Source organism: Pelmatolapia mariae, linkage group LG15 (assembly GCF_036321145.2).
Source record: "Pelmatolapia mariae isolate MD_Pm_ZW linkage group LG15, Pm_UMD_F_2, whole genome shotgun sequence".
NCBI lineage: Eukaryota > Metazoa > Chordata > Actinopteri > Cichliformes > Cichlidae > Pelmatolapia > Pelmatolapia mariae.
The window spans coordinates 7499136-7566208 of NC_086240.1; the positions used below are offsets into that span (position 1 = coordinate 7499136).

The window sequence follows — 67073 nt, forward strand, 5'->3', positions numbered from 1 at the left end:
AATTTTTACACTTGTTTCCTAAATTTGGCCTCCTTTCAGTCAGCTTCCTTTTTCCTCTCTTGCAGAGTGAGCAGGAGAGGAGGGTGTCAAGCCAGCCTCACAATTTCATTGCTAAAAGCACAGCAAACAGTGAAAGGAGAGAGACTGCTGCTGACTTTCTGTTTGTTTTACCAAGTCATCGCCTCCAGTAGATGACTTTGTCAATGCTTTATTTTTTGTGTCATATTTAAAACTCACATAAACATGCACCAGGATTCTTTTTGGTCAGTGTAAACAAACAGTGCTAAATATGAAGGGTTGGTGGTGTCTGCTTCTCTGGAGTAGGAACATGACTTTATCTTTGCCCACTAAGCAAGTGCTGACAGTTAGGAGTAATTAACCTATGCCCCCAGGAGGAAACAAGAGAAAAATAGGCCTGGTTCAGGGTTTTTTTTTTATAAAGCTCTCTGGAAACATTAAGCTGACGGCGTGGGAGGCCTCACTGGCAGCGTAGCCAACCACATCTGTAATCTGTCACTGATAATGATTCCTTAACTGCTCTAAGTGTCTACACAGAATGTTCAAATTTTCCTGAGTCAATTGCATCCCATATTATTCCCAGTACTGTATTTCCCTCCATTAAAAGCTCTTGCAGACTTTTTTTTTCTGAAATGCAGAGCAGGAGGGGGGGCATGCCAGGTATAAACACGTGAATAAAGGAGACAGACACACACACACACGAAGAGAGAGAGAGAGCGCTTCATCCACTTTACTCAGCTTTGATCTCCTTAATGGGGTGCTGGCCTCGCTCCAGGTGGGATGTGTCGCCAGGGGCAACAGGACAAGAGGAGGCTGATAAGGCAGCCAGTTCAGACAAAACACACTCTGCATTGGCTTCCTTAAAGAGTAGTGCTCGGTATACTTAAGAAATGTCAATGTGAAATTGCAATAAAGGGTTAACAAGGCATAACAAAATATTTCCAGTTGCAAATTTGGCAATGCACATGATTGGAACTGCTGCTGGATACTCATTTTTCCCAGCAGCATGCATTATTTGGAAAATGGTTGAGTCACTGACAACTTTTAATATTACAAAGACCCTGTAGAAGTCTTAAAAAAAAGCTCCTGTGGTGGTACCTAATTTCAGAGATCCGGCAAGCACTGCACTAACCAGTGGTTTGTCACTATAGCGTGTTACAAAAGGGTCTTATTCTCACAATTTTTCACTTGAACTCTCCTGGACCCTGCTTTTTTCCTTTCTTTTTCGCGATCTTTGAACTCCCTGCCTGTTTCCTAACATCTCTCCCTCTATCTTTTCTTTCCATGGTCCCTCCCTTTATCTATCTCATGAGGCTTTGAAATTCTGCAGGATTAACTCAAAGCTGTCTGTCTTCTTCATTGGCTGTGTGTGTGATATAGGGGCTTTTCTATTCAATCTAATCACTGCCTATGCCTGAACACACACATTCACACATAAACACACTTAAACAAACACATGGGGAAGCCCTGAGGTTGATTAACTATGTGACATTTTTAAACATTTCAAGAATTTTTAATAAGAAGTTTGGACCATGGTGACATGTCGTTTAAGGATATGAAATGTCAGACTTGCGACTATCCACCTGCTAAAACTCGCTGTCCTATTAAAATGTGAATCCCAATTGGGTCTTGATTGAAAAAAAAAACCCAGAAGATCAAAGAGAGTATGTAGATTAATAAATTTTGACGATAACAGAATAAATACCAGGATTACAGATTGTCACCTTTAACCTCTCGTTTCTTTTCTATTGTTCTCACTTTCTCAGTTCATTCCTGATGGCCGCTGACAGGTGGCAAGTGTCCATAGCCAACCTAACCTATATTTCCTCATGAAACACTTTTGAGCAAATTAAAATTTTGAACCTGATAGTACTGGATGATGGACAATGCACCAAATCTAAGAGTTAAAAGTGACAATAGCATGCCACTGAAAGAGCGATGAGACTGAGTGGCGACTTCCAGGGCTGAAAAGATTAAGCTGGTTCCTTAAATGCCTTTCCAAGGCTGGCTCCTGTAACTAACTTTTTTCTAATTTAAAAACGTCATAGTTTACAGTTAGCAGTGTAGCCAGGTGGATGCCAACACAAGAAGCTGGTCTGCTGGGCTGACTGAACTGAACCTTGTGACCATGTCTGTGACTGTGTTTTTTGGAGTATTTTTATCTGGCAAATAATATGGCTTGCTGTGTGGTTAACTGCACTGAAAGCAAGTCCAAAAAGCCTGTGCTCAAGTTTTGGTGAGTGAAACTCTAGTATTTTATTTCAGCACTGCTTAGTCCTAATTATGTGAGTAAGTTCATGTATTTAGCAGTTTTCACGACATAAAAGTCCCAAAGAGAGGTACAACAATTAAAACATTATACATCAAAAGAGATCCATCCATGCAGACAGAATAAAAAAAAAATTAAAAAGAGTATCAGCAGAAGGCCTGATTAAATTGAAGGCCCCAGTCTTCAGTCTCGTATGAGGGACAGCTGATAGATTTTGAGCTTGTGAGCGAAGACGGCGAGCAGCAATGTGTTTAACAAGAAGTTCAGATAAATAGTCTGGAGTTTGTTTATTCAATGGTCTTTATGTAAGTTTTGAAATTGCAAAAGAAATTTTAAAATCAATTGGAGCCAGTGTAAAGAGAATAAAAAGGATAATGTCAGATTGCTTGCTAGCATGAGTGAGGCATCTGGCTGGAGCATTTTGTGTTGCTTGGAGGCGTGACAAACATGATTTGTCTAAGCCAGTAAACAGGGTGTTACAATCATCTGTGCACGATGACACAAATGCCTGAACAATTTTCTCTAGTTCAGAGGGGAGACTAAGGCTTGCAATTTAGAAATGTTCCTTAAAAGAAAGAAACATGAGATAGATTTTACATGTGAGTCAAAGTCCAGAGAAGACTCAAAAATTACATCAAGATTGCTAACACTGGTCTTTGCAGATGAGCAAAAGAAAGCAATCGCTTGACTGATTCTTGAACGTATAGAGATGCTGTAAGGCCTCAGTCTTGTTGGAGTTTAAAACAAGGTAATTATTGGAGAACAGTAAACTGGGGTGAGGTGAGGCTTAAAAGACACATACAGCTGTAGCATAGGAATAACAAGAAATGCTAGAAAAACACTGAATGATGTTGGATGAAAGGAAAATAACAAAGGACCCAAGACTGAATCTTGTGGAACCCCACAAGTTAGACAAGCGTGTTAGACAAGCGTGTTAGACAAGCGAAGAAGAAGAATTTGCTCGTCTTAACAGAGAATCTCCTTCCAGAAAAACAGGAGGATCCGAATTAATTATCAACAACATTTTCTAATTAGCAGTATCTATTGACTCGTTTTGAAGCTACAGATGTGTTGGTCCAATGAGGATTACCTATAAACTTAAAGTATAAACTTAAAGTATTAACATGGTGGAGGCCAAAATGCTGATCCGTAACTTCACAGAGCAGTAAGTGACATAATGGTGTCTATGACCATCTATTACAATGCAATTTGTGAAAGAGACTGCTGACATTGGAGTTCCTCGTGATCATATCCACAGTCACCATTATCGTCATTAAACTGCCTCATCATCCCCCTGTCCCCCCACCCCTTGCCGGTTAATCTCCATCTTGGCGGTCACTGAGATGTCATCGTGTGCTCAGCAAAATATTATTTTATTTTCCATAAAGCTTCCACCAAACACGTAAGAATAACAGCATGAGATGTTCCAGAGAAGGGTTAATGGGCCACATGTTAAAGCTCATGGGAAACATATTGCCAGCACGACAGGAGGCTTTCCTCACATTGATGGAGAGGGGCCTGAGAAGAGAAGGGGTGGGAGGGTAGAGCAAGGTTCACTGGTTCCCAAACTCCTGCAGAGCTTCAGTAGCCTTCACTGCCACCCTGAGCCTCTTCTCACCCCTCCTGTCTGGCCTCTTTCTTCCCCTTCACTGCCCTCCAGCACCACTTTCAAGCTTTTTGCCTTTCTTTTGTCCATCCCCACCACTAAATCCCCTTACCTACCAGCCTTAAACACATCCTTCAGGCCCCTCTACGTTGTTTCATCATCCTTGTCTATTGCCTTCCCTTTTCCCTCCCCGCACATCTTTTCCATGTTGTAAGTCTTTTTTCTTCTGAAACATAGTACAACCAAGAGCAATCTTTCTACATAACCCCCTTGTGTGTCTGCTTGCTCTCGGGGGCTCTCTCCCTCACATCTCTGGATTTTACTGTACGCGGTAAATTACATTAGATCTGAGACCCTGCTTTATGACTGAAGGTCAATATTGACTTTCTGGAAAAGCAGCAAGGTGGGAGAGCAAGAGAAAGAGCCAGAGAGAGCGAGAGTGCAATGTTAGTTTGTTCTCAGAGCTTTTCTGCTGGCCTTTTTGTTTGAGCGCACCTCGCCTTTATGATAGTGAAACTGGCATGTTGTCAAAGTCAACATAATTAGACATTTCCTCCCTTCAGAAGACCCTTCTGCTGCTATTTGTCTGTGTACAGAAACAAGGCTGCAGGTACGCTGCACATTGATCAGTAAAATTTACTCTAACTGCAGTATATTTCTTTCAGATCACCTTTCTTTCTGCAGTGCTGTGTGCATTTAAAAAGGCTCAGACTGCCAAGAGGACATTTAAACTGGGGGGGGGGGGGGATTTGACTGTACAATTCAAAATATAAATGTTGTTGTCTTACTGCTGGGAAAAAATAGCAGGAGTTAGAGCCTGAGAAAGAAAACTAATCAAGAAATCTGTCTCTTGAGGCCCACTTCACCGCAGCAAAGAGCACAAATTCTCAGGCCATGTGCTGGCAATGTTGTCAAGGCTGTCATCTGTCTGCATCGCATACAAGTTTTAGCATGCAGCCTTTCTCCAGGTGACAAAAAGCACAGACTTGTGTGTCAACAACTGTGCTTCACTTCCCTACCTGGCCCCAGCAAGTCTGTTTAGAGGTGCAGGCAAGCAAAACCACACATTCACACACACACTCTCTAACAACCTTGTAAGTTTTTCCCTTCCCTTTCCTTTTGTTTTTTGCCTCTTCTGACCAAAAAAAACATTTTAAAACTTCTCATATTAATGTGATTTATCCTTCATGCTACCTAAATCTTTACAGTTAACAAGAATTTGACTACAAAACTTAATCGTTGAGCATGTTTGATTATTATCCCCATACCCGAGTTCAGAGGGGATTTCTTGTCCTGAGTTATGCTTTCAGACTGCATATAAAATCCACCTCCCTTCAGAACATTTAAAAACAGCACATGGCTACCTTTCCTGAACCTGGTTCTGCCAGAGGTCTCTTTCCATTAAGAACAATTTTTTCCCCCCACTTTTGCCACACGCTTGCTTACAAGGGTTTATTATTGGGTCTTTACATTACAATATAAGTGCTGCAGAATGTTCTTTTGCCTGCTCCCTTGTTCCCAAGGAGTCACCACAGTGGATGGATCCACATGTTGATTTGGCAAAGATTTTACACCGGATGCCCTTCGTGACGCAACCCTCCCACTTATCCAGGTTTTGGACCAGGATTACTCTAGTTTGTCTCACAGACTGGGTTTGCCTCCCGTCTTGGTCTCAAACCTGAGAACTTCACCATGCAATGGAAATCAGTTACATACAGTTATAAGGAAAATCCTGTGTCATTCCCTGTTTCCACTGTGAATTTCTGAGTAACCGATGCAATATACCACTGAAGCGCTCAGTTACTACAAGCTCTGACTCATCTTTCTCACTAAAAGACATTTATGACTTTCACTATCGTATAGGCACGCCTGTCTATTAGTCTGGAAATCTGTGAATGCATATAGCATATTAGCACAGGTATCCTGACAGAGTAGCTTATCAGGTATATTTAGAAATTACCAGATCATCTGTACTGGTTTTGGTTTTCTTGTAGATAACCAGTAAACCAGTGGTTTTCTCACTGCGGTTGGCTGTTTATTGAGTGAAAAGATCGCCTGGCATTTCGCACACACTTGCGTAGTTATGTTTGAGGTCAAGAAGAGAGAAACTTTTGTTGCTTATCTTAGATGTTTACCACAGTGGTGCAAAACATGTGTTTTTCTAAGTGTGGATGTGTAGTAGGTGGTAGAGTTAACATCCTCGTGTGGTGAACTTCCTCAGGAGAGGGACGAGCATCCACCAAGTTAATCAGGCTGTGCATGAGTACTTCCTAAACCATGGATGGTTTGATTGAATATTTGAGGTCTGAGGCCAAGATTACCTCTATTTCTGTCTGCATTGTTTACCTGGGCAAAATGTGTTTTCTTTTTCCGGGGCAGGAAGATCTAATCACAGAAGGAAGTGTTTTTAATCCAGTGGAGGTGGAAATTGCTAAGCCACAGGGTGTTTTGTTTTAATAAAACTGAGCCACAAAGTGTCTGAATGAGGACCAGATCATCCTGTTGGCCCTAATTAGTAAACATTTAAAAAGCTGAACAATATGTGCCCTACCTGTCTTTATTAGAGCATTTGAGGATGGACCGCCGTTACGGCTGACGAATGCTGACTGACATATTAGTGGTCAGTGTTTTATTTGACAGAGATCAGTGAAGGGGATCTCTTCCTTACTTCAGTGGAGGTCATCGTGAGGTCAAAGTAGCGCAGGGTCAGAAAGCAGTCCTTTCTCCTGCTGTGTCCTCCGCCATGTGTTGAATACTTGTCCCTTCAAAGAAGCTAAAGTATTAGCTTTCAACGAAAAGCCTCGGCAGCATCCACGGTAGGGTGAGCTCCAGCTTCAGTCGGAAATAACTTGGGAAGTTGAGACTGAAAAGGATCATTGGTGTACGACTGCAACATTTTATCAGTGATTTGTATCTCACAAAAACGAGGCCAGTTAGACTCATGTAGTAGTGTAATTTGGGTTATTTTAGCTGTTGAACTTAATTTCCAGACTCTCACCTTTAGTTAGAGGGTATTTAAATGAATGAAATGTAATTAGACAACTCTTTGTCCAATTAAAAAAGTAAAAAGGTTGAATCCTACTCTGCCCTTTGCATTTAGCTGTGGCTGTGAACCCACAACATGCTCTTTATACAAGTGAAACCTTAAAATGTACAACAACAAATCGCAATCGGAGATAAAGAGAAGATTAGGAAGCACCCAGTCAAGAGTTTGTTTCATCCTGAGAAACAAAAAGAACCTTTGTGAACTCAGACATCCACTGAAGACAGGAGCGGTGAATGATCATAGGATAATTTGTCATGCTAAAGACAAGGCCCTTTGCAATATCCAGCCAAGTGCAGAACACTTTCCAGGAGGTAGGGATATAATTGTCCAAGTTTACTTTAAAGAGACGACTTCAAAGGAGCAAGCACAGAGGATTCACCACAAGGTGCAAACAATTTGTCAGTCTTGAGCACAAAAAGGCCACATTAGACATCCAAGAACATCCAAGAAAGTCAGACCAGCTCAGGAAAAGCACACTTTGGACGGGTCAAACTAATAATCAACATGTAACAGAATGAAAGGACAGCAGAGGCGGCGTGATGCATGGGCGTGCACGCTTTCCATTGGCATCTAATCACTCATGTTAAAAAGTGACGTGGCAGGAGACAGAGGTAGCTCTTTTTGAAGATCCCCATGTCCTACTGTCTGCTCATTTAAGTGCAGCAAAGTTCATGTGAAATTACGCAACCGAAGTGAAATGTTGTGCAGCGATCGAGTCAACAAAGCTAAAAGCACAAAGAACCACAAACAAGCAACAACTGAAGCTGCAGCACAGACCTGACAAAGCATCACAAAGGAGGAATTGTTGTGTGCTGTTTGTTTGAAAGGAATTGTTTGGTCTGTGGGCTCGAGACATCACACAGCTATTCTCTTGAAGGGATTGTCAACAAATTAATAAAAATTAACTTTTTTTAGTTGTGTTTCCATCAATTTGCCTAACTACATCAAAACCTCTGAATAACTGTATATGCATATATACAAATATACCTCTAAATAATTGTACTACATTAGCTATTGAGGTGTATAACGTCTCAACAGTTAATGCAGTAAAAAAAAAAATACTTGTTCATTTCTAATCTGTAATGGAGACAAAATTATGTGTATGGTTTTTTGCCTATTTTGTTTTACGTAACACTGATCTTATGTTTTGACTATGAATTCATGCCTGCATGTTTTCATTCAAGGTTACCACTATTTAGTGTTCACAGCCTTTAAGTAAAAGACACTTATTCCAACCTGTGGGTTCTTCGGCATACAGCTTCTCGTCATCCGAATGTATGAATAAATTTAACAGGCTAGTAAATAAGAATTTTAATTGCCTCTTAGCACATGATGACCACATGTGTGAGAAGCTTAAGGTGCTTGTGTTTACCTCCCAGCCAAGATTGAATATGCATTCTTACGTCAATGGAGGATAGTGCTGCAAACACATATATGTTATGGTTTCAAACACCTTCCAGATGTAGGTGTGCCCTGCAAATACGTAAGCTGGAACACAAAACATGCAAACAAAACAGGTAATTACTCAACACTGGAGCAGAAGGAAAGTGTATTCCCCATATTTTTGCCAGTGTTGGTCATCTACCTTCAGTTTCTTCATCTGTGCCGAAAAACTGTTTCAAATCACTCCACTGACAGGAAATTTCTATTAACTCTAACTACTAACTCCTGATTGGAAAGACAGCCTATAAGCACTGAAAGTTTTAAAGTATTGAGCAGTACAGACATGAGCAAGTGGCAGGACTTAAATTCATAGTGGACGCGTTGAATGCCCACACACACACACAAAATCAATGGCGCCAGCAGAACTAGACACAGGGAGAGTCTTAGTTATTCTTATTTTTTTCCACATACCTTATTGATACAACACTGCGAACACGAAATTCCATTTGTACTAGATACAGCCGAGATAAATGGGCAATTAAGCAGGATTTCCGCATATGACAAAGGTACCCTCATAAAAACAGAAGACAGTATTGACCATAATGTCAAAACAAGCTCCTACAATTCATAGCATTCCTGCCAGTTTGAAGTTTACTTTGCATCTACTCATCATCAAACTCATGCATCACTACAATTACCAGGGCAGCTGTGGGTTAGTGCAAATCCAATCAGTCATGCTTCAATCGTCCTCTTTCTGAGACGTGTCTTCAAGCATCACAAACACCTGAAGCAGTGCTCGGAGCTGGCAAAAGATACTATGAGCAGATATCACTACTGACAGCATCTGTGTTTCCAGTTCCTCGCTGTAAAGTAAGCAGCACAAGAAATGGAATGGTTGCTTCTACAACAGGGACCAGGCCTGCGACTACTTGCACTTTTCATGGCAAAGTTGGTGCATCAAGAAGGCGATAAAACTGTAATAAGATGGAATCAGTCTGCCATCAGTATGTATGAGGTTTGGATGAGGTCAAAGTTGGTGATTAACTGTGATAAATCAACAAAACTCACAAATGCTTTGCCTCTACATGCACAGAAATTCACATGAAATTACACTCACACTTAAAAATTCAGAAACACCTCCAGAAATTGTGAAATAATTAGTGCAGGATGGACATTTAACAGGAATGCACCCAAAGTGCAACCAGTTGAATCAAGTCCCCCTACTGCAAAGAGACACATCGTAGACAAACTGCAGTCATTGGTGCAGACTTACTGAGATGGATTGCAACATGTTGGCAATCTGTCTACTTTTATAAATTAGTTGCCAGTTATTTTTTTTACACTTTTGCAGGTCTGTCTGAAAGCGATTTCTGTGAGTACGAGTTGGCCCACGATTGTTTGGAGACAGGTTGCCTCCTACCAGGTGATCTGTGCAATCACCTTGATGTTGAAAATGATCATTGGAACTACTTGTAACTAAAAAATTCAATGCAACTGCTGTCCTCTTTTCTCCTCTGCTGCGATTGAGCCTTTAAACTCCAGAAATGTGAACCATGTAGGATGTATTTGCATATAACTTGATAAAAGGATGCAATCAAAAATGCTTCTAAAACATCTTAGTCAATTGGCAGATCCATGACCAAGGTAAGAACTACTGTTGGAAAAACTGTTTTTTGAATAGAGTGTGAAAACGAAAAATATAACAAAGTTTATAACAGATCAAGGCTGCTGGCATCAGTGGTTTCAAGGAATGTAATGACTGTGCTACAAATTGCATTTAATTTGCTGTAAAACGCTGTACCCTCTTGCATTACTGCACCACACTGCATACCCGAGGACGTGTTTTTCCTCGACGTGAATGAATTCAACCACTTCCGCTAACACACAGGGACTAAACTTGAACAAACACATTTCACATTGGTTTGTTTCTAAAGCTGATGATGTAATTCAAAATCATATGCTTTTACAAAACCACAGTTTGAGTCATAAATTCTCACCCTCTCTGCATGAACGCGTTTGGAGCCCATGCTTCTTCTACATCTGAAAGCCGTCTCTTCTGTGTATTGGTGTTGGCCCTCTGTCAGCTGTGGCAGGGGGAAAAAAAGGTATTTACATCAGCTGATGGACCTAAACCACTGAATTCACCTCTCTTTAAACCACGCTCCAGACAGTTTGCATCACAGGCTCAGTGACTTCATATACAGGAAATTACTTTTTCCTTTTTCCAACTTTGTAATGAGAGCGGGTTCGCTTGTTTCTGTGCAATTATCAGACTCTGATCACAAGCCAGTTAGCATCTTCTCTGCTTCCTCTGCAACCATGGTGATCACACTGGCCTCCCTTGGTTTATAGAATGCAGCGTCATATTGTTAAGACTCCAAGCAGACCACACAAAGGCAACAAGGGTGTCGGTGTCCTCATTAAAACTCTGCCTGGGCAAACCAGAGACAGCCAGTACGCACAGCAGATAAGACACTTAGTGGCCCGTTGAGATTTACAGCCGCTGCCTCGGGGAGCACAAGGACAAAGCAGAGGAGGGCTGAGAGAGAAAATGAGTTCATATATTGTTTCATGTCTGGCAGCCAGATGAACAAACTGAGGACATTTAGGTATTTTAAAGGATATAAAAAGAAAACACGGGCGTGTAGACGGAGTGTGGACAGCGCTGATGTCGGTTGTAAAGACTGTAATTGAAACTGAAAGGCTAGGCGGGGCAGGAAAATGATGGAGAGAAAGAAATGAGTAATGAGAAAATGAACTACAGATATGCGAAAAAGGGATTTAAAATTTGAGGAAAATATGTCACTAACAAGCTGTCATGTTCACATAGTGCTGTGTTAAGGTGGTTCTCCTGTTGCAATAGTGAAGTTCCATATCCTGCGTCATTACTCAGGTTCAGCACGTCAACAGAGCGGCTAATAATACACTTGGGGAGGAACAGCCTTCTGAAATACTCTGTCTCTGAGTCATTAGCAAAATCTAGTTTTACGCAAAATGTCAAAGTTTCTTGTCAACACCAGAAATCAGCCTTGCTATAACCCTGGCCTGGTCTTTCACCTTGCTCACATAAATAACCTTCGCTCATGAGCAGAGGTCAGCTTTTCTGATCCACTCCACTTTTGCCCCCTCTGCTCTTTTCTCTCTCTCTTTGATTTATATCCTCCCTGTATTAAAACCAGGGCATCCTGCTCTGAGAAAACATAGCATCTTAATTTCTTTGAGTAAATTTAAGTGGCGCGGGTTCGTTTTGGCGTGTTCAGTGTCAGGTTTTTGCAGACTCCCCAGTGTGTTGGCCCACCTAGTGTGACACTGCACCTCGTAAAGAAATCAAGCCAGACTTTTGGGAAAGGCTTTTCTCCCCCGTGTGAGTGTTGGGTTTCACTACCAGTCTGTGGATCCAGTCAAAATGAGGCACGCAGCACTAACAGAGACAAGGCAATTTAGTCAACTAAAGGGGATACACACACACACACACACACACACACACACACACAAACACATTCGTGCCTGCACACAGTGCAAAGTTCCTCTGCTTTCAATCACGTTCTCTGTCCAAACTGTATGGATATATATATTCTCTCCAGGAATGATTTCTGTAGATTAAAGTCGGCACTGTTCTTAGTCTGATTCAACGATGTTTGAGAGGAAGTTTTGTGTAGAACTTGCATGGATTTGATCATAATTATGGAAGCATGGTCACAGAAATGATGGTTACGTATGTACACAGTTTCCTCACAAGTTTCCCAGGAAGAGGCCTGTTTAGGCTTACTGGCACTCGGAGACTAATGGCCAATTTTAAATAAGTTCTTTAGAATTTATGCGGATTATTTGGAAACGTCTAGACAGAAACGCCAAAGGCAGTGATCATCCTAAATTAATTGAGGCCGAAGAATAGACTGTGGAAAACGAAATAATTACTTTGGCCCTTTTTTTAGTCTTCTCAGGAAAAACTGAAAACTTGGCAATATTTCATCCTCAGGGTCTGGCCATCAGAGCAGGTGTGAGTGCTGATCATGTTTCTTCAGTCTCCTCTCTCAGCAGGCATCTGCTCTGCTGAAGCAGCCATGAGCAGCACACGACATGCACACCTACCACCTCCTCCTAACCCAAAATATGCTGGCACTGTTTGCTTCCCCTTAACTCCAAGTAATTCAATAGATATCTGAAAAGTAGTGGTAATTTTAACCTAAAGTACGCATTGGAGTAGCTCTTCAGTGACAGAGTTGGTAGGGAGCAGTGTTGGACAGATGTAAAAACAGTTGCAGCTGTTTTTGGTTTATCCAGTTGCCCAAAAAGATTGAACTAAGTGTTTGTTCACTAGTGGGAAGACAGAGAGGGATCACATTGTTCTGTTGACAGCCTTTGAGGCTGTTGCTGAGAACTTTGCTTCTAAAAAATTGTGTTTATTTATGCTGGCTTAACAAGTACTAAATTACGCATGGGCCGCTTCTGCTATGGTCATGGCGTTGCAGCCAATTTGAAGTTAAGTCACAGCATTAGCAAATTCAGTCTGGAGATCGTGTTATGATGGGCTCACAGTCGCACCAGCTGAGACAACACCCATCTTTTAAAGTCAGAATACACACGTGTGAAGTTTCATGGCGGCATTTTGAGTTGACAAAAATCTTCTTTTAGACCTGCTAATGTGGCTGCTACCAACATTTTCAATGATCTCTCTCTCTCACATACACACACACACACACACCAGCAGTACAGAAAGCTTAGTATATATACTGCAGTATAATATGGGAAGTTACAAATAATTTACATAAGTTACAAAAAATTTAAATGGGAAACAAATGTGGGACTGGGGCATTATCCAAACATTAATCAAATCAAATTAATGTTCGTTCGTTCGTTCGTTCGTTCGTTCGTTCGTTCGTTCGTTCGTTCGTTCGTTCTACATATGTATTCGTCCCGTTTTTAAAAGGGATGAACATGTGTGTATTCATAAATGTACAACATGTTTGGGTTTTGTTGGTGCAGCAGGAATGCATGGTTTTAGAATTTGCTAGTCTTGTGTTATTATACTTGTATTTTGGAAATGTATTTGTATTTTATACTTTCTTTAACATAGTGTGTACGTGCCCAGCTCTAACCTTGTACCTAAATGTGATACAAGGTATATTTTTTCTAAGGAAATCAGTGTAAATGTCATTGAATCCATCTTAATGTTTTTACTTGGATAGGTTAATGACTGTATGCATAGAAAAAAGTTTAACCACAGATTTATAAGTACTTAAAACTGCCTTTATGGTAGTTCTGGCTACCTGGGGTATCACCAGTACCACATTTTACCATGATGAGACAAGCAGGCAGTCACAAGTAAAGTATCAGTTTTACTATCAGTTAGCAGAGCCCTCTACAAATTTTACAGGAATCCTTAACCAACTGTATCTTTTCTACTCCCGCAATTCCATTTTACCCACTTCTCTCCCTCCTTTTTATCTAAAAGTTTCTTTTTCTGCAACTGTGTGTTAAAGAAAGACTAAATACATCCTGTAATTTTGCACAGTATAACTGAGTGTATTCAAGCAGAGCTTTGTTATGTCAACTGTCTTTGATAATAATTGAGCTGGAGCTTAGAAATGTGCAGTTATTGTAGGGTAATTTCATCAGTGAGATCACTGATTATTATAAATACTTCCAGGTTGCAAGAAACTTCTGTAGTGTGTATGATATCTATGCACTGCAAATTCCTTGTAGCTTGACAAGATTTATTGTCTCAAATTTAGCCAGATTATCGTGTCCATCTTGTTTTGAACATTACAAGCTAGTTTCCAGTCTCATGTGTTAGATGATTAAACTTGTTTCAAGTATATATTACTTTTTTTTCTTATTTAGTCTGTATATCTAAAAATGAACCATTTTACATTTATTTCAAGCAAAAATAGCTTTTAGATAGTGTGTAAAACAAAAATTATCTCAAAATAAGAAACATTCACCTTTTTCCTTGAAATAAGAAAGTCACTCATTGGAAGGTATTTATTTCAGGTTTATAAAGAAAGGAAGGTTATATTTTGTCATAACATAGACACTGTTTCTGAAATTGACTGGGTAATATGACGTAAAATCAAGTAGGTTTTCAACATCAGTCAGTTCAGTTGCTTGGGCAAGGTTGGGAATTGCAATTTCATAGGCAAGAAAGTCTTTGTTGAACCCCAAGGTTTCATACACCTGGTATTCAAAACAATAAAGTACACTATTAACAATAAAAATGTTTTTTACAAGTCCAAAGATAGGGTTTAAACCATTTGCTGAAATGAGTATAAGAGACCTGTCACAGATGTATTTGTTTCCATGTAAAATAAGCCACTTTTCTCTAACGGCATGATGTATAGCATCTTCAATCCCCCAAAAATCTACAACCTTTGATTGCAAATGGTCCATATTAGCAACCTCTGATATAGGACCTAGTTCTTTCTCATTTACAAATATCGGATGCTCAGTTCCTGCTTCACTTTGGCAACACTCCAGCAGCTGATTGTGGTTTACAAGAGACTTGCACACATTCTTAAAGTTTAATTTGGATGACCATTGTTTAAAAAAACTGTGTTTAGACTCGAATCTCATGCACATATGACGGCATGCCATCAGACATAAAACAGCCCTGTAAACAAGAACCAACACCCTCTTTCCCGCTAAGATTTATCTATCACTTAAAAAACCACCCACTCCTTAGAAGTTGCAAAAGTTATTTAAGTACACCCTCAGATGAACAACAACACATGAAGTATTGCATAATATCAGTATTTATTCTTCAAAAACTAAGCCAAAAATGGAGAAACAGTGTGTAAAAACTGAGCACACCCTTACTGCTTCTACATGAATAAAGAGGGCAGCCAGCTGCTTCTAAGCAAATGCAACTGACTAACTGTTGATCAGCAAGTGTGAGCACCTCCATAAAAAGCAGACGTTTGGAAGGTTTGCTGTTCTGGAGCATTCTGGTGTGTTTGAACACAAGGAGGAAAGACAGCAGCAATGATCTTAGAAAAGCAAATGTTGCTGTTTGTCAGTCTGGGAAGGGTTATAACGCCATTTGCAAGCAATCTAAAGTCCATTATTCTGCAGTGAGAAAGATTATTCACAAACTTAAAGCATTCAAGGCAGTTGCCAATCTTCCAGGGAGTGGACATTACAGCAAATCAACCACAAGGTAAGACTGTGCAATGCTCAGAGAAATTGCAAAATAGCCAAGAACTACATCGCAGTCCTACATCTACAGGCCTCAGTTAGCATGTTAAATGTTAAGGTTTATGACAACAGCGCAATTAGATTAAGACAGAACAATTATGGTTCATTTGGAAGGGCTGTGAGGATCTTCTCTCTCTAAAAAAATGTAAAAAATGGCAGCATGGTTTAGGTTTGCAGAGCTGCACAAACAGAAGCCTGAAACAATGTCCTTTGGACAGATGAGACTAAAGTGGATATGTTTGGCCATAATGCAAAGAGTCACATCAGTGTTTGTTTTCTGGGGAAAACCAAACACAGCACATCAGCACAAACACCTCAGACCAACTGTCCTTCACGACAGTTGGTCTGAGGTGTCTGAGGTCTTCCACCACCGTGCAGGGTGGTAGAAGTGTGATGATTTGGGCTTGTGTTGCAGCACAGGACCTGAGCAACTCGCAGTCATTGAGACGACTACGAACTCTACGAACGTTTGTATACCAAAGTATTCTGAAATCAAATATGAGACCATCTGTCTGACAGCTGAAGCTTGGCCAAAATTGAATCGAAATTGAATCTACAACAGAAAACAGAAAAGAATCAAGCTCCTCCAGTGGCTCAGTCAAAGTCGAGGCCTCAACCTGATTGAAATGCTGTGGCAGGAACCAAAGAGAGCTGTGCATGAATAAATCATCGCAAATCTCAATGAAATGAGGTAATTTTGTTAAGAAGAGTGAGTCAAAATTGATGTGACAAACTGATAATGTTATACAGAAAACCATTACTTCAATATGCTGCTGATAAAGGTGGTTCTACAAGATACTGATCATGGGTGCAGTTAGCGTTTCACACACTGATTCCTCATTTTGACTTCATTTTTTGTTTAATAATAATGCCACAGTCTAACATGTCCTGCGTCAGGGTTTATATTTAAATTATTCTTGAACCTGACAATTTAAGAAATTCTTTATTTTTATTTCTGTAATTTATTTTTATTTAGTCTGACAACTCCTGACCTCTCAAGTATATGCCTGTAAACTTATCTCACGCACAGATACTATTGCATTCACATCATCTGTCAGCACACAGACAGACACGGAAACAACTGCCAAACAGGGTGGAAGATTTCGGTGTTGATGCACCTGTTTTATCTTCTCTAAATCAGAAGACAACCAGTAGGAAAAAAATACCTGAACATGACTCAAGAATGAGTCTGGAAGTGAGTTTGACAGAAGTTTTTTGAAGCTGTCAGAAAATCATGCAAGTGCTGATAAAAGGCACTGATAAGCTTTCAAGCGTACCAATCGGAAATTTACTATTTGGAATCGCTTTTTGATTCCCGTTCTGCCAGCGTAGGCCAACAGAAGCCGGCAACAGTCGGCGTCCTCCTGCAGGAGCACATCCAACCACAATGACATACAGAGACTCATATTCACAGTAATTTATTTTACATTCTGCCCATCATAACCAGCTTATATATTAAAAATGTAAACAATCTGATTGGTTGTGTCTTAAAAACGAAACTTTTTTTTGTTGTTGTTTCATACTATGTGTTGCAATACTGTATCATAATGATGTGACGTTTCCAACTGTTAAACTGTTAAATCGGATCCTTTTCTTGGCTCCATTGTCTGTTCTGACTTTAAATCTTAAGCTTGTTTGCCTTTAAGTAACTGACCATGTGGCTTATGTCGTTTTCACCAATTACTTAGTAGATTATCTTTATTAGTCCCTCAGCTCTGGGGAAATGGCGAGCTTTTAGTCAATGAAATAAGTTTTTAATTAGATTACAGAACACAATATTACTAAAATGTCTTAAGGGGATTTTTTTTTGTATGAATTTAATAATGTCAAGGTGAAAGGCAATAATTTCCAGGAAATAGAAAGCTTTTACCATCAACAGTGATGTTGCAGTAAAATGATGCTGAAGAAGGAAGGCCTCCAGCTTGAGCATCATCATCAGCGTCATTCCTTTCATTGACCCACGCCTGGACTGGTACATTATTCCCACCAGGGTCAAAGGCTAAAACATGTCATCTGTGGAAAGAACAAGCTTCTATAATGCAAAGGTTTGTGGGTGTTCATGGAAAACTCTGATTAGAGAAGAGATAAATTGAAATTAAATTATCTCCACAGAGCCTCCAGTTTCACTGTGAATGTTCAGCCTTGAAGCCTCCATTGTGTAAGAGGAAAAAACATTTAATTATGTCATATTTCCAGTCGACATGCTGTTCGAAGGAAGTTCGGTAAAAATGCTAATTTCTTTTTTCTTTTGGTAAATGACAGATATGAACATGTAGAAACAAGGACCTACTTGGCAGTGTTTTTGGAGGACTTCCACACCCACAGAAAGACAGATGAGACAATAAGTTTTTGTCCTGCACAACTTTAATCATATTTTCATTTTACTGTAAACGTAAAAGGAAATAAGGAAGTTACATGCGATATGAGTTAAATAAATTCCAAATTCACATTTGCATATTTTACTATTAATTCTCATCCGAACGACTTATACGCTCTATCAGTGTCAGGAAGGAAGCATGCATCTACCCATGTCGAGAGGCTTATGCTTCTGATAGACATTTTCAAACAATAACGGCCTCCCACACAGCTCAGCAGAAATGCTGACTAGCTTAACCGGACTTTTCCTGTGCTTGGCACGTGTAGTTCTATAGAGAGAATGATCATTTGCTAAATGCTTGTAGTGTGATGTTTGGATGTTTTATATGTGGACCCCAGGAAGAATAGTTCCAAAAAAGAAAAACAGAGTTTCGTAGTCTTTAAACATCAAAAAGCAATGATCATGTGGTTCTATTATATTCATCTGTAAAGCATATTTGAGCATTATGATGCTTACTCGTTTAAGGTATTTGTTACAGTGATGTGAAAAAGAAATTTTCCACAGGACTCAGTGAGGTCCATGATTGAATAGCTTGCACAACCACCTTTAACGGCATGTTGTATCGTCCACTTTGGGCCAAGCTTAAGGCTGGTTGAAACTGAGTCATGCAGCATGGCTCACATTTCATTCACATGTGAGTCATTGACATGTGAGTCAAATGTGAGATGGACTCACATTTGAATACTAGAATACTTTGATAGACAGACGAGGCAGGACCTGATGCCCAGGTCCTGTGGCTGCAAAATAAGCCCAAATCATCACCCTTCCACCACCGTGCTTTTGTGATATGTTGAGCTTTGCAAACCTGCGCTGTGCTGCCATGTTCTTTTTACAAAGAAGAGATTTTCTCCTGATATCCCTTCCCAAAAACCCATATTTGTTCAGTCTTTTTTCTAATCGTACTGTCATGAACCTTAATATTTAACATGCAAACTGAGGCCTGTAGAGACTGAACTGTAGTTCTTGGGTTTTTTGCAGTTTCTCTGCACTTTCCAGAGGCTGAATTTGCTTGAAAATCCACTCCTGCAAAGACTGTATCAATGTGTTGACACACTTTACATTCTCCAGAAGTGTAGATATGAGTGCTCACTCTTTCTGATGATCAGTTAAACAAGTGCATTTGATTAGCAGCCGCTCGCTGCTAATTCACTTCCGAATTCCAATGGAAGCAGTAAAGGGTGACTTTAAATTAATCATTACCTTTTATAACAAATGAATTCTTATCTTACCTTGATGGAAGCGATCAAGACTATCAAGTATAAATGAGCCACACTAATACACGGAATTCAAATCTTTCCCTACATGTGACTATTCTGCAGTGAGCTATTTATGATTATTTAGTACTTTATAACTTTCCACTTAGATTATAATTAACCATGTTTTGGATTTTATGGCATTGTAAAATTATAATACCTAAGATTCTTTACTTCTTATTCACTAAAAATTGTGACGTGAAGGGAAAACTATCTATTAGCAAGTTTGGGCTTGCTTTCAAACAAGGGGAACTATAAAGTTTTGTCCGTGTTGTTGTAAATGCACAAATCCAGTCATAGCTAGGAGGATTCAGGACTAGCCATTTGTGTGAACATCCACATTAGCCATCACAATTGAGGTTCAGCAAAGAGATCATTTTCATATTCATCTAGGTCTTTTTTTTTCTTCTTTTCTTTGGGGGGGGGGGGACAAAACCACAGGGAGCTACTGGAGATGGACAAAAGAGCCACATGTGTCTCCAGACCCCCGTGACCCCTGATCTAAATGGATAAATAGCGCTACAGGCCGCGGGGAAGCTATGTAAATTTGCCTCTTGCTTTGTCTCTCTTTTATATTTTGGGTCTGAGTGCTCGCACACTGTTGTCTGTTCATGTAAACCCTCTCATAAAAGTGAGTCCTAGCACATTCAGTGTAAGGCCCTTTAAAAAATGGATCATTTTTAAAAATTCATACGCTTGTTTGTGCGCACACATGTGTGTGAATTCTCCCATGACTGGAGAGTCACCACAGCAGTCACCGAATATTAGTATCTTCCCACATCAATCAGACTGAATGTTACTTCACAACACCAACAAACTCACGCAGCATGACTCATCACATGCGACAGGGAAAAAAAGTGTTTTCTGATGACATATTCTTAGTTTATTGCAGGGTACTCCCTTACAAACCGTCCAAACGGCAGGATGTGTTCCTGCTGTGATTACAGCTGAAGGCTCAGCCTCTTGTTTGAGAGGGAGAGGTGGTATATCATTACAGCCTAATGCAACACAATGTGCAGAAAAAGCTGGTGTGTCAGTTACACTATGGAGCTCACATAAATGTTTATACGTAAAAAGAAGTTTAAGAATGGACGTCTATTATCTTATTGTTTGTCCTTTGTTTAGTTTTTTTTATTTTTGTTTCCCCATTTAGATATCTACATATGGGTGTGCATGTGAATGTGTGTGACCATTGAATTTGTGTGTATTTTAGTTTCGCACTCTTATGCTCAGGAATGTGGTGAATAGCTTTCTCCAGGGGGAGGAGTTGGGTGATTGTGTATTTTACCTGCCTCGTTTCCCTCGCGGGTTTGTTTCCATTCCTTTGATTCGCTGGAGTTCCGCCTCACCTTTTAAGTTGAGTGTAAACATGTTTCAGCAAATTCAACTGCTACTCAGAGTATCCTACATTAACAATAAATTAATCCCGCTTTCGGCAGACAGTCATCAAAACGTTTGAAAAGTGCTTGGGGTGTGGCACCAAAACACCGAAGTTTACAGAGCCACTTTATGAATCAAAATGTTTATGATGCAATTGTCGACTTGTGTTGCATTTTATGGGTATGGCTCTTTTGATGTCACGGGAGTAAATACTTATGGAATGAGTTCACTCAGAGCGTGCGTTACATGAGCCATCATGTGGTTTCAGTAATGGCATATTTAATAACCGTGAGTATCACAATGTGAGAGGAATCTGCACCTGAAGTAAGATCCTAACAGCTGGCTGGCTTGCCACGAAACACTCAGAAAAAAGGCGAATTCATGTAAACATGTTAACTTTTTTCTTTATCTATTTTTTCTTTATATTAGTTCAAACCAGAGGGTAACAGTGTAAACGTTTAGATTTGACTTTGTGTTTTTTGTGTATTAGTTTCACTCTAATGTCTGATAAATAGTTTGACTTTTATTTGCACTGGTTTTAAGCTGTTTGCATGTGAGATTTCAGCCTCCCAGTAAACCGGGTGATAAGAGTTTCAACAGCGTATGCCTTTGAATTTGCCACTAACTGGTCACCAATCTAGGAACTTATCGGCTAATCGGCTGACGCAACTTGTTGGACCAACCAACAATATTTCTGAGCTTTCTGTGTATCCAGCAGATACAATTATTCTTGCTTTGTGGACTAGTAATTATTAACAGTGATTTTTTTTTAAATAAATAAATCATTATTAGAGAATAGGGGATATTTTTAAGATTGCATTTCTGCAAAATACAGTCTTTTGTAGACAATGCATGCCTAAACATGACTGGCCAACAGAACTCACAGTACAAGCAAACTGCATGCCTTTGGCAGAGATCTTGTCACCAGAAATCAGTTTCTGGTGACAAAATCTTCTCGGTTTGCTTACAGACTGTGCATAGTCATGTGCAGATATCGTTTTAGAATCACAATCTTAAATATGGGACAATTTTATTCCATTCTTTCCCATAAAAGCTGTGGAATAAAGGTTTTTATGGGTTATCTTCAGAGGACCTCTTTAATGTCAACTTGCTGGTGGTGCTCACTAACATGTTCAAGATTCATGGGACTATGAACATCTAATAAATTTAAAGACAATATAGTTTTTTGTTTGTTTCAAATCAGTGGGCATCTAGCTCTGCTTCACAATGCAGTAATTAACCTGGGGTCACGGCCTGAGGTCACAGGTCAGTATTTGTGTGAAAAGGAGCATTCGGATGAGTAAATGGGTGTGTGTTTGTATTTGTGCTTATGAGGATGCCTGTGTGGCCATCAGCGAGGCAGGATGAGGAGAGTTGTGGCAGGCCCACAGTGAAAGGTACACACAGATAAGCCAGTGTGTGCGTAAGGAAAGTGACTTAAACTGAGAGTTTCCAAACACACCTGGGAGATGTTCTTGTAAGAGATAAAAGCTCGGGGGGGGAAATCTACAGCAAATACCATTCATTTAAAAACCTGACATTCAGGAATGGATAAGATTTGACTTTGTTTTCTCAATGAGGAATTGCACTCTTCAGGATACTATTTAGACAGAGTGAGACAAAGTCATGGATGTAGTTTAAAGACATGTTAAACAGTGAGATTATTCTTGTTTAGCTCAACAAACGGAGATGAAGGTTCGCTTCCTGCTTCTTACCAACAGTAAACATTGGTTTTCTTTGGCCATGAGAGCAGTCTCTGGTCAGCACTTACAATGGAAAAAAAAACTATTGCACATTAAGTGAGTGAATATGCATGTAGTGACGAATGCAAAGATAGCCAGCATCTGTGGAACATTTTAGTGTCTTTCACGTCACGTTAGTAAAGTCATCAAGTAACCTTTGAACACAGAGGAACATTTGCTATCCAAAGCGCAATACCGGCAGTGATGGCAGACGCAGATGCTCTGTGGCTATGTCATGATGACACTGACAAAAACAAAAGGGAAGAAAGAAGAATCAGGATATGCACACTATATAAACCCTTTGGTGAGTAACACTAAATGTAAACTTAACTTTTCTTTGTTTACAGGAAAACGCCAAATGGTACTTTTAAAAGGGGCCTAATGCGTGATTCTGGGTGTTGGAGAGGAAGTTACTGCAGTACTACTGCATATATAAAATCTTTTAATAAACCGCATCCTTAAGTACATTTGAAAAGAAAAATTGCTCTTGTTGTGACATCATATGTAACCTTTAAATGAACCTATCTTGGCCGCCAGTTTTCTTACTTTCCCTCTGCTGATCATTTTCAGGCAGCAGTCATATATCAGATGGGGTGGGACTCGCCCTGATTACCATTAAAATAGTAGTTAAGCTTCTAACATGTTGTTAAAGTTATGAAAGGGTGTATTTAAACCCAAACCATGATATTTTCCTAAACTAACTGGGTACTTTTGGTGCCTAAACCTAAACAAACTGTAACTGAAAACTAAACTAAAATAAAACATAAATATGTCAGTCAAGATCCCGTAAAGGCCTAAAACCCTAACCTCCTGGGTGAAAGTCCAGTATCTGACTACCTCATCCTCTGGAAATAGTCTTATACGGCCTTATGCTGCTTACTTTCCTGGACGAAATATTTTCCCTTTGAAACACAACTGATAAAGCAGTGCATGCGAAGTTTGATCCATTGCCCCAAATGACTTATCATGTGAGTCAGTCTGGTTGGAAATTAATCATTTCCGCTTACCTTTTTAAAGAAAAATTTCAAAAAGACTCAGCTGCTGTGTTTGAGATATGTTGTGAGTGAAGTAGGTGTCAGGTTGTCATAAAGAAGAAGAGTAGCTGGATATGTGTTGATACCTTTGGATCATCAGTGTCAAAGTACGGAGACAACCAGTCACAATGGTTAAAGTGTGCCCATCAGACCTGCTGATAACTGAGACAAACAAAATGAATGTCCCTGCGTATTAATGTCCCTGTCCTAGTGTAGTGATTCAAGGAATCATTACACTAGGACAGGGACATTAAACAGCACAAGGACATTTGACGGGTCCTTTGTCAAACTAGGACCTGTTTGACAAAATGAAGCAGATTATGTCACAATCTAAAGGCACAGCTGAGGAACAAAGTCATTGAGATCTGTCAGTCTGGAAAGGGTTAAAAAGCAATTTCTAAGTCTTTGGAACTCCATGGAACTACAGTGACAGCCATTATCCACCAATGGAGAATACTTGGAGCAGTGGTGAACCTATCCAGAAGAGGCTCGTCTATCAAAATTACTTCAAGAGCCTATCAATGACTCATTCGGGTCACAAATGAACCCAGAATGACATCTAAAGAATTGCAGGCATCTAAATAATATAATAAATAATAAAAATAATGATCCACAAGACTTTTTTTCAGTTTTATGTTTGCGAAAGAATGGGTCACTCTCAGGAGCTCAGTGACTTCCAGCGTCGTACCGTGATATGATGGCACCTGTGCAACAAGTCCAGTCATTCAGTGCTGTAAAGCACACAGCCACTGGACCTTAGAGCAGTGGAGACATGTTCTCTCTAACGGGCAATCCAATGGACGAGTCTGGGTTTGCCAGTTGCCAGGAAAACGGTACTTGTCTGACTTCATCGTGCCAAGCGTAAAGTTTGGTGGAGCAATTTCATGCTCCTTACTTTGTGGGAACAGTTTAGGGATGGCCCCTTCCTGTTCCAACATGACTGTGCACAGGTACACAAAGCAAGGTCCATAAAGACATGGATGATTGAGTTTGGAAGAACTTGACTGGCCTGCACGGAGTCCTGGGAGAACCCTTTTGGGATGAATAAGAGCGGAGACTGCATCTAAAATCAGTGGCTCACAAACATACTTCTAAACTTTGTGGAAAGCAGTTCCAGAAGAGATGAAGCTGCAACGTCATATTTAACTCTATGGATTAAGAATGGGATGCCACTTGGCACTTGTCACTTCATATGCATGTGAAAGCAGATGAAGGAATTCTTCTGACAACAGGTATCTGCACACTTTTGAATCCTTATGAGCCTGAAATCTTCAAACACGGCCTCGCTAGTGGACCCAGAGATTCATCTGGTAAGTAAGGGTGGTCAAGGTTTTGAAGTTTAGGCCCAAGCACTGTGTAACCTCTTTTAAATCTCTTATTACTCTAATTTTAAAGGTAGCTAATGCTTTGTAGAAACTTTTACCTTTTTTTAAATGTGTAGGACTAAATGTGTACTTGTTTTTCTGTGTTCCATTGAACTTGAAATCCATTTTAATTCTGATGACTCTCATGCATAGGTTCAATAAGGAAGATCTGCAAACACTCATCCGCCCTCTTTCATGGGCGTTCAGGCTGCAAGTCTATTCTTGATATCACTTCATCTTTTGCATACTGTCAAACTCAATTCTGATATCATAACTCTTCTCCAATCATTTTCTTCTCTGCCTTCTGCGAACCAATCAGCCTCTGCTTTGAGTGCTTTAAATCCCAATGCTCTTCTGTCTTTCCTCCCCATCTCTGCTTCACCCTGGTCACTCCGAGCGCCATCTAAATCTCCATCTTCATCTTCACCACTACCAGCAACTGGACTCTGGGGTTCCCGTCCAAATAGCCTATTAACTGAATTCTGTTCGCAATAAGTCATGTTCAGTTTCTCCAGTGTCAGTTTTTTGTGTTAGATTCTAATTGTTTAGTACTTTTAACTTTGTGTTTTAAAAAGTTCTATGTAAATGCAAATAAGCCACAAGGTTATTACAAGCTTCTGCATATGTCAAAAAGGGTAAAACTCTACAGAAGGAGCTCATTTTAACCTAACTTTAATTCCAAAAAGCCTGTAAACCTCTTTGTATGTGATAATAGGTTGGATTTGGGGCTTCTGAAGTAATTATAAAGACTAAACATTCAGACTGTCCAGAAAACATAAGAACTGCTCATTTTCTGTTTAGTTTCCACTGAGCAAACAAGAAAGTGACTTGGCCCGCACAGCCAAGTTCAGTTTGAGGATGAGAAAATACCCTGAGGGCTGCAGCAGATTAGTGTGTTTCTGCCGTGTCTTACTCAATATGCGTTCCTTCAGCGCTGCTCTGAGCATATTCGAATATGATCAATGCTGACAGTGCTAGCCTTTGGTCGGGTTAAAGTACACTATATCCTCCTCTGTCTCTCCTATCTCTCTTTTTCCTTTCATTTTTCTTCTTCACTGACCAAATGGGCCCATGAACTCTTTGAACTGCTTGTCTGCAGAGAACACAAAAACCAGCTCCTTACTGGAACTGACCAAGAGAGATAAACTGCGGAGAACAGATAAAGAAAAGTGTTAGACATATGCAGATGAATATGTGGGAGAGGGAAAGGGTTAGGAACTGCTGGGTTGGGTTTTTTTGCCTCTTCAAGTACTTGAACTTTTGCTCTCACTTGATCTGAGAGCTTCAATTTATCTGCCTATCCGAAAAAGAGAGCAGGATGGAGAAGGTGAGAAGGGGAAAGGAGGCTGGGTGTTGGACGTGCGCCTCCTCTGTGTGGCACGCTCCTTACAGCTGGGCAGGGTTAACAGTTATGACACTGACAGGCTGATAATAACTTATAAAGTCGCTTTAAGAGTTGACTGAAGTCATCTGTGCAGTGTCACGTCCAAGTGGCTATTAGATGTTTTCTTTCAGGAAATGGAATGAAATTTGATAAGACACAAAGATTAATTGTTGTGGTGCAGGAAGCATAGTGGGGAATTCTGTTAAACTGTTTCATGTTTGCAACACTTCTGAGAAACAGAAAGCAAATTAAATTACACACTTCCATGTTCCTGAAAGTTTTAACAAGGTTCCTTTTTTATCCCCTCAACCGTAATCTGAGAGACACTCTCATCTGCACGTACTGCAGTCATTCTCCTGTCAGGCATGTAGCCATGTGAAACTGTGCACACACATATACGGCTCAATCACAGGGGGATGAATGTTATCAGAGCGCATTAGCGGGGGAAAGCACAAGGGTTAATTCAAGGACAATTTATAAGAGATTGGTTAAGAAGTCAAATGTGATAATCCAGACAGAAACACCTTGCCGTGCCAATCACTCCCTTCCACGGCCTTACGAGAAGCTTGAGCTCTCATGAGCTTATTGCCAAGAAGCAAAGACTCACTACTTACAAATGGGAGTGTGCAAGGCAGAAAGGAGGAAAGACAACAGAAAGGAAGAATGTGTAATTTACTGACAGGTGATAAAAGCCTGGCAGTCAGCCATTTGGCTTTAGGTAAAGAAAAGCTTCTGTTGCTTTATGTATTTAAAGAGTGCGGTTCATTGTTAGCCGCTCTCAAAATCATTAGCCATCACCCGATCATCCTATACCAGTGCCTCTTATTTATATTTGTTAACTTGGATGTCCTTAAACTTTGTAATTGTTGTACTGTAATGAGCAAAAGTCTTGAGCCAGCTTCCATTACTTCATATTTTGCTGCGAAAATGCGAAATAGGCACAATGAATTATTGAACAAGGGAATAGAGTATGCAGGGGGAAAAACAGAGTTTATATAACTCTAATGGGCTTGAAAGTCAATATTTGGTTTGACCACCTTTACTCTTCAGTGCAGTCTGAACTCTCTTAGGCAATATTTCTTTTAATTTCTTAAGATAATCTTCAGGAATAGTTCTTCAGGCTTCTTGAGGGACATTCAAAGCTCTTCTCTGGCTGTTGGATGCCATTCTTTCTGTTCTATGTCAAGACGATCCCAAACTGCTTCAGCAATGTTGGGTGAGGTCAATCCATGACTGATAGTGTTTCGTTGTGTTTTTCTATCCAGCTATGCTTTTACTCCATTGGCAGTGTGTTTGGGATCATTGCCATGCTGAAAAATTAAGCCAATCTGATGGTTGCCAGATGATACAGCACAGTGAAACAAAATCTGATGGTGCTTTTCTAAGTTTTAGAATTCAGTCAGTTTCGACAAGATCCCAAACATCACTGGCTGAAATGTAGCTCCAAACCAATGACAGAGCCTCCATCGTTTTTTACAGATGGGCATAGACATTGTCTGTGGGACCTCTTTCACGACTCCTCCATAGATACTGATGACAATTTAGACCAAAAATTTCAAATTTGAATTCATCACCTCACAGGACCTGTTCGATCTTCAGTCCAGTTCTTGTGTAATTTGGTACACCTCAGCCCTGTTTCCCTTCCTTAAGAATAGCTTCTTGTCAGTCACCCTTCCACTGAGACCATTTCTGATGAGGCTTCAGTGAACAGCAGATGTTTCAGCTGAAGGGTTAGATGCATCTGTCATTCCCTGTGTCAGGACCAATTTAAACACAAAAAACTGGTTCAGTTAGGTGCCTTCTTTATGCTCGGATGATTCATAGGTCAGTGGCTTAACAAATAAAAAAGCATACCTCTAAAAATGGTCAAGTATAAGCAGTGGACTGAAAATAACTTAAAAAGCAGCTTTGAAATTTGTTAAGAAACACTGGAAGGCCATAAAATGACAAGAAACCTCAGAAGCACAATGAAGTGATAATTATTTCGTGTGTGTGTGTGTGTGGTGTGTGTGTGGTGTGTGTGTGTGTGTGTGTGTGTGTGTGTGTGTGTGTGTGTGTGTGTGTGTGTGTGTGTGTGTGTGTGCGGTTAAAGAAACAGGCAAATCAAACTTCTTTTTTGTGTTTCCCAAAAAAAGGAAGTGTAGTAAATCTGAATTGGGAACTTTATCTGAAAGAAGTGTAAGTGAAAACGGTTGAATGTATCGATTGCATCATATACTAATGATGCAATCGTACCACGCCGTTGCAGAATGAAAAAAAAAAACACTCAACTTAAGACTGCTGTGGTGCTCCTTTTATTTACTTTAAACTAGTCTAACATGGCAAGATCGGCATGGCTGGTTCTTGTGCTTTGCATGATTTTAAACAGTGTGATTAATATCCAAGTCAAAGACACAGAAGAATGCAACAGATTATCAGAACAACTTGGGACCTCTCCATCCCATGGCTTTTTGGGGGATATTTGGACATTAGGGATTAGGGTTAACCCACTATAGGTTTGAACTGGGAATTAAAAGTGAAATCGCTGGACTATGCTGAAAAATGAAGCTTTTGCGATGATTTCCAGGTGGTACTGTGTGCTGTATAAAAAATCTGACTGTATTTTCTGCATTCATAATTCACTCAGTTTTGCCAAGATGCTCATAACCACTGGCTGAAATGCAGCACCAAACCATGACAGAGCCTCCACCATGTTTCACAATTGTCTGCAGACACCGATTTATCTCTGTACTGACCTCCTCTGAAAACTGATGACAATTTAAACCAAAACCTTCAAATTTCATCACTCCATAAAACCTGTTACAACTTATCTTCAGTCCAGTTCTTGTGTAATTTGCTATGCCTCACCCTTTCGTCCCTATTTTCCTTTCTTAAAAATGGCTTCTTGATAGCCATACTTCTATTGAGAGCATTTCTGATGAGGCTTCAGGGAACAGCAGATGGATCAACTGAAGTTCCAGATGCATCTCTCAGAGCAATTTAAAGACACAACACTGGTTCTTCCCTTAAGTTAAGAGCCTTTTTATGCTTGAATGATTCACAGGTCACTGTTAAGTGGCTTAACAAACAATAATTATTCATCTAAAAGTGGTCAGATACAAGGATTGGACTGACAATGAGTGTAAAAGCGGTCAAACTTTGGAATACTTTGCTATACCACATATGTGAGTCTACTGGTTCTCTCTAAGTAGTCTGTTCTCACGTCTCTCTTTTGAAAGATGAACGCTTAATTAGAGATTGATTCATTTTAGAGGGTTGTAAAGAGCAATGAAGTAATACCGAGGTAAGAGGCACACCTCCGGCTTCTCTGACCCAGCCTTTTTTTGTTGGATTTTTTTTTTTTTTTTTTGTGGTTTTTTACTGTGTCGTGCACTTGGGTGGAAAACTACTCGTGCAGCTGCATGAAATCAGACTGCAGTTCTCATGGCATGATTGCTCAGGATGGAAAAACTCCAAACACTCACCGGCTTAAAACAACGTGACTTTGGCTGTACTGTAAACAGCTAATTACTCTTGTGTCCTATCACTGATAAAGCCGCGGCTCATGGAGTGTTTGCTGGAGTATTACACCAGGCCCTGTCCCCACAGCGCCGACAGGCATCACCCTGCTTTTGTGCTAACACGGTGACGTTTGCAAATGTGCGTCAGTGTGCAGTTCCACGCAGGGGAGGCTGTTTTTTGTACTTTTAGGAAAGCACTGTTTCATTAAAAGTGCATGTGTTTAGCTATGTCTGTACCAAGTCAGCAGAAAGTGTGCACACACCAACTGTATCCACTGTAACTTTGCTCAGTTGAGACTGCACCAGTACACACAGGCGAATCCACACGCTCTGAGTCAGCAGAAACAGGAGCTCGGTGACACCGCTAATGAACCCAACTGTTATTCTTCAATTTAACTCTGAAGCCAGCCAAGGAACTCCTCTCAGGACTGCTACAATTACATGTCAGCCTTCTCCTCCTTAAAGCTGTCTTTCTCCTTATCTGTCATTCACTCTGCTTCTCTGCTTTCTGCTTTATCATGCCTCAGTTCTTTGCACTGTAAAGTCTCATTGTTTGAGGGATCTTTTTTTCCCCCCGTCTCTCTCTCATACCATTAAAGGCACGATAAGGTATGAACTGAAGCCGGCACATAGCTGCCAGGTTATGTCATTACATACTTATCAGCTCATTCCATTTCCTTGGTGTCTATCAATCTGTCATTGAGCTGAAGGTAGACAAACTGCTTCTCCTGCAGTGGCCAGGAGAGGGCACAGGAAATCAGAGAGAATACATGGAAATCACACAAAGCAAGTCTTACATTAGGATGGCCTTAAAAATAAAAAGAGAAATAGGACATTTTTTTCTTTCAGTTCAATAGAAATAAGAGGGGAAAAACATACTGTGAACTCTGGCTAACTGTAGGCCACTTTACATTTAAACAAATCCTCGTTTGAGGTACTGAGGTCCTTCCTCTATGTTTGCATCATTCACTTCTTCAGTATTTCACTCAACCACATGTATTTATTAGGATTTTGCACTAATTCATATTCTAAAATACCACGCAGGCTATTTTAATATATCCATTTTTGCTTGTAAAATGTATTTTCTGCTAATAAGTCATCGTTGTTAACTATTTGAAGGTGTGGCTTTTATTTAATTAAATAACTGCCATGCTGTCTTCATTATTCTTACTCAGATTGAACCTTTTTGTGTTTACTGTGGGGGGGGTTTGTTTTTGTTTTTTTAATTGTCCTTAGCATCATTGTGAACGTCACAAGGGCGTCACCATCGGCTCAATAACTATATTATCATCTTGTCTCCCCTTTCCTCCTCCCCCTCCTGCTCCATCCGCGGAACAGGAGTGGGGGGGCAGGTGGCAAGAAACTGCACAGAAAATCCGTCCATCGAAGGATATTTTGTCCAGGAAGTCACGACGCAAAGACTTCTTTTCTTTTCCGCGGAGCTCAGGGATGCAGACCGCACCTGATATATGCGTCGCGACGGATCACAAGCGGAAAACGTTGACCGGAGCACGCACGCACAAGGCTTACGTGTCCAGCCACACACGCTCTCCTACGTCGACAAGTTGGGTGTCCTCTCGTGTCTAGTCACAAGGCTGGAAAATACTTACCCCGGTACCGCATTAGAGCCCCAGTACAAAATTAAAACCTCACAAGATTATTGCGCCGGTGTGCGTTCACCGGTATTTCCCTCGCAGTAAACGATTCGGAAGGAGCCCCAAAAAGGAGTTCATTTGTTGCATAGATCTGCGCTTTAACGACCCCGTGATACGACTGCCGTATCCAAAGAGTTTTCTTTCTTCTTATTCACATGTAAAAGAAATATAATTTAAAAAAAATAAATTTAAAAAAGTACAAATAGACAGGTGTTGTGGCAAAAAAAAAACGTGATGTCTGGTATTTGCCTTAAAAATGATTTTTAAAAAAACGACTAAAAATAAAATATATTTTTAAAAACGATTAGCGGTGTTTAAGCTGCTGTAAATGACTTGTTGCATATAAGCTATCAACCATATCTCTCATAAATTGATATCGAGTCATTCTGAGCCAGAGAGAGCATACCTGGCACACGGTAGGAGCTTCATTCAGGTTTTTTTGTTTTGTTTTTGTTTTTTGTTTGTTTGTTTTTGCAAAGTGACTTTTACATATTCTTAATTTTTTTTTACATGGAAGGCGTTTTACTGACTTTAAAAATATCTTTTTCAAGGGAGCTGTGGCCAAGAGGGGAAAAGAAGTTGCATGAAATATCACATAACAGTTCTTCAAAGATATTTTAAGTGACTAAAAAGGGATGGATTGGTCATAATGTAGAACAGAGGACAGATACAACAACCCAGACATAATGATATAAAACTCATAATTTGTCTATTTTATATATAACCCCTTTGTAAATCTCGCCTATTTGCCTATATGCAATATTACACATTTATAAGATCATTCTTTTTTGGTGGGGGCATTCTGGGCTCCTATTAGCGCAGAGCTCTATAGGACACACCTACCACATCATTCACTTCCTTCGTACCGCGATCTCTCCACACTATACGACAGACGCAGACAGAAGAGGACGCACTAAGACAAGAGCCGAGTGATGATACCGGGATAAAGATAAATCAGCTAGAGCTAAAGAGACAAAAGTTGTTCGCCACGAATAAACTGACACCGCGGTTTTCTTTTCCACTGAACATCATCCTTGTCCACGGCTTCAAGTTTCAAATGGACAGACACTTGGAGACGCCTGGCTCAACAAGCATGGGATTATTTCTGTAATGTGGATTGCTACTCCCTTGCAAGAAAATAAAGATCTGCTGCGGAACAATGTGAGACGTTGTGCATCTTGGATTCTCGTGTTTCTGGATATCTTGAAAATAATTGGCAACAGTTGAGACAAAAAAAAGAAGAAGAAGAAGTTAACACGCGAAGGATTGTATCCTTGGGACCAGCATGGATTTGCTTTTACAACCTCCTGCCCTTTCAGAGAAGTTTTAGCCGGTCCTCTTGTATATTGTCGTACTTGTGAACTTCATGCTTGAGAACAAAAAGCCACATTTGGCCTGCTGATTTTATTTTTTTCTAAACAAAGATCGTCTGCCCCCTTGGATTGGATTTCAAACACCATGAACTTTATTGACAGTTTGACACTATTATTTTTGACGCTGTCAGCTGTCAAGGTGAGTGTCCCCGGACAGCAAACTGACCCACAGAGAACAAATTTAAAAGAAAAAAAAAGATCACCTCTATTGAGCCATATAGTGACTGCTCATTAATGTGTAGCTTGTCCTTGTCTTTCCTCTAGCTAGGTCACCGCTCGTGTTTAAACAAGCTCAAATGTTTTGTCGCTTTTTTTTCTGAGGAGATTTAAACAGCCATTACGCAAAAGTGGCGTTGTATAAACATAACCCACACACACTCGGCGGGTGGTGCGAACCTTTTTTATCCTGTAAATCTAACCTAAGTGTTTATTTCTATTATAAAAACGCAGAAAAATCATCTTAAGTTTGGCGTTGGCTGATTGCAGGCCTGCTCTAAAAAACCACCTTGGAGATATTATTACGCTTTAAAGGCGCAGTGGCTCCATTCTGATTTAGGACTTGTGAGCAGGTTCACTACCGGCATTCTGGCTTTTTCTGCTACAAGAAGCGGCTCCAGTTCTCAAACTGGAATTCAACCCTTGATTCCAGTAGTGACCGAACGTTAATTATCCCCCTCAAACCGAGATTAATCAGCCGATCTAGCTGCGGAATTGTAATGGCGCTTTAGTGTCCACTGTAAATCGTTTTTATATAATCATTAATCAACTGCTGGTATGGCTTTGAGCAAAGGTTTCAAGGTGAAAAAAATACCACCCCAGTAGGAGGCTGCGCGTTTTCCTGTAACATGATTGGACTTTGTAAGCTTGTAACACCACTTTCAAAAGAGCCCTTTGCTTCCTTTTGGTTTCCGGCGGCAACACAGCTCCTCTCGCGAGCATCTCAGCCCCGGCATAGTAAAACCACGAGCAGGCTGCAGTCCGGTGAAGTGTTCATTGAACTAACTGGATCACTTAATGACAGTTAGGCCTCTCAATCAACACTGGACTGCACGCGGATAAAGGCTAAAATGCTCGTCTATAAGCCGGCATGTATCATCACTCGGTTTATGAGCCGGCGCTGGCAGCTTGACACCCATACATTAATGTATAGTGCGCTTTTTTGGGGGGCTGGGGTCTCTCGGCCCACAAGGTTGGACCCTCTCACGCCACCAGAAGGGGGTGGGGCCTGCTAACAAACCGACCTTCTTCATTTTTTTCCTCTCCTTTCTTTCTTTTCTTTTTCCCCTCCTCCTCCTCTTTCCTCCTCCTTTCTCCTTTCATTAAGAAACAGAAAAGAGTTTCTTATCGCCAAATGCCGGCTCACTCAGCACAGGCCGTATCTCATGCAACATTGGTGAGATATTGCGTGAGTTGCGCGTGCTCCTGTGTGAAAAAAAATGGGAGAGGGAAGGGTTGTGCGCGCGCGCGTGTGAAGACGAGACGGCATTGTGCGTAACGAACGAATGGGAAAGTTGCCAAAAAAAATCCTTTGTGGCCCAACTGGTGTGGTGACAGCTACCCCCCTGTGAGGGGAAAGTAGCAGGCTGAAATTCTTGCCGGCTTTAATGGCAGCGGTTATTAATCCGTGCTGCCTGGAAGCAGTGGAGCCGCACAACAATAAAGGTCTGGTAACTGAAACTAAACAGCCAATCCTGAAGTTTATGAAGTTTGGTCACGTTAATGTGGCTGAACTTAGGTCAGATGGTTTGACACGCTGTGCCTCCGATCAAACATTTGTCCATATACGGCCTCCCTCACCACATATACATATAAGTTATAATTAGACTAGGAACAGGCTGATTAAGGAATTGTATCTTCGGGTGTTTTATTTTGAAAAACTGCTACCCCTCGAATGAACAGCTGATGTTCTATAGAACCTTATTGTTATTAGTGTTAAAAGCTTATGAATATTTAACCCTTAAAATGTCATTGCAGTCTATACCGTGTGTAGGTTGGCCTGTGATAAGAACCGTGTTTGTGTGGTTTTCATGTTTCAACAGCCATGTCATAATGTAAATATGTCTTTTGCACAACTGTGGATAAGTAAGGGGCATGGAGAGGGTTATGCTAAGTTCTTGCACAATCTACTGTAACTAACGGTGTGCTTTTTTATTTCTTTTTTCTTGCAGAGTGCCCACATACCGAGGGAAACAGAAAGAGGTCCACATAACGGTAGGTGTCCTACAGGGCACCGTGGGAATACAGTCTGTGCTGGGCTCCCTGGTTGGCTAAAAGCCAATAAAACAAAGAGCTGGTTTGAATTTCACCTTGACATTAAAGGCAAATTATTGCCTCCTAGTGGACAACATTGTCATTTGACCCTATGGAGAGTCGTCTGGGACCATGACTCTCCTTTTTTTTTTTTAAGCTAAAAAAATGAGGTGTTTCATCGCTAAATCTTACCGCTGGACGCGTTCGTCCTGTACAGCATTCCTCCTCGTTTGAGGTTAAGCTGGTGAAATGTTATAGAGACCAGAGTCTTTTATAGAAAGGAATGTCACCCTCTTGGCCCAAAGTTTCGTTTTGCACAATCCCAGCATTGCCCAACATAAATTGGACAATCAGAAGCTGAACTTCGTGATGTTGTTCAGGCCCAGCATGTTTGGTTTGGCTTCCCAGAGGGTTCTCAGACTGGGGTTGTTTTAGGTCCAGCAATGCTCTGAGTGATGTTCTGGAGGTGTTGCCGGTCTGTGTGCTAACATCTTTCTCAAGAGCAGAACTCCTGCAAAGACTCAGTGACGGGAGGTTGGTGTGTGGGGGGGAAATAGACTGAAGGTGAAAAGCACACAACAGGCTATTAGTTTACAGCTTTAGGCAATGTGGATACAAAAAATGGGGTGACATTCAAGACCAGAGAATATTCAGTGCAGGTGATGACGTCACCCTGACTCCGAGTCAGGGTGCATCTACCCTAGGGGATACTTCTATAGTTACCATGGATATGTGGAAAGATGCTGAGATAATAACCTAAAAGTTTGACCTGTAGATGGCAATAGTGGTAAAGACTACCAATGAGACTGAAGGATACCGCTGACTGACATATGAAGGGGTGGTAAATACATTTGAGGATCACACATATGTGGATGAGGTTTGTTAACGTAAAGTAACAGATAAACTGTTAATACTGTGATGTAGAGGTGAGATGGGCAAATGAACAGCTGAAAAAGTAAGCCAATATGGGTAAAAAAGTTGAGACTGTTCTCTAAACGATGAATGGTAAGCTAAAAGTAATTGCACGGATTAATTGGTAAGCTGAGAGTAGTCCGGATCTAATTAGCTCAAATAAACAAGAGCTGGTGTTGATGAAGGGGTTCTTGAGTCTATCTGAGAGGCCTTTGGTGAAGCTGAGGGGTTGGTAACGTCACTCCTGAAGTGAAAAGTGAAAGGGGTTGGAAACACAACATAGAGGAGTACTTGTTAATTTCAGTGAGGAATTACATAAGTGTGTAAAAGTAGGTCAGTCCAGTCTGTATTTGATGGTAGACACCGAGCGCTACTCGATGGAATAATAAAAACGCGTGTGTGCATGTTTATGTGTATGGTGTTTGTTGTGAGCCTGCCAATTTTTTTATTCACATTCCCATTTAGGGGTGTGTGTGTGTGTGTTCAGGAGTGACTCACTTATACTATGGCTCCTCTGCCTTTTCTAACTGTGTGCACTGTTACTCTGTCTCCCAGTGATCCCTCTGATGGAGGTGTACAACAAGAGTTTGTGTCAACCTCGGGAGCTTTTGGTGGAAATTCTACAGGAGTATCCAGATGAGGTGGAGCACATCTTCATCCCGTCATGCGTCGTTTTAACACGCTGTGCCGGCTGCTGCAACGACGAGATGCTGCAGTGCACGCCGACATCCACTTATAACGTTACAATGGAGGTCAGCAACGTTATTTGGAGCAGTAATACTTATGTTTTTATATTGTTTTTTCTTCTTTGGCTGTTATGCCAAAGAAGGATATGCCTGTATCCTAAATGTGGATGCTTATTCAGTTTATTTTTGCCCAAACGTTAAGCTAAGAAGGTGCACGGGCTTTACAAGTGTCTGTCCGACCAGCCCAGGGCCCTCATGGTGCTTAGCATAAAAAAGCCCCTTCAGCCTGTCCAAGTGCACATAGCTCAAAGGCTGCTTAGGTGTGGCCTTTGGGCACTGAACCCTATTGTAGCATGCAAAAGAGGTGCCCTATTTTGATTTTAATCTTTGCTCCTATGAGAGAGACTGTGCAAAACTGAGGACCACCGACAGATGACAAACCAAAGATGAGATTGGTGTCTCTGTTTTTAAGAGGGGTGGGTGCCCAAAACACTTAAAGAAGAAGCCATTTTTAACATCTTAAAAACCAACACATATCCTCTAAACATGAGTAGTAGCTAGCTGAAATTAGCATGTCCCAGCTCTTGGTTGTCTGTGAGGAATAGGGTGGAAAAAACACAGTTTTTCTAGAAACTTGTCCAGTTCTCGAAGTTGGCAGACATGACAGATTGAGATTCCTCTTGAATTCATGTGGGGTTTTTTCCTGTCATCTGGTGTTAATATCAAAACATCTGACTAATGTAAACATTCTCCGTCAGATCTTTGTCTTTGACCTCTTTCTGTGCATTTGGATCCATTCGGATCTGCCTTTTCTATTATATTACTACCCTGACTTTAACTTGGAACAGTGAAGGACAGTGGATATTTAGAAATACGACACACCAACATGTATTTCTTATTTTTCTTCTTTCTTTTACAGATTAAAAGAATTAATCCCAGGAGGCAAAAAAATGATATTTTCATGAGTTTTACAGAACACAGCGCATGCGAGTGTAGGTAAGAAACCCTGAACACACACACACACATACTCACATCCACACAAAACACAGCCAGACATCACTGCAGGCAAATCAACGTGCCTTTGTGGAGCAGAGTGGAAGTTGGCCAAGCACGCCATGTGAAGTTATTGTTTGAAGTTTTCATCTGACACATTCACCAGATGTGTATCACCTCAATCCATATCTTATCTTTGCTTCTTTCACTTCGCTGATTCTAAAAAGACCCGAGCAGGTTTGAACACATCACAGCAGACATTCACAATGCTGCTTACATTCATCTTGGTTCCATCGAGTACAATGCCCTCTAAAGCATTGTTTGCAATTGCGACATGTGGAGGTCGCTCTTCGGTCCATAGTTTAGATATAGGTCTGTGAGATAAGTGTTGTAAAGTGGCATTTTGCATTTTACTGGGGCAATATGGTGCTGCACAAACAGCACTGTATTATTGTTCGAACGATGTGCACTGCAGATTCTGTCCATCTCAGATCCTTCCCTGTGCAAATTACCCCAGCTTCTGCTATGTATGCAAAGGCTCTGCATCAGTGGAAACTAGGTATATATGGCTTCTATTCAGAGGCTTTTATTCAGTGTTATATTTAGATGTGGCCTTGTCTTAGGTTTGATGGTTTCACAAGTTGTCTCTGGACCCTCTCACAGACTGCCCAGAGATAAGGTTAACTGTGACTGAAATTACCATGGATCCAGTCAGTTTGCTGTTTTGCTTTGACTGGCAGAAATAGGTGAAACAAGTAACATTATCAACATCAAATGATGTCCCTCTTGTGGCCTAGCATCAACAAACACTATATAATCACTTTTTCTTGTCACATTTTTTGCTGTTTCTTGTTGGACATGTGTAGTTTTCCATACCCGTGTCATTATGATGGCAGATTTGAGCTCTGTGTCATGAATTAGTAAACCTTGACAGAGCGTCAAGGTTTACTAATCCTCCCACGTTTCAGGAAACCCTGACAAGAAAGCAAACATTGCAAGTATGAGTATTGGCCAAAGGCCGAGTTGAATAGCTCTTTTTTTTTTAAACTTTATTCTATGTTGAAGCCACTTGTCCATCAAACTTCCGAATTTGGGCAAAATATCCACAGGGAATTAGTTCCGCCTTTCTGCAGCAGTGACTTCCTAGTTCACCATTTAGTTGAAGCTATAAACCTTTAAGGCGCCTTTATAAAAATTTAGATGGTGCTATCAATCCATTTAGTTCTATTTTAAAATTATGACTTAACTATCGTTTACAGGAACTGCTTTATAGCCATTAAGTCACTGGGAAACTGCTATACTTTTCAGTCCAAAAAGCAACTATATATGGCTACAGAGTGTGGTGGTTAACACAGTTGCTTGGCAAGCAAAAGGTTATATAAACATATATATATATTGTAAAGTACATTAAAGGGTTGGTTGATAGTTTTGGTTCTGTTTTAAGTTTACAACCCTTCTGGGAATCAGCGGCTAGTCTTTCGGGGCGTTCAATGCAGTCAGTAGTTATCTGCGCCAAGATCTCTTTTTACGTCAGTGGGTCATTGTTTATGACTGCACATCAAAAGCTACACTGTCACTGAACAATCGCTGATGGTGCTGACGCTACATTTTAGCAAATGCTCACCACTTGGACTGACTGCATTTGATGTGATTGGCCAGTAGAATTCAGACATATGTAAATGAGAAAGATTTGCCAGCATATTCATAATCAGAGTACCTACAGGTACAGACATACCTACTCTAAAAACCTGATCAGCATGTCCCTGGTTTGGAGAGGCAGACTCCTCTGGAAAAAAGCTGCTCAGTCCTATACTTTGTGTTTTTGTGACTGGTGCTTAAAACACCAGCTAAACCACACTTTAGCTATATGGCAGTATGAACTCTAGCTATAACCCAGTGTAAGTATTTAAAGGGTCTATCTTCCAGCATAGCTTTGGCTTTAGTACAGTTTTGTGCTTGTAACTACTCAACTTTTAAATTAAAACTAAAGGTAGACGTTTAGCTTGTAATTGGGTAGTTTTACTGTGTTGCTACTTGAAGTAAAGAATTTGGATCCTAATGTACAGTATATGTAAACACATATACTGTCATGCGTTATCCATCCTGTGCAGACTTGCTGTACTACTATGTAAAGCAGAAACTTGGCAAGTGGTCTATTACCTTGCAGGAAACATTGTTTCCTAAGACCTTGGAATAACTATTGCCTCCAGATATGCCAGCAACTCCACACTGTTATTGGCTGGGAAGTGAAGCAAACCTGTCAAAATGTGTTTGTAGTTGTGTGTATGTGTTTTGTGTGGATCCATCAATGAATATAATCCAAGAACTGCACAATTTCCCAATAAATTGATTTCACTTGCCAGTTGCAGATGCCAGATACTTGAAAAGAAACTAGATTTATCATAGGTTCTGGTAAAGGACGGTGATGCAATGTGATGTGAAAAGATTCATGTGATTCCACCCATGATGATAATAAGCCCCCAGTCCCTGATGATCTTGATAAGTATCTGTTTACCGGGATACAGTTGCATGCTGTGATCTAATGTCATGTTGTTTTGTTTCTGCCTTTCAGGTTAAAGAATGAAGTGACAGAAAAGAAAGAAAAGTGAGTACAGCGCTCTTTCTGCATGGAGATTGTGATTTGGGTGGAAAACAATAGGGACTTGAGATTTGATCTTTTTCCGGTTTTGCCTTGCCAACAAACAATCATTTGTCTGCAACTCTCAGCCTTACCAAAATTATACTATAGTCCCTTTTGAACATAAATGATGTGCCTGTTATTTTCCCACTCCCACTTCCTCCTTTTTTCTTTCTTTAATATAGAAAAAGAAACACAAAAACGCAGATAGAGAAGCCAAAAACAATAACATGTCATCAAAACCTCAGTGAACAAGCAACATGAGATCGTCCTATAGTGAGCACAAATTAACATGCTGCTGTCAGATAATAAACATTGGGAATACCAGCTAATCCCGCTCAGGTCAATGAGTGACACTTGATGAGTTCATTGCACTTGCAAACCTGTCCTTTACACCTTTCCCACCTTTTCTATCTCATCTGCATTCCTCTCCCTCGTCTTTGCTGTGTAGATGCCACTTGACTTCTGCAACTCTGGTTTCTGACTCCTCTGATATAGATAACAGTGTTTTTGAAGATCTGTTAAACTTTTGTGTTTATAGTCCTATCTTAAGAGGACCTCCCTTCGAATACTGCAGAAGTCAGTGTGCTAAGGGTCATTAAACTCTTTAATCCTCTTTCTGTGAGTAGCCGTTGATATTTTTCCATTGTGGGGTTGTTGTTTTGGTTTTATGTCAGGTCGTCTGTCATATAGATAAGGGGTAGCTGTGTGACCTTCTTGAACTTTGCTTTAACTGTTTTTGCGAGTGTGGCTTTGGTGGCGTGTTCCTTTAGGGTAACAGTTCATGTTCTTGTTTCTGATATTTTGATTCATGTTAGCTAACCTCTCTAAGGCGAGAGTCTCAGAGTCTGTTAGGATGACTCATTATGCTGAGGTTGTGAAATTAGTTAATTATCAACGTCTCTGCGGAAATTGTGTGGATTTTACATTTGCAACACGTCTGCTTCATTCTGTTACACAGACCTAGATGCTGTATTTATCAATCAGTCCCAAATGGGGCTTAGTTAGCCCCATTTATGACTTCTGCAGTCTGTGATCCAGATACATCCCTGAATCAAAATGTTATTTTTAGTCATGCTCACAGTGTGGCTCTAGTGATAGCAATGACAGACTCTTTTCAGTTTGCCAGTCCATCCACAGTTTTCCCTGAACTAAAAATTCTCTACAATTATTAGTGCATTTTGTACAAGAAAACAGTGATCGTTTCACTATTAATCATGACTTTGGTTATCCCCCAACTTGTTCTCTATTACATTCATGTTTAGGTGGGAAAAAACAACTAGTGGGTGGACAGTCTCAAATGTTGAACACATCCATTGAGTGGTGATGGTCTGCAGAAAATAATTTGATCCCTTCCAATCATTCATAAAGCGCCATCAGTATCACCCGCTTTGGATTATGAATACGTATTTGTAAAACTAACAACATACCACCACCAGCCTCGGCTGGTGGTGGTATGATAAATTTGCCAATTTATCAGGTGGTTGCCTGATAAATTGGCAAATGTTATCAGGCTAACACACTAAACCAAGGCTAAATAGCCTTTTACCTAGCTACACATCAACATGTTAGCATTGTCATTGTGAGCAAGTTACCATGCTGATGTTGCATTTAGTTCAAAGCACTGCTGTGCTAAAGTTAAACCTAAACGTGCTGCTAGCATGGCTGCAGCCTTCCTTCCCAGTCATTTTCATAAAATGAAATTTGGTTTGCCCATCAATAAGGTAGCTAGGTGTCAAGTGCAGAGTGGACACGTGTAAAGAGAGGTGTAAAATAAGGAAAGATTCAGTCAAATGAGAATCAAATTCTAATAATAATCTAAAACTCTAAAATTCTTTGACAGACTGCACTACCAACAGCAGCAAAACCTTCAAGAAAAACATCTCTCATACTAAAAAGCAGACCTCTTATCAGATCAAGAGGGCAACTTTATTTTTAAGGTCACCCACTGAACATAATAAGTTAAAAAAAAGCACCTATGTGACTGAATAATGGAGTAACATCAGGTTATGTGCTTTGATATGACCCGAGGTCACAGGACTATACAGCTCTGTGAAAAATGAAGTTTTCACAGGACTTTATACGGTCCTGTGAAAAACTAAGTACACCCTTTTTGCTTCCACAGCAATTAAAAGAGTAAATAGCAGCCAAGCGCTGATAATGAAATGTACTTGGTTAATTGATAATCATTTAATCGAGTACATTTGCTGATTATCAATTAATTGATAATCGATTAATTGATATCTCTTTAAAAGTAAAGTTTTGGCAGTTTTCTGGTCTGGAACATTCAGCTGTGTGTTAACACAATGCCACAATCTTCCCAGGAGTGGACGTCCGAGTCAGCTCAACCCAAGGTCAGACCCTGCAATGCTCAGAGAAACTACAGACTCTACAGGCCTCAGTTAGCATGTTAAATGTATGGCTTGTTTGGAAGGCTGCCAGGAAAAAGCATCTTCACTCTAAAAAGACAATGGCAGCACGGCTAAGGTCTGCAAAGTTGCATCTGAACAAACCACAAGACTTCTGGAACGATGTCCTTTGGACAGATGAGACTAAAGTGGAGACGTTTGGCCATAATGCACAGCACCACATTTGGGGAAAACAAGCACAACATATCGGCAAAAACATCTTATATCGACTAGTGGTAGAGGGATGATAATTTGGGTTTGTTTTCTAGCCAAAGGACCTGGGCACCTTGCAGTCATTGAGTCGGCCATGAACACCTCTATATACCAAAGTATTCTAGAGACCGTGTGAGGCCATCTGTCCGACAACCAAAGCTTGGTCCTAACTGGGTCATACAACAAGGACAATGAACCCAAGCACGGCAGCAAATCTCCAACAGAATGACTTTAAAAGGAAAGGTGCTGCAATGGCCTAGTCAGACCTCAACCTGATCGAAATCCTGTGGAGGGGCATTGGAGCTGTGCATAAATGAATGCCCGCAAACATGGATGAACTGGAGAATCGCTGTGAAGAAAAGTGGACCAAAATTTCTCCAGAACGATGTGAGAGACTAAAAGTCTTACAGAAAATAACTGCTTTAAGATATTGCTGCTAAAAATTGTTCGACAAGCTCTTGTATCATGGGGTGCACTTAGTTTTTACCAGGACTACATAGAGTCCTGTTAAAACTTTCTTTTTCACATCACTGTGAGTCTGACACTACAGTTGTATCACGTCTTCTGTGCATGATACAATTGCAATGCTTCTATTTATTTCTTATTCCTCCTAATATTTATAATATTTTATATTTTTTCTTACTTAGAAAGTAGAATTAATGTACTGTATATATGCTAGCCATAAATATCAATAGATACTTGTAATCATGATTTTTGCTGTTACGTTTAACTAACAAAAGTTTCCAGCATAGTTAAATATACCTTATGCAGCGGAATTATATCTGACTCGGCTCATTATAAATAATGCATATGAAATCCAGCCTATACACCAGGTGCATGCTTTGTAAGCACACACTGGCCTGTTCTCATTGTGCTGCAGTTTGTAACAAGTTGAGTCAGTGATAAAGAGTTGGCCCAGATAGACTGAAAGATGCAGTTTTGGTCAGATCATCTGGGAAATTTCCACCCACCGCAACCTTCAAAGTAGAATACGCTTTCACTCTCTGCAGAGTCATTGTACTTATTATTTAAACATATATACATATCTTTTGAGCCCAGTTTTGGGCAATGAAGGAATTTAGTCTCGGAATATGCGATATTAATCATATTCACACAGTGAGCTGCTTTACTCTGGCTGTTTCTTGAGAAAGAGGATATAAGTTGTTGTCTTGCTTTCTAAAAGCGTTATTTGTAGGTCATTTAACTCATGATGGAGTTACTTTCTCACTACGCTCATTCATTTCACATCATATCTCATCGTATTAATTGGGTCCAGAGAGCCTTGTGTGAAGTTAGAATCCCATATAAGCCAATCAGTAACAAAAATTAAAACTCTTAGCTAATAAAATGATATACATATTTTTTTAAAAACCAAAAACATTGCGATCAATTGATGTTGGCTTAAGCAATTATCATTCAGAGATTTAAGCACGTCACTTTCATCAGTCTCTCAGGCATCTCTCTGCCTTGTTCTCCTGTCTCTCTTGCAGAAAATCCCGGACAGGCAGGAATAAAGGCCAAAAGAGAAAACGAAAGAAAAACCCTGAAAAAACAATTCACGATGCGTATGTCAGCTCTGCCTTCTCCACCTACCTGCACCTGAGTGTTGCGCTTTTCATAATTAAGCTAATCTGGGAGGAGTTATTTTGCCCCTTTTAATTTGTACCATTTAATTTGCTCATCGGCCCTATCGATTAGCATGTTGCTTTCGTGTGGTGTCCTAACTTTGTCTCGTCAGCCATGTCCTAAATATTCAGAATCTTAGACTGTATATAAAAGACATACACAGTTTTTAGGCTTCAGGAACTTCCACTGTGGAAGTTTTTCAAACCTGTATTCTTTCTGCTGGCCAGCAGGGGAATTTTTAGCTATCCAGCTTCTTAGTCAGATCCGTTCCTCGCTCGTTTGAACACACCGCGATGGCAAAAAGTCTTTGCTAACGAGTGGGTAATTCATATTGGCTGTGTCCACCTTTTATCTACAGTCTATGTTCAGGATATTGCCAATGTGTTTTGCGAAGGTAGCTTCAGTTAAACTTTGAGTGATAACTAGGGGGTACTTCAGACCACATACCAACTTGCAAGGAATAAACATTAACCTCAACATCTCCAAATAATCTCCTCCTAATATAACCGAGGCAATGGTTGACTGATGTTTGGGACGAGATACAGCATTGTATCATAAAACCGACAAAAACCTGGGGTTCAAATTGGCTGTGACTTCTTGTCAGATAGCTCTTTTTATTATTGATAATGGCCACGTTTAAAGGAGTTGGAATAAACAGATCTTAGATCAGCTGTTAGATGTAACATGAACCTCCTGTCTACTGAAACTGATCTCAGATCCACCAGCATGGCTTTGCCAACCGGCTCATACTGCTCTGGTATCTGTGCTGGGATCACCAGGGTTGTAATCATAGTCCCGTCTTCAGTGTTGAGTCTGTGCTGCTTTGCTGTGTCTCGTACCTGTCTCCTTTCCCCACTTTGTTCTTTTCATCTTTACAAACTGTTTTTTGTTTGGTTTTTTTGCTGTCCTGTGCTTAATGCTGGTACTTTTTATGTTATGTGAAGATATGAGTGATGCTATCTATTGCTTTTTTTCAGCAAATTGTTTAGCAAGGACTGTTTTTTGTTATTTCTTTGTTTGCCTGCTTTTGTGTCTGAAACCATAAAAAAACTAATATTTTATTCAAAAATAATATAACGAGATCATGTTTCTTCAGTGCTCATACTGTGAAGAGATTCCTGTCTGTATTTTCACTTGTAATTTGTATATTAAGATGTCAATGAAGTATCTGGGGCTTCACACCTGCTGAGAATTGTAATTCAGATGACTTTCAGCCTTTGTTTTGATTTCATGTCTCTCTGTGGGAAACCTAGTCCTCAGCTTTCCTTCAATAAAATGAAATCTTTCCTAACAGTGCATCAAACAGACCCTCGAGTCTTCTTTATCACAAGTTTAGAGTGAGAGTGAGAAGTGCGCTGTCACTGACCCGCACTTTAAAGCCATATGTTGCTTTGTGATGCATGAACTGGTCTCGAGCTTCGCTAACTGCATGTCTAACACATATCATTCATTCAGGAGAGGTCGAATCAGCTAGGCAAGGATGGGGGTGGGGGCGGGTTTATTTCTACTGCTTGACTTTCTGCCTGCTCTGTGGGATCCTGTGAGCAATACTATACAACTGTCACATGCAGCACAACTTGGCAGTGGCTCGGATGGACAAACTGGAGCATATGAAAGGGTTGACCTAAGGGCGACCTTTCTTATGGGTGATAACGGTGCACTGTGATAATCTGCCTCTCCTTCTTCCTCCCCATCTCTTTGTCTTGTCTGTCCAGTGTTTGTGAGCCGTGTTGTGATCAGTGCTCAGAGAGGAGAAAGCGTTTGTTTGTACAGGACCCTGCAACCTGCCGGTGCTCCTGCAAACACACAGACGAATACTGTAAAGAACGCCAGCTAGAGCTCAACGAGAGGACCTGCAAGTAAGTAACATCGGCAAAGTGGTTCACCCATTTGTTGGACTAAATGGAAAACCTGTGTGGAATTTATAGTAATGCAACCAACTTAAGATCCAAATATAGCTCGGTCAGATGACATCGGTAGCAAACAGGCTCCAGTCACAACATCCCTGTGAGACTCCACTATGGAGGCTTTTGCAGGTTCTCTTCATATTCAGTCTCATGACTACTATAGCTTCTAGTACAACTATAAACTGCTGTAATCTAATGTACTAGCACTGGAACATGGTTTGCATACAAAATTGTATGCTGTTTCTTGTAGTCTTACAGTCTTTTAAATGCAAAAACAGTACATAAAATCATAGACTGCATTTATAGCAACTGAGATGCCAGTAACCGGTTTGGGTACTACCAATTTGAAGGTTCAAGTGAGGAATTTTGGGTCATTTGAGGAACTGCAGTTTCTGGATAAATATATGTTGAACTGGCAAAGTCTGCAGTCTGCAGAAATTTGTTTCAGTGCGCTTTTCATTGTTTTCAACTATGACTATTTCAAAAAGCTGCATCCCTGCTTGCCCAGGACCAAGCAGCAAAGTGACTTAATTATTAATTCACTAGCTGGGACCACATCCTTATGTAGATGTGACAGCGTATGGGGTTTGGGGTAGGCCTACTGGGCCAGACAGATCCCCGTGTGGTACTGAGAGGTGAATGAATTGCACTATAAGCTGTTCCTCAAACAGCTTATAGTGCAGTTGGGCATAGATGGAGAACCGGAAGGGGAGTTTATGACATAAATTATCTCCAAATAAATGCCACCTTGCCTGCATTTGTGTGAGCAAGACAAAAGAATTAAAAATAGGTTGATTTTGCTGTTCACTATAAATGTTTCTTGCTCTTATGATCATTTCTCTTTCTTCTTGTTTAGATGTGACAAGCCAAGAAGATGAGAGAAGTGGGGGCACCAGATGTACAAGATGAAGGAATATATTAGAGATACTTCACAGCACGCACTTTTTGACCTTTGAACCGTAAGCTCTTCTTTTCTGTGGAAAGCATTCCCTGTGGACTGAAACAGAACAAAAAGAAGGACTGAACTGAAATTTCCTCCCACTGTATATCTGTGTGTACATAGACCACATTTAAAGAGAGAAAAAAAAGAATATACAGAATTGTTGCTGCTACTGTAATAACTAAGCCCATGATTCGTCTAAAAGCAAAATAGGAGCTATGTGGTTTTGCATTTCTAACAGGCTTGCAGTACAGGTGTAGTCTTATCGCCAGATCATTGTGTACAATTACTCCACTGGATACGAGTCTACTGTGGTTGTGTTTCAATCATAACATGCGAAACCTCTCAATCTAAAATATATTTAACTGCTAAAACAGCGGGCAAGACTGAAGAGGACGTGGGTGTCTTTTTTTTTTTTAAGCGATGGATGGACCTTTCTCAGACGACGTTTTGCCTTTTTCTCCTCGTGATATCACTTCCTTCCCTCTGAAGACTTTGCAGGACTGACCTGTGCTTACATGGGTCACATCTGTGATCAGAGGAGACTCTGAAGTGCCATATACTTTTAAAGGGATACTGGTCATCGATATAGAGTTTGTATGTATTGCTATGTCCTACAAGAAAACCACTGTATGATTGATTCCATTTGAAAACTGTGCCTCACGAAAGAGTACTGCTTTTTAAATTATTTTTGTTTGCATTGTTTCAGGAGTCTGTCAACTGTCGACGTAGTTTTCTTCGATGTTGAACTCAATACAGAATCCAGTGATTATACAGCTTCTCTAAACCTGTACATACTTAATATCCCTTTACGCCATAGTTCATTCTAGATAATTTATGTTATAGAGTATTTTTCAGTATTCAGTCTACCCATATTTAATTTGGTCTATTTATGTATGCAGTGTTATGTACCTGTGGCTGTCCTATCTCCCCATGTGTAAGGTCACTGATGGCTACTCTCGTTTCTACGAAACAAAATAAGCAACAAAAAAATCATAAATGATTTTAACATTCCCTAAATGGATCATTTGTACTGATAACACCTCCTTTTCAACCCCTCTCATCTAAGGGCGTGGGTGCTCTGTAGAATTTCAACTTGTGTGTGTGTGTGTGTGTGTGTAAGAGTTAATGTCTATATGAGTGATTGAATGTGATACATCTGTGTGAAGTAAGTATTTAAGTATTTAAGTAAGTAGTGGACGTGTGTTTTGTACATGGTCCGAGATGCAAATATAAAAAACTACTGCTCGCAGCTCAGTATACAATACTACAAAACTACCACCGTTTTCAAATCTGGATAACAATCTGCATCTTTCTGCCATCAGTCTTAGAGCCCTAATTATTAGTTCCCTTTGTCTCTTCCTCACTATTAACATGTTTTCTTTGTCTGTGTAAACAGTAAAGCATATTTATTTTCAAATCATATTGTTTTATAAAAAATAAGAAAAAGGTTGCTGTGTTGTGAATGCTGTGTTTTTTGGAAATTTAATTGGGCAGCGGTGTTCTTCTGTTTTTGTGCGGCAAAGTGACATTCGCACGTCTAATAATAACTGAAAGAAAGCCGAAGAGATGAATAAGAAACTCCTGCACATAAATATATATATTTTTTATGAGAGACCGATATTCAGTTCAATGAATAAAATGCCACCTTAAAGCACCATGCAATATCTTCATTTGTTAAATCTGAGTATAGACGGCTGCAGTGGGGAAGTAATTATTCAATTCACTGCTGAATTTGTAAGTTGTGCTCACTTCCAAAGAAATGAACAGTCTCTAATATTTAATGGTAGAGAGAGACAAAAATCGTCCAAAAATTCAGAAAAAAAACACATTATAAAAGTTGTAAAATTGATTTGCATGTCATTGTCTGAAAGTACTTGAGGCCCAAGCAAAAAAACTCTAAGCTTCAGCTCCCACTACAACTTTTTCTGGCTGGGCCACTCCACAACTTTAATGTGCTTCTTCTTGGCCACTTTTTTGTTTTGTTTTTTCATTGTTTTGCTGGAAGACCCTTCCAGACCCATCTTCAGTGTTCTAGCTAAAGGAACAAGGTTCTCGTCCAATAATTTATGGTCCATTGGCCCACTCCGGGTCAGAGACGAGACCCTGCCCCAGTATCTCGGGGTCTTGTTCATGAGTGATGGGAGAAGGGAGCGGGAGATCGACAGACGGATTGGTGCCGGTACAGCGTCCACATCCCTGCAGCCGCTGTACCAGTCTGTTGTGGTGAAGAGAGAGCTGAGCATAAAAGTGAAGCTCTCAATTTACCGGTCGATCTACGCCCCCACCCTCACCTATGGTCACGAGCTGTGGGTAGTGACCAAAAGAACGAGATCGCAAATACAAGCGGAGGAAATGGGTTTCTTCCGAATGGTGGCTGGCCTCTCCCTTAGAGATAGGGTGAGAAGTTCGGCCATTCGGGAGGGGCTCGGAGTAGAGCCACTGCTCCTCCACATCGAAAGGAGCCAGTTGAGGTGGTTCGGGCATCTGACAAGGATGCCTCCTGGGCGAGGTTTTCCGGGCATGTCCCACCGGGAGGAGGCCCCGGGGCAGACCCAGGACACGCTGGAGAGATTATATCTCTCGGCTGGCCTGGGAACGCCTTGGTGTTCCCCCGGATAAGCTGGAGGAGGTGTCTGGGGAGAGGGAGGTCTGGGCTTCTCTGCTTGGGCTGCTGCCCCCGCGACCCGGACCCGGATAAGTGGAAAAAAATGGATGGATGGATGGATGGCCTCTCAATGCAGTAAAGGTGTCCTGTAGCCTTAGCAGAAAAACAGCCCAAAGCATAATGTTTCCACCTCCGTGCTTGACAGCAGGGATGGTGTTCTTTGTGTCGTACTCTGCATTTCTGACACGGCAGGTCGTTGATGCCAAAGAGCTCCATTTTTGTTTCACCTGACCACAACACTTTCTCCCAAGCCATGTCTGAATCTCTGATTAAAGAGATTACAGAGACCAAATACTTATCTCGCTCAGTGACATGCAAGTCAGTGTGAGAGTTTTACTTAAGGTGTTTTTCTGGGGTTTTGGTTGATATTCTGTCTCTTTGCATTAAAAATGAAACTACCATAAAAATTACAGACTGTTCATTTCTTTTGAAGTGAGCAAACGTACAAATTCTGCAGGACGTCAAATAATTCATTCCTCCAACTGTCTATCAGAGCGCAGAAGAGAATGACACCTAATTTGTGTTGATTTGTGTGATTAACAGTAAAGGCAAGATAAATGTGCTTTTTTATGCAGGTTATGGTGAGACAAATCTGAGATACATTATACTCACTCTGCAGTAGTTGGTGTGATCAAAGGTACATATCTTGTTTAAATTTAGCCACTGTCCCCCTCAAGATTGTCTGTTGGTGCACCACTGGACCATTTTAAGCTCTGCTGTTATTTTTAAATCACTCCACGGAAGTCTGTTCTGGCTGCTTGCACTCACACACCTGCGGATGTGCGCTGGATTTCCTCCAGCGTGTCGAAACAGTGACCTCGTACTTGAATTTCAATTAGGAGAAAATGACATAGTGAGTTATAGTGAGATGAATCATGTGAGTAGAGCAGGTAGGGACCAAAATCTGCTGACTGCCAGCGTACAACAGAAGAGTGGAACGTGCCCACAGTTCAATTAGTTGCACCAAATAACCCCTTCTCAAAAGCTGACCTCCCGTTTAGCTTTTAGGTCATAGTCAGATACTGGGCTGTCATCCCTAACACGAAGGTCAGATGACATCAGGTTTATGTTCACTATCTGCACAAGCTGGAGGTGCATGCAAATGCACACTTGCAAGTTTAAAAAGAGCCACCTAAAAATAGCAGCCACGCTTGAAGCGATCCAGAGGTTCAGCCTGGCCGAACTTAAATCAGATTTGATTTTTACTTTTATTTTACTGTTTTACAGGCGTAGTCATGGAGTGCATTGATTGCTTCGCATTCATTTCACTACATCAACATTTGGACTGCTGAATAAAGCCGCCAACCCACTGGTTGGACTGAAATCACTGTATTGATGGGGGAGATGTGCTGACGCAGGGGGCTTTATGGTTGCTGTATAATGATTATTGCCATAATCACTTTCAAGTTAGCGTGTAAAATCCTTCCTAATGGTTTTTTATTATACCATGTAGCGCTTTGGCATCTGATAAACCTTTAAATGCATGAATCTATTACGTAAATCAGCCTTCCTGGATCATATTTCATTGATTTGAAGAAACACTGCGTCCCTTCTGCTCAGCTCTCTGCAACTGTTAGGCATTAACAAACAAATCCTCAATGACGACAAGGAATACTTCCAAAACAAGGAGTCAATCATTATCTGACTGTGTCTTTTTATGGGGGGGGTGGTTGGAGGTGGGAGGGTGTGTGTGTGCAGGTGAGCTTTCAGCTACACAGATATCTACTTGAGTCAACATCACTGGCTGCCACTTGTTAAATTGAACGGAATAAAGATTCTTGTTTACCTGCAACATCGATCTACCTTTTCATTGGCCCCACAGTTCCCACAGCAACTTTTCTTGGAAAGACCTTTTTAGGAACTCAAAAACATTACCTAGAAATAAAGTCCTAGGAACTGATTTCCTTTTTTTGGCTCATGGTCTACAGTTCCCGTTTACCCCTGTAGACCCTTTTTCCCCCACTCTGCCTTTTAATTTGAACTTTTGGACATGCAGCTTGTATTTTGACACTTTATGCATGTGTTTTACAGCAAACTTGATATCTGCAGCTTCCAAATAAAAGTAGGCTGTCTATTTTTGCTCAGCTTCTCCAAATAACCATTTTGTCTCAATTTTTACCCAAAAGGGGGGATAATGAGCAGGTTTAGCTGTAAGAGCATGTATTAGTCAGTGACCCTTCAGCAGCAGCTGATCTCTAGGACCAAATCTAACCCCTATGAATGTAGATTAAGTGGCAGTTTTTGGCTCTTTGGACGTGTTTGTTTTAAAACTCTGTTCCACTTAGCCCCATTGCTTGCTGCTTGCTGGATTAGCTCCTGCATGGTGCTAATGCAGCCATGCAAAAGCTCTGCTCTCCCTGGCTCATGCTCTTTATGTGCATACCTAGATATAAAGCACGCCATATAATCCCTGTAAATTGTGGGCCCCCCTTCACTGGGTAAAACTCCTACAAGAATGCCATAAACCATCTAATCTGTGATTTAACATGAACCCAGAAAGAAGCAAGCAAGTTAGCTGCCTGTCCAGATTGTCCAGATGAATTAAGTTAACATGATTTAAACTTTTTTAAATTTTAGATTTAAAAGATTTTTATATGTTTCATAAAAAGACTCAGAGGTGAATTTGTTGTTTATAAGTATGATCTCACCAACAAATGGATAATATACAGTACTGTGCAAAAAAAGTCGCCTCTCATTTCTTTATATTTTGCAAGAAAAGTGGGGAAAAGATGTAGTGATTTATTGAAACACAGATGTAAACACAGTATACAAGGCAAAAGAGTTTGTGCAGTTCTAACAAGCTTGAATGTCATTAGTCATTGAATAATTCTCCAGGCTTCTTGGAGGACATTTAAAGCTGTTCTTTGGGTGTTGGCTGCCTTCATTCTGTTCTCTGTTAAGATAATCCCACGCTGCTTCAATAATGTTGAAGTCCGGGCTCTGGGGAGGCCAATCCATGACTAATAGTGTTTACTCCATGAGCAGAGTATTTGCAATCATGAAACTGTTGCCAATCAGATGTTTTCCAGATGGTGGATCAAAATCTGAAGATGCTTTTCTGCATTCATAATTCCATCAGTTCTGACAAGATCTCCAACAACATTGACTGAAATACAGCCTCAAACAACTACAAAACCTTGTACTTACTGTTGTACTTCTCCTCCAATCTGCTCCGTACATATTGATGACAAATGATGTTGCCACTGATTCTCCTTCCAGTTCTTGTGTAGTTTGGTATATCTCATCCTTTTCTCCCTGTTTCCTTTAGGAATGGCTTCTTGACAGCCACCCTTCCACTGATGCGATTTCTGATGAGGCTTCAGTGAACAGCAGATGGATCGACTGAAGGGCCAGATGCATCTCTTAGGTCCAGTGTCAGGTCTTTGCTAGATTTTTTTCCTATTTCTGCTGTTTAAGAATCAACTTGTTGGAACAAAGGTACCATTTATGCCTGCCAAGCTGTTATATTTTGCATTTTTCCTACATTTAGGTTTTACAACAGGCTGCTGGTAACAAAGTGCATAAAAAACAATTTAAAATTGGTTCTGTTGTGGGTAAACACAACACATTTTCATTTTCTTTTTCTTATTGAATGATTCACAGGTCAGTGGCTTAACAAACAAGAAACATTCCTATACAGTATGGACAGAATTCAATAAAATTATTGGTCCTGATAATTGGTTCTGATTACTCTAACCACACCAAAAAACAACAGTCAGGTAAACTGAAAGCAAAAAAAAGGTGTGTAAAAGCAGCCGACATGTGTGTACGTGTGTGTGGTTGGAAAACAGGCAAATCAAACTTTCTTTTCACGTTTCCCCAAAAAGGAAGATAAGTAAATCTGAATGGGGAACTTTATCTGTAAGGAGTGTTTGTGAAAACAGTTGAATCTATCGATATCACATCATATACTGATGATGCAATCGAATCACACCATTGCAGAATGAAAGAAAAATATCACACTCAACGGAAGACTGCTCTGGTGCTCCTTTTATTTACTTTTAACTGGTTCAGCATGTCATGATCAGCATGGCTGGTTTTTGTGCTTTGCTGGATTTTGAGCATTGCGATTAATATCCGAGTCAAAGACACAGAAGAATGCAAAAGATTATCAGATCAACTTGGGACCTCGCCATCCCATGGCCTTTTGGGGGGATATTTGGACATTAGGGGTTAGGGTTAACCCACTATAGGTTTGAACTTAGACCTTTCTTGGTGTGAGGCAAAAGTGTTAATCACTGGACCACCCTGCAAATCAGATTTGTGCAATCTCTTTCTGATTCTAGACACATGCACTACTTTGGAGCGAACAAATTCTTATGCTGAATTTCCAGGGGTAGTTAGTCCTCAATAAATAGCTTTTATCCAACAGTTCTTCTGTGTCTGTTAGGTGGATTTCTGGTTGTCAAGAAAGGCAAAATAATATTAGGTGGTTTGTAGCTTTAGAAATTTAGAATTTTGGCATAAAATAGCATGAAATATCTAACAGCTAAATGTTCCACTAGGTTCTCTTGTTAGGTGTGGAAAGCATATAGTAAGGTGTTCGCCTTACCTTTTACCTGAAAATATCTTCCTCTTGTGGCTTTATGTCGAAGACAGCTAAATGTGACTAAAACAGCAAACTTGTGTTTCATAAAGTCAAAAGAACAACTGTTGGTAGATCATCTTTATGGTGTGGTCACATACCATAAAGGTATGTTACAGTATGGTTACATATGGTTACATACTGACAATCAAGTTATTGTTTAACTATTTATTAAAGCAGATGTAAACATTTCAAAAATTACAAAGAGAACTGAGGGATTTTTCCACTGCAGGCAATATTAAATGGGACAGTTTAACTGTTATGTATATGAGTTAGTCTGTTATTTCCCTGACCACACCCAGAGAGTCATTATAGTATGTGGTGTGACCAAGGGAGGGAAGTAACAATGCACAATTGAAAGCTATATTTCTTGTGCAATTTTCAAATCCAGGCATACAACAAATGACAGCATTGCCTCTTTACCTGAAAAATATAATGACAGATTGATGAATATGAAAATGACTCAGGTTGAGATCAGCTTTCCACAGAGCGAAAAAGGAGAACAAGGAAAGCTAGTGAGATTAAAGTCCTGCGAACCTTAAGACCTGAAACGAGAGACGTGCTCACAAGCAGGTAAATCACACCACGCTGCTGATTTAAACCGAGAGAAATCATGACTCGGCAAAACCCCTCCCTGAGGCGTGTCTGCAGCGTTTAGGCCTGATATGTGCTCACTTACACGTACGTTGTCTTTAAGGCTTCTGATCTATATTTATTCACATTTCTAACTGACTGTCACACTGGAAAATATCCTTCATGAGACATGAGGCCAGAAACCGGAGAGGGAAGGAGGGAGTGAATGAGAGTAAGACTAAAATCAGTTTAAGGACGACTAGAGCAGTGGAAAAGAGACTAATTGAGCTGAAGTGGTGGTGAGGTGCGGGGGGGAGAAAAGAGGATAAGGTTGGAATGGAGGCGAGCAGGTGTGAGAAGGGATAAGGTGAAGGAAGGGAGAGTGGTGCAGAGCTAAGGGGGGAGCACACCGTGTCCTCATTCATCTGTAGGTGTGTTTGAATGTAGAAGAACAAGAGAAACTGAGGGAACTCAGCGAATGCGATATGCCCACTGACAGAAACGAGGACTGTAGAGCTGAACTGGGCAAAGGTTGTGAGTTTTAAACTGACATCATGGCGTTACATTTATGAAGTGTATACTCGACTGGGCAGACTGGTCAATTGTGGTTTTGCCAGCCTGGCTCCAGAGCACCCACTCAGCTCTCACATGGGTGTAGTCCAGCTTGCCCTCATTATAACAGCATTACCATTCACCAGAAATACCCGTGTGTGTGCTGCGTGCGTGTATTTGTTTTCATGTACAAGAAAATAAATGCATCGATTGATCGATTCATTTTAGTGATTACTTCATCTCACCACTCTCTCTCTCTCTTTTTCCGTGCCCTACATTCAGTTCTACTTTGAATTGCACGAAATGAAATCGTGCGTGACTGTGCTGCAACTGTGCTTCCTGCCTGTTTTTAATCAAATCAAGTGTGATATTTTTGGGACAACTCTTTAACTTAGGTGCTTCAAGATTTTTTTTTTTTTTTGTGAAACACTTAAGTCAATACCAGAGCAGTCTCAAACTATTATATCAATCTTCTTATCGAAACATTCTTTTAACTTTGCCCCTGCTCAGGGAGAATCGAGTTCAGGAACAATGAGGGATTCTGTCTTGCTTAAGAGCACTTCTGTAGGGCAGAGGGTCACTGACCCAGCACGTCTGCACCAAAGCTATCTAATTAGCAGCTGAGCAGTTTTGAAAAGTAATTTGCTGGCATTACAGTGTGTGCTGTATAACTGCGAGATCTGCAAGTGAGGAAGTGATGTGAGCTGGGGGAATTACTGCAGATCAGGCAGAAAGGAGCTCGATTTGTGTAGTGTTTTGTATTAGACAGGCCTGGCCTTGTTAGAGAATCCACAAGGGCTCAGTGTTAAAACTTGGCAAACCATTCATCTCCCGATCAACTGCAAATCACTCAGAAAACAGTAGAGGAAGCCGACTTTAAAAGGGATGAAATTTTAGGATTACGGCAGAGAACAACACTAATTTACTCCCTCATTCCTCCAAAAGAAAATCAGTGATTAAATCGTCAGTGACACCTGCAAGATTATGGTGAACATGGATAAAAGGAGGCTCTCTAGTGAAACTTGACTCTTGTAATCCCAAAGTCCAAAAAGTAGTTTTGGCTTCATTTCTGTGCAAGTGTGTGCATGTATGCTGTCTGACTTCTTATCTAACAGTTTTTTGTTTTTGTTTTTGTTTTATTGTTATATAAAAGGCCTTTCAAAACTTTATGAAAGGCAACATCTGTCATCTGCTTGTGTGTCTGTAGCTGAATTAACATCAATTTTTATGCCTGCAACAAAATGTGGGATGGGAACTAGTCACCCTCCACTTTATTAGTTACACCTAATCAATTGCTTACCACAAATATTGAATCAGCCACCCTAAGTCAACACATTTAGTCATCTAGACTTGGTCTAGACGACTTCTTGATGTTCAAACTGAGCATCAGAATGGGGATCATGCCAGTTACTTTGAACATGGCATGGTTGTTGGTGTCAAAAGACTAGTCGGAGTATTTCAGAAACTGTTGATCTCCTGGGATTTTCCCAGTTTCTAGGGTTTACAGAGAATGATCTGAAAAAGAGAAAATATCCAGTGAGCAGCAGTTCTGTGGGAGGAAATGCTTCGTTGATGCCAGAGATCAGAGGAGAACTAGGCAAGCCTGCTTTGACCTGATAGAAAGGCAACAATAACTCAAATAAACAGTTTTTACACCCAAAGTATGCAGAAGAACATCTTTGAATTCACAGGACTTTAAATCTTGAAGAAGATGCGCTACAACAGCAGAAAACCAAATTGGGTGGCACTCCTGACAGCGTGAAATAGGAAACCGAGGTTACAGTTCACATGGGCTCACCAAAACTGGACAACAGACGATTGGAAAATGTTGCCTAGCCTGATGAGTCTCACTTTCTGCTGCTTCATTCAGATGACATGATCAGAATTTGCCAGACACAATGTGACAGCATGGATCCATCCTCCTTTATATCAATGGTTCAGGGTGCTGGTGGTGTAATGGTGTGTGGGGGATTTGTTTTCTCACAAAGTTCAAGTCATCTAAAACTGGTTTCTTGAACATGACAATGAATTGTCTGTGAAGGTTCTCAGTCATCCAGGTCATCACAGTCTAAGGAAATTGAAAAGAAAAGCGTCTGGACTTCTTTAAGTTGCTTGAAGATGTTTCACCTCTCATCTGAGAAGCTTCTTCAGGTCTGAGGTCAAATGGTGGAGAGTCCCAGATTTAACTCTTGTTGGACAGAGGTGGTGTGCTGTCCATTGTCCCCCCAAGAGGGACAATGGACACCCTAATGATCCTCTACCTTATCACACGAGCCCAGGTGTGAAAACGGGTGTAGGTCACAATCAGCCAAGGTTTCAGGTGAGCTCATTGTGAAACCTAGCCCCACCCTATCATGTGATTTCCTGAGGTCAAATGGCCCAGGATGTGAGTGGGCGTGAAGGCATCTGGGAAGGGATCTCAAAACTGGATTATAAATGGCAGACAGTTGGTGCCTTGTTGTTGGTGAAACATCTTCAAGCAACTTAAAGAAGTCCAGACGCTTTTCTTTCCAAGCTCCTTAGACGACAATGAATTCACTGCACTCAGTGGTTCAGGGTGCTGGTGGTGTTCCCCAAGGTGCATGTTCCCCAAATGCACCTTGGGGAACATGCGCTCACATTATGGCTGTGAAGCCAACAAATCTGCAGCAACTGTGTGATGGTATCATGTTAATATGGACCACAATGTCTGAGAACTGTTTCCAGCACCTGAATCACTTCTGAAAGCAAAACAGGGTCCAGCCTGGTACTAGCAAAGTAAACATAATAAAGTGGGCAAAAGCAATGCAATTTCCATAACAATTTGTAACTGTAAAATATAACTATATGCCCCCGCACAACTACCCTGAATGCATGTTTCTTCTTCCTTGAACTGTTACAAGATATCAACATTGTCTGTTTTCAATACCATCAGCAACTTTACTGCAGATGAACATTGGCTAGATCTTATTAATCACTACAGGACTCTCTGTCACCTTGCTAGCTAAACTTTAACGCTGTTCTCAGCCAAACTGACACTAGAAACCACATCACACATTCACAACAATCCAAGTCTGAACACAGTGTAAATGTACTAATAACCACAAGACATTTAAATCATGATTTGAACTTTACATTCCAATAAAATGCTGCATTTGAAAAAAAATTTAAATATTATACTGAAAAAAGAGAGTAACGTACTGTTAATATTTGATGCGGGCCATGTGGCAACAACAATTCACAAACAAGTGCCTTTTTTAAAAAATAAAAAAAAAAGGTATCATTAAAGAATGATGCACTACTGTACAAAAGAATTATTTCACATCGCAAAATATTAGCCTTTAACCATATTAACCACATGAAGTTTAAGTCCTATCCCTTACGCTTGGAAATCTTGATTAGTTGGGAAACAAATAAATTAATCATTCTGACACACATTAATATGGTTTCCATTTTGTACACCCTAATTTTTCCTTACTTTTCAACAAAATATAGAGTTTGGATTTTGAGCTAGGGCTGGGGGTTGTCACCAATGATAACTCTGGCATCCACAAATAAGCTAGGGTCTACTTGGGTCAGAGGGATCCAAATTCTGATCCAAATCTTTCTGACTGCACAGACTAAGCTATGGAGAGTTTATATCACAATGCACCAACTATGCATGTACTGCAGGCTGGGAGAAGGAATGACTACTTGGCTGGGCTTTAGCTGTCTGTGCTCACAGCAGAGTATTTGGGTTTCTCACATGCACACTTTTCACGCACACACTCCCCAAGAGTTATCCACCAAATTGGACATGCTATGGAAAAATGTGCATTCCCCGCCTGGTTGTCAGTGGTAACTGGACGTTGCTGGCTCTTGTTAGGTGAAATCAACAGCAAAAAAACAAAAAACTGCTGCACCACAAACCTCCTAGTGATTTGGTTGCTAGCCAAAGATGCCTACAAACAGTTGCCAGCTTGAAAATGTGTAACGAGAGTCTATGGCCTTATTCACCTGGTCCCCCATGTCACCATGACTGTCACATGTCCAAAATGTCTAGAAATAATCAAGGCATCAGACCTCACAGATTTACTTAGGGCTCTGTACTAATAGGACTGCACATCTTCCATCTACCACCACCTAGATTAAAAGTTCTGTCATTTTGCAGGTACTTGCTTGTGTTGTGTTTGAAAACCTGGTTGTGAGACCGTCATAGCTGAGCACCAGTCACTCGGTGGAAGTTATTTGCTCATCTCTGTCAACCTTACCCTCCTTTTATAGTTGTTTGGCCTCCTTCTTTCTTCTCTATGACTCACTTCTCATCTTCCTCCCTCGGGGCAGACACTGGACCATTTTCGTCCTCTGGATGACCACAACAAACTTTGACCAGAACATTTTGCTGGTATCAGCTGCCCAAGACAATAAACATGCTGTGTAGTGTCTCCCTGACTTTTCCCACACTGAACCAAACTCCTGTCCCTCGTTCTACTCTCACTGGGCAACAGTGGTTTAAAACCAAGTATCCAGCAGCCAGTTGGAGATGAATGGATGAAATATGGATGGAGAAAATATCCACTTTGACTAACAGAGTCAAATAACATTCACTTTAAACACTAAACACAAGATCAGATCATCTCACAGAGTTGTTGCTGTGTCAGATATAAAAGGATGGGAGCTAAGAGGATATCCAGTTATGTGCTGTGATGTGGTGTAAAACACCTACACACCCTTAAAGGCATTTGCAACCTGGTGATGACAAATACAGTAATTTTCCATTTTCAGACACATGATCCCCAGGTACATTAATTAAGCTTGATTAACGACGGCTTTTTAAAAATGTGAGACACCTGGCTGTGTTTAACAGCTAGTAGCCAAGCTACTGAGCCATGCCTCATTGCTTTATTGTACACGCTGGCTGGTGGTGCCGTTAATTAGCCGTGGCTAATTGTAGGTAACACGTCGCCCAGAAACACAGTGTCCTGGAGCAGCAGATATTTCAGAGAGATTAGCATTTAGAGGGGCCTGTGCAAGGTGAGATTTAGACATTCCCAGCATGTTCTCTGTGAAATCGGCCTATTTCTGACCACTTAAATCATTAACATGTGATTACTTTCGTTTTACTTAGGCTTGCCAATCAAACCGCAAGTAAATGGGTGGGTCGGTGGGGGGATTTAACCAGAACTGGTTGCACTCTCTAAAGGGAATGATGGCATTATCATTAACATTGTAACAGCTAATGCAGTTCTCTATTTTAGTGTGACTCGTTACACAGTATTCTAAATCCTATGTGTGAGTATATGACTTCACACCACAGCTAATACTTCATACCCATTACAAGTGTGATGTTCACAAGCAAATCCCATGTCTTATATTTAGCTCACATAGTGTGCGATCTTGTCGCATTATGTCTCACGTTGTGATCACAGAGTGTGTAGCATATAAAATAATCTAACAACCTAAGTGGATTAGGTATAATCTGCTTACTGTGCCATATTCGAGGATTTTCATATTGATAGCGACTAACAATTCTGTCCAAGAAATCTATCATCCAATCACTCAACATTGTGCTAGGTTTTTAAGATTACTTCAGCCTCAGAAGGTCCTCTGCTTCATCACAGAATAATGTGCTGCTCCCCCAAAAGAAAAAACCACCAGGTTATTACATGACAGAGAGTACGCACACAGGAAACAGTGTCTTCCAAGAAAGTAGAATAACGTAAAACCATTGCATTACAGCACAGATTACAGTTTAGCTTATGCGTATATCCGTTTAAATATAAAAATAACAGGAAACATGAAGCGTCTCAAAAAACTACTTGCTTCCTTTTTCATTAAAGTCAGCTGAACTGAAAGAGTCATTTGCGTCATTACATCCAGCCACTGGAATTTCATAACTGGGATTTTTTTCCACGTATAAGCTATAAAAGTTGTTTAGATGTCCCTTTATTCATTACACACATCATTTTCAGGAGGCTGAATGATGGATACACATTTTTTGATTATGAAACAGTAAACAGACAGTCCTGTCAAGCAGTCTGTGTTCTGTGGAGCAGCTGTGGTTTAGGAGGTAGCGCAGGTTGTCATTTGGCCAGTTCGAAACAAAGCCTGCCTGGTCTGCATGCAAGTCAAATCAAAGTTTATTTCTATAGCACACTTTAAACAACCCCAGCTAACCAAAGTCCTGCATGAGCTATACAAAATACACACTATATGTAACAGTCACTAAATCAGCAATAAAGAAAAACACTAAAAATCAAACACAACAACACAAGTTAGACTGCATAATAAAAGCCAGGACACTCTGCTCAATTAGACCTGAGAGCAAGCAAGAACTACTAAGTTTTTAACAGTGTTTTAAAATGATTAAGAGACTGCGCAGCTCTTATGTGAAAATGTAAGTTGTTCCAAAGATTAGGAGCCACCACTGAAAAGACTTTACCAGCTCTGCTTTTAATCCTGGATCTAGTAATGTCCCAAAACACCTGATTCGTAGACCTCAGCGCTCTGGTAGGACGGAGACTCAAACTACTGAGGCACTTAAAAACATCAATTAAATTTTAAACTGGATCCTCAAATGGACTTGAAGCCGGTGTAAGGAGGTCAGTATAGGTGTAATGTGATCACAGCGTTTCTTTCCCATCAAAAGGCGTGCTACTGCATTTTGAACAGCTTGTAGGCGACGAAGTAGTGACTGATCAGAGCAAACATGAGTTACAATAGCCTAGACAAGCAGTAATAAAAGCCTGAACTACTCTGTTTGTCTTTACAACAGAGCTAATCTGTTGATCAAATTTTAAACACAGTCAAAATTCACACCAAGTTTCCTTGCAACAGAACAACAGTAAGAAATTAAGAGATGTGGTACGATGGCACTGTCATACCCATCTAACAGTATGGGTTGCCCAAATAAAATAATTTCTGTTTTGCAGTTTGTAAGAGAAGAACACTAAAATTGACCCTGGTGTACCATTAGTGTGTGTGCTTGGGCATTTACAGGAAATGTGTTGTACAGAATGTAAAGGTGTCTCGTGCAGAAATGTGGAAAAATAGTATTTGCCGAAACACACCATCCATTACCGTCACATCTTGCTGTCCTTAACAATCTCATTTTTTGATGATTTGATCATAATTATCGACAGTTAGGTATAATATGTAGCTTCATTTGGAAACTGTGTCTATGTCTTTGTTTCAAAGAATAGCATTATCAAGATATGACCATTGCAAAAGTAGCCAGTAGGTGTCACTGTGGAGATGGATGTCAGATTGTTTTTCTGGCACAGTTGCATCAAATGTTTCAGCTTTTCACAAAACCCGAAGCTTTTCCAATCACTAAAAAAACAATTCCTGTATTAGGTTGCTTGTAAATGTCCTAAAAGTAGCAATAAACTAAAAATCCAGAAACTCCATGGAACAAGCAGAAAACATATCAAGGACAAACTGACAACCGAACAGAACTGATTGGGGACGGCAAACAGCTGAGGAAGAAGACACAGGTGGAAGTAATGAACAACAGGTGAAAGCAATCAGGGAATGACAGAGCTAACACATGAAGCAACAGAAAATTAACAAGTAACAAGTAAAACAGGAAAACTATCCGGAACACAGACCTAAATAATACGACTCAAGAAGTCAGTGACAGGCAACGCAGAGCGAGGCACGAACAGGAACACTAGGGAGATTATTGTCAATAGTAATGATATACAAGAAAAAAAAAAACAAGACTTCTTACTAAAATGCAAAAAGCACAGAAACTTATGAATTAAAAGATAAAAAAAAAAAGAAAAGAAAAGCAACACATCATGCCACAAACAGCTGAGAAACAAAGTGATTGACATCTATCAGTGTGGAAAAGGTTATAAAACTATTTCTCAGGCTTCAGGACTCCAGCGAACCACAGTGAAACTTGGAATAGTGGGTGAACCTTTCCAAAAGGAGGAGTCTACCAAAATATCTCCAAGAATGCACTGATGACTCATCTAGGAGGTCATAAAAGAACCCAGAACAATGTCTAAAGAACTGCAGGCCTCACTTGCCTCAGTTAAATTTAGTGCTTATGATTCAGCAATAAAAAGGAGACAAAAATGGGCAAAAATAGCATCCATGGGAGAAAATTACTGCTGACCAAAAAGAGCACAAAGACTCATCTCACATTTACCAAAAATAATCTTGATAATCTTGAAGACTTCTGGGGAAAGATTCTGTGGTTTGACCACACAACATTTGCATTTCTTAGAAGCTTTGTGTCCCATTACATCTGGCATAAAGCTAACACAGCATCTCAACAAAAGAAAATCATACCATACAGTCAAACATGGTGGTGGTAGTATGATGGTCTGGTGCAGCTCTGCTGTTTCAAGCCCTGGATGACTTGTAGTATAACTGATGGGCCCATGAATTCTGCCCTCCACCAGAAAATCCTGAAGTCTGACCATCAGTTTGAGCCCTGAAGCTCAAGCACACTTGGCTTATGCTACAGGACCATGATCCACAGCACACCACCTCTGTCCACCTATGAATGGCTCAAAAAAAACACATGAAGATTTTGGCATGACTTCGTCAAAGTCCAGAATTAAATCTGATTGAGATGCCTTGAACAAGCTATTCATACTAGAAAACTCTCCAGTGTCGCCGAATCAAAACATTTCTGTAAAGAGGAGTGGGCCAAAATTCATCCACAGTGAAATGAAAGACGCATTTCCAGTTATCACAAGCGCTTGATTGCAGTTCTTGCTGCTAAGGGAGGCAAAACCAGTTAGTACATTTAAGGGACAATTACTTTTTCACACCAGGCCAGGTAGGTTAGGATAGGTTTCTCCCTTATTAAATAAAATCATGATTTAGGAACTGCATTTTGTGTTTACTTGGGTTACCTTTCTTTGGTTTGTTCAATGATCTGAAATATTTCAGTGTGAGAACTATGTAAAATAGTAAGAATTCACGAAGGGGACAGATGCTTTTTCACTGCTCCATATTTATCCATTGATTTTCTTAACCACTTGTCCAGTTCAGGGTCGTGGGGGTTGGAGCTTATCCCAGCTGTCACAGGGCAAGGGGGGGTCGGCTGTCTGCTCTGGGGCTAACACAGAGTGACAGACATCCACCTACGTACATTTTAAGTTGATTAGAATCACAAATCAATCTGCGCAAGGATGTAAGAGTACCAGGAGAGACCCCACACAGACTTAGAGAGAAGATAAAGAAAAACTACTTGCTTATTTAAATATTATTTAAAGACTATACTTGTATGGGTCTTCAAATAAAATATTTTAATTTTCTTTTCATTCCTGGTTTTCGAAGAATTCTACTACAAAAACAAATCTTGCATTTCAATGACTGTGACTGTTATGTTGAAAACTTGTTGGAATGGGCTGCGTAGCACAATGGAACATCTCGCAGCCCTGCAATTTGATCTGGACAGTAGTGACAGAAATATCCAAGAAATACAGAAGACTTAAGGGTGAGCACGTTCACGCTGTCTGTTTCTGTCTGACAAGCTTACTGAGGTTTGTCTGGCAGTCTTAAGCTCAAGGACAAGCAGATAAGAGAACAGATACACACACGCACACACAGAGCCAAAACGAGCATATACAGTCAGGTCCATAAATATTGGGACATCGACACAATTCTAACATTTTTGGCTCTATACACCACCACAATGGATTCCAAATGAAACGAACAAGACATGCTTTAACTGCAGAGTGTCAGCTTTTATTTGAGGGTATTTACATCCAAATCAGGTGAACGGTGTAGGAATTACAACAGTTTGCAAATGTGCCTCCCACTTCTTGAGGGACCAAAAGTAATGGGACAGAATAAGAACCATAAATCAAACATTCATTTTTTAATACTTGGTTGCAAATCCTTTACAGTCAATCACAGCCTGAAGTCTGGAACACATAGACATCACCAGACGCCGGGTTTCATCCCTGGTGATGCTCTGCCAGGCCTCTACTGCAACAGTCTTCAGTTCCTGCTTGTTCTTGGGGCATTTTCCCTTCAGTTTTGTCTTCAGCAAGTGAAATACATGCTCAATCGGATTCAGGTCAGGTGACTGACTTGGCCATTGCAAAACAGTCCACTTCTTTCCCTTCAAAAACTCTTTGGTTGCTTTTGCAGTATGCTTTGGGTCGTTGTCCACCTGCACTGTGAAGCGCCGTCCAATGAGTTTTGAAGCATTTGTCTGAATATGAGCAGATAATATTGCACGAAACACTTCAGAATTCATTGTGCCGCTTTTGTCAGCAGTCACATCATCAATAAATACAAGAGAACAAGTTCCACTGGCAGCCATACATGCCCACGCCATGACACTTCCACCACAATGCTTCACTGATGAGGTGGTATGCTTAGGATCATGAGCAGTTCCTTTCCTTCTCCTTACTCTTCTCTTCCCATCACTCTGGTACAAGTTGATGTTGGTCTCATCTGTCCATAGGATGTTGTTCCAGAACTGCGACGGCTTTTTCAGATGTCGTTTGGCAAACTCTAATCTGGCCTTCCTGTTTTTGGGGCTCACCAAAGGTTTACATCTTGTGGTGAACCCTCTGTATTCACACTGGTGGAGTCTTCTCTTGATTGTTGACTCTGACGCACATAGACCTGCCTCCTAGAGAGTGTTCTTGATCTGGCCAACTGTTGTGAAGGGTGTTTTCTTCACCAGGGAAAGGATTCTTTGGTCATCCACCACAGTTGTGTCCCGTGGTCTTCCTAGTCTTTTGGTGTTGCTGAGCTCACCAGTGCGTTCCTTCTTTTTGGGAATGTTCTAAACAGTTGTTTTGGCCACGCCTGATGTTTTTGCAATCTCTCTGATGGGTTTGTTTTGTTTTTTTCAGCCTAATGATGGCTTGCTTCACTGGTAGTGACAGCTCTTTGGATCTCATCCTGGCAGTTGACAGCAACAGGTTCAAAAAGCAAACAGCACACTTGAAATGAACTCTGGACCTTTTATTTGTTCATTGTAATTGGGGTAATGAGGGAATAACACACACCTGGCCATGGAACAGCTGAGAAGCCAATTGTCCCATTACTTTTGGTCCCTTAAGAAGTGGGAGGCACATATACAAACTGTCATAATTCCTATACTGTTCACCTGATTTGGATGTAAATACCCTCAAATAAAAGCTGACAGTCTGCAGTTAAAGCATGTCTTGTTCGTTTCATTTGGAATCCATTGTGGTTGTGTATAGAGCCAAAAATGTTAGAATTGTGTCGATGTCCCAATATTTATGGACCTGACTGTATACACACACTCAATAACATTAGAAAGAACTGAACAGTGGAAGTGGTGTGTGATCTCTGGAGAATTCATCAAAGTGAATGTTCAATAGCAAACCTGGAATCCCCTTTCATTTGAGCCTTTGTGAAGGTATATCATATACAGTAAGCTGGATATACCCTTGAACAGTGAGGTGTACCTACAGGAACTTCACAAGGAATTTTGAGTTTCATGGTGTCATTAAGAATGCATGTCAAGTATAGTGTGAAAGTAAACAACCTATCACCAATCTCATGAGCCGTGGTGGGATTTTGCTTTGTGAAGTGTGCACAAAGACTGTATAAATAATGGAAGCGACGTGCACATGA

At 40.5% G+C, this 67073-nt stretch overlaps 1 protein-coding gene across 3 annotated transcripts; it reads left to right on the top strand.

The window, feature by feature from the left end:
* The first annotated feature begins 32100 nt into the window (after positions 1 to 32100).
* On the top strand, positions 32101 to 48790 carry vegfab (vascular endothelial growth factor Ab). Of its 3 annotated transcripts, XM_063495408.1 has the most exons (7): positions 32101 to 32717; positions 34747 to 34789; positions 36296 to 36492; positions 37346 to 37422; positions 39992 to 40024; positions 46020 to 46163; positions 47068 to 48790. In XM_063495408.1, exons 1-7 carry the CDS (start codon positions 32664 to 32666, stop codon positions 47087 to 47089), a joined length of 570 nt encoding a protein of 189 aa, XP_063351478.1. In that variant the 5' UTR covers positions 32101 to 32663; the 3' UTR covers positions 47090 to 48790. The 3 variants fall into 3 exon arrangements, with proteins under 3 accessions (XP_063351478.1, XP_063351477.1, XP_063351479.1); XM_063495407.1 differs by lacking the exons at positions 46020 to 46163; positions 47068 to 48790 and adding an exon at positions 44169 to 45758; XM_063495409.1 differs by lacking the exons at positions 46020 to 46163; positions 47068 to 48790 and adding an exon at positions 42382 to 44282.
* Positions 48791 to 67073: the final 18283 nt, after the last annotated feature.

Bases quoted from the DNA above. Each gene is read 5' to 3' on its own strand.
- vegfab (XM_063495407.1), top strand. From the start codon at position 32,664: ATGAACTTTATTGACAGTTTGACACTATTATTTTTGACGCTGTCAGCT. The intron at 32,718-34,746 runs GTGAGTGTCCCC...TTTTTCTTGCAG, and splicing joins TGACGCTGTCAGCTGTCAAG to AGTGCCCACATACCGAGGGA. The intron at 40,025-44,168 runs GTGAGTACAGCG...TCTCTCTTGCAG, and splicing joins GTGACAGAAAAGAAAGAAAA to AAAATCCCGGACAGGCAGGA.